Source organism: Myotis daubentonii, chromosome 6, assembly GCF_963259705.1.
Source record: "Myotis daubentonii chromosome 6, mMyoDau2.1, whole genome shotgun sequence".
NCBI lineage: Eukaryota > Metazoa > Chordata > Mammalia > Chiroptera > Vespertilionidae > Myotis > Myotis daubentonii.
In genome coordinates this window covers 87,255,184-87,324,010 of record NC_081845.1, presented here as the reverse complement: position 1 = coordinate 87,324,010, position 68,827 = coordinate 87,255,184, and the positions used below count along the sequence as shown (strand labels likewise).

Here is a 68,827-nt window from a genome sequence, read left to right as displayed (position 1 = left end):
CCAGGACGGAGCAGGATGCAAACCAGGTCTGACCCAAGCCCAGCTGCTTCCTGCTAGTCCCGCTCCTCCTCGCCATGTCCACGGTCGGGACCTGGCGGGGAGGCGACCTGCCCTCCCCGGGGGCCGCTTGCCCCAGCATCACAGCTCAACTCCGGGGTTCAGCGTTCTCCTCTGGGCAGTGGGGAGATGACAGCTCCTCCCGCCCCCAGGCTGGCTGACTAGATGAGCCAGGCATGGGAGGCGCAAAGCCAGGGCCTTCTCAGGGCGGCAGCTACGATCTCCTGTAATGGAGGTTGTTGGGACCTCCAGGGGCGCATCTTGGGATTTGGGGTCCCCCACCCCTTCTTCCCAGCCCTCGTTTCCTGGCCTTGGGAGCCACTCCCAACAGCTGCACCTTCCATGTCCCCTCCTGAGGCTCTGCCACCAGGTGGGGCCTCTGGATGCTCCCCCCACCCCCCACCCCCCACACCACCCCCAGCTGTGCCGCTTCTGAGCAGGCCCAGGTGCAAGCCTACCTGGCCCTGGGCCCACAGGTGCCCAGGCTTCCTGCCAGCTGTGGGCCGGAAGGGGACTGACACTGTCCATCTAGTGACCACCGCCTTGCTTTCCCGGGACAGTCCCTTTTCCCGCTGCTCTGGGGTAAAGGCACGGTCACCTCAGTGTCCTGATTTGGGCAATAAGTGACATAATCCCACAGTGGACACCCCTCCCCTGCTTGCCACCGGCCAGGTCTGTACACACCAATCCTGGGGAACCCTCAGCCTGGGGGGGCGGGCGAGTTGGGTTGCCCCCCTCACTCCTGACAGAAGAAAAAACAAAGACAAGACATACGGGGAAGTACTACCCCATGTTCCCACCACGAAAACAGGAGTTGGGGTGCTAACCCACATTTGGGGCCTCAGAAGCCCTCGCCTGTTCTCCCCCTGCCCTGCCATGCCCCGTCCCTGTTGGCCAGAGGGCTCTATGAGAGAGGGGCAGAGGCTGCTGGGGGGGGGGGGGCGGCTCTGAGTGGAGTCTCTTGTGGGCAGGGTTGGGGTGCAATGGGATATAAGGAAAGGTCTGAGGCACAAGGATCAGTGTGAGCAAAGGCCTGGGCAAAGGGGGGGCCCGTGTTGTGGGAGCAGCAACTAGGAGTCTGGAGTAAAGGCGGGGGGGGGGGGCGGGGGCGCAGATGACCGAGTAGACTGGAAGCAGGGGAGGTAGAGGACCTGCAGAGGGTCAGGGATGGGCATGAGCCAAAGAGCTACTCGGCCAAAGGGGCTACTCCCTTATCCGCGTCCTGCCACTGGCTAAGGACTGGAGACGCACAGGGTGGAGGAGCCCCCGGAACACTAGGACCAGCGCTTCACGGAGGGGGCACTTGTGTTGGCTGGGCATCAAAACATGTACTGCAGCCCGGCCAGTGTGGCTCAGTGGATAGAGCGTCGGCCTGTGGACTGAAGGGTCCCAGGTTCGATTCTGGTCAAGGGCATGTACCTTGGTTGCAGGCACATCCCCAGTAGGAGGTGTGCAGGGGGCAGCTGGTCAATGTTTCTCTCTCATCGATGTTTCTAACTCTCTATCCCTATTCCTTCCTCTCTAAAAAATCAATAATATATATATATATATATATATATATATATATATATATTTTTTTTTTTAATGTACTGCAGCCCGGCCAGTGTGGCTCAGTGGTTGAGCGTCGGCCCATGAACCAGGAGTCACCGCCGTTCGATTCCTGGTCAGGGCACATGCCTGGGTTGCGGGCTTGATCCCCAGTGTGAGGGGTACAGGAGGCCGCCGATCCATGTTCTGCTCTCACATGGATGTTTCTGTCTTTATCCCTCTCCCTTCCTCTCTCTACAATCAATCAATATATATATATTTAAAATGTATTGCAGACAGGAACTGCTCACGCAGACACTGAGGAAGACATCTGCGATCTCTGAGAAGGGTGAGCAGGCCAGCTTGTCAGGCCCTGGGCGACTTCATGGACGTGGGACTCTGGGGCGTGCTGTGGAGAGCTGTGGGCGCCCTGACAACCGGCTTACTGCGTGTGGAGCGGTCCCAGGGAGTAGCCTGGGGGTGCGGCCCTGCTGGCTTCAGGGTGGGTGGGCAGAGACCACTCACGCCCTCACCACCTCCTCCCACGGCTTCTTGCCCTGAGTCCTCTCGGGTCCTTTGCCAGACAGCCAGGCCTGGTCCTCAGGGAAGGGGGCTCCGCATGCTCCCCCCTCCCCAGCTGGGCCCTGGTGGGGGGAGGCGGGGTGGTGAGGCCGGCTCCCGCCCCGGCCCAGCATGCTGTGGGCTGCGCTGCAGCCCTCCCTACCCCGGTCCCTGGTGTCGCTGCGAGCGAGCGACACAGCAATTAGGTCAGAACGCCCCTCCAGATGCGCACCCTTCTCATTATCTGGAAGCAGCTACAGTGTATCAAGGAAAGCCCTCTGGGGGTGTTTTCCCATCTGTTGCTCTATTTCTGACACATGCTGCTTTCCCACCTGGAATTCCCGTGCCCCCATCTCCTCTTCTCTGTGCCCTTCCTGTCCTTGGACAAGTTTCCAAGTCACTGCACCCTTTTCTCCTTGTCATAATGTGGACATGATGGCGCCCACCTCCTGGGGGTCACAGAGGACTCAGAGGGTTCATTCGTACACAGTGTTTAGCTCAGGGCCCAGCACAGAGTAGGTGCTCACTGAGCAGTGGCTACAGTTCTTCTCAAGGCCCAGCCTAAGCCCTCTTCCTCCAGGAAGCCCTACTGGGCCACCTAAGCCGTAGGTCAGCTGTGGGCAAACTACGGCCCGTTTGAAATGAATAAAACTAAAAAAAAAAGACCGTACCCTTTTATGTAATGATGTTTACTTTGAATTTATATTGGTTCAGACAAACTCTCCATCCATGCTTTTGTTCCGGCCCTCCGGTCCAGTTTAAGAACCCACTGTGGCCCTCGAGTCAAAAAGTTTGCCCACCCCTGCCTTAGGTGGTCACTCCCTCTTCTACCTTCCCCTGCCCACTCCTCAGGGCTTGGTATCCTGATGTTCATCCTTTGTCAGAGAGGCACACCTTGCCTCCATGTTCACAGGAGGTTTCCCATGTGCCAGGCACTAAGTGCTTTGCATCAGTTAATCCATTTAACCCTCACAACATCCCTAGGAAGTAGGCACACTACTATTGCCCCCATTTGACAGAGGGGGAAAATGAGACACAGAGAGGTTAAGTAACTTGCCCAAGGCCACACAGCAAGTAAAGCGATGGACCCAGGCCGAGGACGCAGGCAAACTCCAAAGCCCATACTTGTACCCTCTGCTGTAATCACAGGCTAATAAACGCTTTGGGGGTGGGAGGGTATGCACATGACAAGTACCGGCGGGCTCTGTGGGTTCCAGTTTCAGTGGTGTGTGCACTTGGGGCTCTCCACCAGGGCCACACGCAGACGTCCATCACATGTGGATAGTGTGTGTGCAGAGAGGTGTCTGAAGGCTGCGTGTTGCATGCACGGAGAGCTTAGACACCACGTGGTCAGAGTGTGTGCACACGTGTACAGTGTCTGTGTTTGAGTTCCTACAGGGCAGCGGTTCTCAACCTGTGGGTCGCGAACCCTTTGGGGGTCGAACGACCCTTTCACAGGGGTTGCCTAAGACCATCGGAAAACACATATATAATTACATAGTGTTTTTGTGATTAATCGCTATGCTTTAATTATGTTCAATTTGTAACAATGATGTTGGGGGTCACCACAACATGAGGAACTGTATTAAAGGGTCGCGGCATGAGGAAGGTTGAGAACCACTGCTGCAGGGGGTGTGGAGGGCACCTCACACTCCTTTGTGTGGCCGTCATTCTACCCTAACAGTTACATACCAGCGAGGGCAGTGGAGCCGGGAGATTTATCCTTCCTTAGAGCCTGAGGTGCTGGAGCCTGGAGCGGCTGCGTGACTAGCGCACTGTGTGTACGCGGAGTGTGAGCATTATGCGATCCCGGCGTGTACGCACGTGTATATATCTGTGTGTGCATGCTAAGGACATCGCGCACGTGTGTCAGCAGCGCGTAGGTGATCCTTCCAGTGCAGGAGGCTATGTGTGACCTGTGCGTGTGTGCACATTGACAGGCATGTATATGCAAGTGTACATGAGAGGAGATGAGGGGTGCAAAGACTGCACAGTAAGACAGACCTGGATGCCCCTCTTGCCTCTGCCACTGCCTGGCCCTGCGGTTTGGGACAAATCGCTTCATCTCCCCAGGCTCCGTTTCTGCATCATAAAACGAGAACAGACACGGACCTGTGAAGCCGGGAGGACTGAGACAGACGGGAGCACGGTAGGTGCCCACATGCTATTTGAGGGCGTGTTGTGTGCACATGTGTGTGTGTGAGCCCTGAGGGTGTGTACAGGGGGCTGTGTGTTCACAGGGTGTGGCGTGTGTAGGGGGAGCATAACGGGTAGGCACGCATGTGTGTCTAAGTGCCCGGTGCAGGCTGTGGGGTGTCGGGGTGCACATGGTGTAACAGTACCGTGTGTGACTGTACGTCTGGGGGGCTGTGCCCCAGGCACCTCATTCTCGGTGAGGCTGGATTTGAGGAGCCTGGCTGGGCCGAGGGGGTGTCTCTGGCTGTCAGGCCCGCGGTGGGTGGGGGGTGCCCCTGCTGGCGGTGACTGAGCCCCGCTCTCCCACCAGGCCTGCCAAAATCCAGCGAGACAGGGTGCAATTACCGGCACTTACCGCCGCCATTACCCCCCTCACCGCCGCGTGTGACACACGACCCGTCAGCTCAGCGTTCGCACCATTAAGGGGCCTCATTAGCATCCCGGCTCAGAAGCAAAATTACCCTCACTGCTCATTTCAAGATGTCATCAATTTTAATTTAGGGCCCAAAGATAGTACAATGGAAGGCCCTCCCGGCCCGCGCACATGGAGAGGGATGAGGGGTGGGGGAGGGGCTGGGGCGGCCAGGGCGGAGGGGGACTAGGAGGGAGAAGGGGCTGAGCAAGGAGAGGAGAGAAAATGCCGACCTCCCCCTGCCCCAGAGACGTGCCCAGGCTAGGGCTTCTGCTGGCACCCCCTTGGGAGGGAAAAGGAATTGAGGGTGCAGCCAGGGGCAGGTCCCTGTCCACCCACTGCCCTGAGGGAGCTATGACGTCCACGGTCAGATCTTGAGTGACATGTTGTGCCTGGCACTTCCTTCGGTTATTCCTTTAATCCCCACAACCACCTGGGAGGTAGATATTGAAATCCGCCATTGCAGGGGGGGAGACTGAGGCACAGAGAGGCCAGCAAGCCAGGGCAGAGCTCACAGTTCATTAAAGGTGGCCTGTTTGGCTCTGCTGAACTTTGCCTCTCTGAACCCAGACCCAGGCAACATGCCCGGGCCCAGCCACCCACTGCCAATCCCACCAGCCCTGCTGCCCACAGGCGCCCACATTCACACTGTGCCCTGGGCCTGGAGTGCCCCTCCCTCTCCTACGCAGCCGGGTCCTCACGACTCAGCTTGAAAACTCTCCCTTTTTAAAAACTCCTCGCTGGATCCTTACTGCTCTTATGTGGCCATCTCCTCGCCCACCTGCCCCTGGGGCTGCTGGCCCTCAGCCCCCCCCCTCCCCGCCCCGCGGCTCCTGCAGCCAGCCCCTCACTCAGGGTGGGCACTCAGGTTTGTTGGGCAAATGAATGCCCACTGCCTCCCAGCGGCCCTCCTGCCCTCAGGTGGAGGTGAGGCTGTTGTCTGAGTTGAAAGAAACCACAGGTCTGCTCAGCCCAGCCCCGCTGTTCAGGGGAGGGGCGGAGGGGAGGCCCGAGCTGGGGTGGGTGGGGTCTGAGAAGGGCTATTTCTGTCTGTCTTAGGGGGCACACGCGCGCGCTGAATGAACAAATGATTGACCGCATGAGGGCATGACCAAGCGGGTGAAGGTACCTCTCCCCAGGGACAGACAGCTCAGCTGCTCCCTCACCCGGCCTTGCAGCAGCTGGACTGACTCGCGCCCCGGGCAGCCCCCATGTCCCAAGCAGAGCCTCCATCTGCAGGGCGGCCTTCGCAGGCCCAGGGAGAAGTTTCTGGGAAGTCTGGTTTGTGGGGTGTTATTTCTGGCCAGCTCTACCCCCCGCCCCGCGTCTGTCGTAACTCACAGTGGGGCTCAGGTCAAGTCCCTGAAACCTGTGGGCCTCGGTTTCCCCAGGTGTGAAGCAGGAGGCAGAGACCCCTGCCTCCCATCCGAGGCCGCGCTGAGGCTCAGGGACAAGGCGGCAGGAGGGCGGGGCCCGGGGCGCCAGCTGAGGGGGAAGGACACTGCCAGTCACTGCACCCCCCTGGCCCAGACGGAGTCCTGCCAGCCGCCCCCGCTGCCCGACACCCCCAGCTCCCTGGCCCCCCCGCCCCCATCCTGAGCCCCGAGCCGGTTATGCTGGCGGCGGCGCCGCTCCGGTCTCACAGAAGACGGATCGCTCCCTTAATCACTCTGGAAAAGAACCCCAAGCCGATATAATATTATAATTAATTAATTCACTAAAAAGGTATTAAATTTCTCTCCCCCCTGTGGATATTATCTGAATTCATTGACCTTTAGAAAAATCACCCTCTAATTGTAACCAGGTCCAAAAGCATTTGCAGCCCGTCCCTTCTACATTAATAATATCTTCCCGGACCCGGCTCCGGCTGCTTAAATATTGTATAAATTCCACTGCCCCCCTCAGAAAAGAGAGAGCAAAGGAAAAATGAGTCTGGAGGAGCCTGAGAGGGGGATGGGGCCGGACCCTAAGAGGTGGGGTCTGGGGGGCGGAACAGGGGGTGAATTGATGGGGCTCTTTCTAGTCGTTCCAGCTGACGTGCCAGGGGGCTTGGAGGGGCACAGGAGGGGAAGGGGGCATGAGTTGGGAGCAGGAGTATTAAATTTGGGGTTCCCTTTTTGGAGGCTGAGGGGTGAGGGGAGAAGATTCATAGTGTGTATCTGATCCCCATCCGAGTCAATGGCTCCAAACAGCTCAGGAAGAATCTGATTTAAAGGGACAGTGGGTGCTGGGAACCTGTGAAACTCCAAGGAGGCATTGGGGGGGGGGCGCCTGCTCCTCCCCTCCCCCGCCCCAGGCCCCACTACAGGTGGTGGGCAGGCCTTGGGGGGGGGCGTGGTTGGACGTGGAGGCCGCCTAACGCTGAGGAGGGTGGGTCCTAAGGAACAGAGAGAGCCAGTGCCGCCGCCTGGCCTGAGCAGGGCCACCGCCCATGCCCGCCCTTCAATCTTCTGCTAATTCTCCAGGCCTGGGGGGGAGGGGGGGCCTCCGCAGTGAGGTGAGGGGTCAGACAGGCGCAGGCCTGCTCTCATCCCGCCTACTCACCCACCCGCTTTTTAAAAGTAACTCCCCCCTGCGGTGCCCCACAGAAAGGCGATGAAGGACGCACCCCTCCTGCTTGCTCAGAGGTGTCAGAGCCACGGGCAGGAAGCCGTTGGCCTGGCTCCTCTCCACGGACCTGACGGCTCCTGCAGACCAGGTCTGGCCTCGAACTTGTGCTTGTGGAAATGGGAGGTGGCACCTCCGCCTGCCTTCACCAGGCCCGAGGGGCTGCAGGGCCCCAGGCAGACTGTCTGGAATGTGCAAAGAAGCCCACACTCCCTCCACCCCACTCCCTGACCCCCCAACCTGGTTGACAACTGTTAGCTCCTGACCCTTTGGCGCCCTCTTGTGGGTGGAGCCTCACCCACACCCTCAGTCCTGCCCAATGGGCCACCAGACCCTGCTTCTCCCCCCACTCAACCCCGGCCCCCCAGCCCAGGGGCCCTGAAGCCAGCAGGCAGGTGGATGGTGCGGATATGGTGGCCTTGAGGGGCTGTGTGAGGGAGCTGAAGGGATCCTCAGAACCCTCAGGATGAAGGAGAACAAATGGGGTTCTCTTCAATCAGTCACCTGAAGGACCAGCGGCCTTCAGCGTTCCCAGACCCCCCACCCCCTCGGTGCCCAAACAGCCGCACCTGAACCCACCAGGCATCTCTCAGCTGGGACCCAGGGCTTGTCCCAGGAAGGACTGGGGGTGCTCCCAGCGCCTGGGCAGGTCCCCGGCAGTGGGGCGGGGCCTGGAACTGGAAGGAGGTGCCAGTTCCCCAGGCTGGCTCTAACTCCACAAGGTCATCCACGGCTCCCTCTGACCTTGAGATGAATCCTGCAGCCCAGTGTCATCAGCGCCGGCGCCGGCCCCTCCCCCGCCCTCCCCGCACGCATTAATCGCTCAGCGTGGATTTGATCTCCTGCTCCGCACAGAGGACGCTGCCCTCCATTTCATCCTGGGATTTTCTCACTTTTTTAATTAGGCCCCTTCAGCCTCTCCAGGGCCCATGAGGGGAAATCCATTTTGATCTCTACGTGAAGACACAGGGCAGTGGAGGGAGAACTAGGCAAAGCCCCCACAGACCCTCGCTCCCTCCCGACACCTGGGGTTCAAGCTGCCACTCCTCCCCCTGCAGCGCCAAACCCACTTCCCCATCCTGGGCGAGGTCATACCCCCAGGCCCTGGGAGCAGAGGCCCTGGGAGCTACTTGGGGTAGGACTGACGCCAGAAGGAAGAACTATCTGGCCAGAGCCAGTAGAAGCCTGTCCTTGGCTCCACCCAGTGTCCTGAGTGCCTGGCTCCTTCCAAACCAGTTCACGTAGGTCCTCGTTCCCCAAACCCAGAGGACACCGCCCTCCTCACTAGGGAGCCGGTGCTGCTAGAGACACTAGGTCAGCGAGCAGAGGGGCTGGCCCGCCTGCTTCTCGAGCCAGGCCGAGCCCGTCAGGGAGGGGAAGAATCCGAGAGGCCGCCACCACGAGTGGGCGTGGGGAACAGGAGACACGCGCCCCCTACCCCGGTCAGGGGGAGCCTGGGCCAGGGTATCCAAACAGCTGCTAAGAACAGTGGACTCAACCTAGTCCGCCGCGTCCCCCTGCCAAGCGGCTCTGGTGAGGCTGGCGTGGCTGCAGCGCCATCTCGTGGCCGCGAGGAGGGACTCCCGTCAGCACCAGGCCGGAGGAAGGCTAGCTTTCCCTGGGCAGGGCTGGGGAGCTGGGCGACCAGGGGGCAGGCTTGTTCCCTCCTCTCTGTATCCCCCTGCCCTCACCCCCCCTGGGTGCCCAGAAAGGAGCCCCCTGGGTTGAATCCTCCCGTTCTCCTCAGGCCCAGACCCACTCCAATGAGACAGGACAAGCGGTTACAAAGCACAGTGTTTACTAAAGGCACAAAGTGGGGAGACTGGAGGGGAGCTGCTCTTCCAGCAGAGACCCCACACTAGCCTGAACCCGGCACCCTCTGCCGGCCACCCCCGCCCTCACACCGCCTGGCGGAGAGCTGTTAGCACCAAAGGGGGGCTGGGGGCGCCCCACCTGTGTGAGGGGGGCGGCCAGGCTGGAGGATGGGCTTGTTGCCATCTGAGTCCCAGAAAAGCAGGCTGGGGCTCCCCCTGGACCAGTCACTGCTTCAGAGAAGGAACTTGCTGAACCCCCTGCTCCAATGAGTCCTTCACTGGTGGGGTGGGAGCTCGGGCTCAGAAGACAGGACCCTCCAGGGCCTCCTCTCACCTCCAGCACACCCCCTGGGGCCAGGTTCATGACCTCCTCCTGCCCAGCCCATCAGAGGGCTGCCCCCGGGAGTACTGAGCCAGGTGGGGGCTTCTCCCGACCCCACAGGCTGCCAAGCGGGCACTAAGTCCAAACAAGGGGCCGAAGGGAGGAGTGAGGCAGGGCAGGTGGCTACTTCACACACAAGTGCAGCCTGAAGGGGGGAGGGAGGCGGCCCTGCCCTCGCAGCCCCCAGGCCTGCCCGCCCCAGGGTCACAGCACATCGCCCTCTTCCATGCTGAAGCTGCTCCTGCGGCTGCTGGCCTTGGAGGCCTCGGGGGACATGGTGGAGAAGAGGGGGTCGGAGGCCAGCGGCAGCAGGGAGTTGTCCAGGAGCATGAGGTCCAGGTCCTTCTTGGACAGGTTGGGGAACAGGGAGCCGGGCTCTTGCCCCATCGGTTCAGGGTAGCCGGGGGGCCCTTCGTCGCCCCCACCCCCGAAGCTCAGGCTGTGGCTTAAGTCCAGATGGTGGAATGGGGACGGTGGCTGGGGTGGCTGGGCCTGCGGGGGCAGCGGGGCCTGGGGTGGCAGAGCCGGCAGTGACTCCGGGTCGGGGAGCTCGGCCCCCAACAGCAGGGCCTCCCCCGGGCCCTCCTCGCTAGGCAGCTCCTGCTTTACCACCTGCTGGGCCAGCTCGGCCATGTTCATGCCGGACGGGGAGGTGGTGGGGAGGCCGTGCACTCGAGCCTGCATCTCCAGCTCCTGTGTTGTGGGCAGACAGGGGGCTAAGGGCACACACCCATGGACACCAGCTGCCCCAACCCCTGCCCAGCCCTTGCCCTTCTCCCGTGGCCTCCAAGACCACATGGTGTCTCAGCACAGGCTAGCTCTAGTCTAGAGTCTAGACCTGGGCTTTTTCAAACTCTAAGTCACTACTCATGAGTGGGTTCTGAAACCACTTAGTGAGTCTTGACCAGCTCTCCCTCTATTTCCCTTAATTGAAATAGACTTGCCTAGGCTAGACTAGAAATTACCAGAATGCATTGCATCTATTAAGGAGAGGGCTCTTTGATGACACTTTGATCTTTCACTTTGAGTGTGGCTATGTGCGCTGTATTGTCATGCAAATTAGTTATCTTCTGAGAGAAATAGAAAAAAACATAGAAACAGTAAAGTTTAGAAGCTTCAGCCCGGTCGCCCGCTGTATGGATGACCAGCCTCAGGCCCGAGGGGCAGAGGCCCTCTAGCCAGGCCTAGGCCAGGCCCCTGGCTCCGGTGACCCCCAAGCCTAGCTTCCTTCCTTGGTCTCTATGGCGACCCTTAGCACTAACACCAAATGGTTTCAACTCTCTGCCTGCCACACGGGGCAGGTTTGCTCTTTCCTGCCCCCTTGAGGTTAGGTGTGGACATGCTCTTGTATTCATCAATTAACTGTAAGCAGAAGTGTGACAAGTGCCACCTGAAGAGTAACTATGGCTTAACGCGCCAGCTCTAGATGTACCTGTCCATGGACCTGGGTCCCAGAATGAAGGTCTCACAGAACAGGACCTCCAGCTGATATGTGCTGCTTAAAGTTGCTGGGAATGTTTGTTACCAAACCATAACATCCTGACTAATACATCTTCAGTAAACTCTGCCCCTGGGGTCACGAGCCAGGCCAGGGGTCAGGAGTCAGAGCTTCCCAAGAGGTCCAAGTGCAGGGGCCAGACCTGGATTCGCAGCCAGAGCTGCTTGTTGGTCATCTCCAGGCGCCGAGAGTGGTTCTCAAGCTCCCGGGACTTCTGCAGGTCCTTCTGCATCCTCCGGATGTAATCAACAGAGGCCTTGAGGATGGTGCCCTTGTTCCAGCGCACGTCCCTGCAGGCAGCAGAACAGAGGCGTGTGCTCAGGGCGGCCAAGGATTTGCCATGCACTCCGCGGGTGGAACGGAAACCCTGCTTTGGTTTCAGAAGCCGATGCCACCTGTCCCAGCTTTGCCCAGGAACCCCAGACCCAGCCCACCCCTACCTGTGGCTGAGGCTGATCTCCCTACACAGGAGCGGGCTCCCAGGGACTTCATTACCACACCCACCTCCCTAATCCCATAGAACCCAGCGATTCAGAACAGCCTCCTTCCCCAGGCCTTCCATTTCTGCCACCCAAACCCATACCCATCCTTGACCCTCGTGCTCCTACCCCAAGCCCCCTCCACACCAATCCAATGTCCGCAACAAACTTTCCCCTATGGTTCCTCCTCCAGGAAGCCCTCCTGGCCCAGCCTCACTCCAGAACATCTGCTCATCTGCCTGGAGTTTCCCCGGGAAGGAGGGACCTTTTCCCAAATAGCTGATAAGCTCTTAGAAGGCAGCAATCAAGGGATTCTCTTCCCACCCTTCCCCCTGGCAACCAGCATGGGGCTGTTTGTCCCAGCCCCTGCCCTTCCCCCAGAAACCCGCTCACAGGTCGTTGGCCTTGGGGATCAGCATTCCCAACTCCTTGATGCGGTCGTTAATGTTGAACCTCCGTCTCCTTTCAACTAAAGGTAACACATGCAGGAGGGAGCCATTAGAGGCATGAACCCCACCTGGGGAGAAGGGCCCAGCCCGAGGGAGGGTGCCTTAGCTTCTGGGAAGTAATGGGCGTCCCAATGAGAGGGATCTCTACTGGATGGGCGGATGGGCGCAGCCAGGCACCATCAAGGGGCTCTGCGAGGGGGGCTGCCAGCAGGACCCCCCACTGCCCAGGAGCCCCCAGGTTCCATGCCCAAAAAAAAAACAACCTGATAAACTTATTCACTCGGAGGTGCTGGGATTTCAGGAATATCTCTCCCCTGGAGCCCCTCTCCCGCCCCTTCCAGAGCCAGGCAGTTTCAGTTGGCCCAGTCCCACCAAAGGCCTTGGGGCGGAGAGGGCGGCCGGGGAGGGGGCTGGTGGGGAGGACTCACTTAGGTTGTGATTGTCCTTCTTCTGCCGCTCCTTGGCCAGGGCCCGACTCTCAGCATCTGGAGGCCAGGAGAGAAGCAGGGAGGAGCTGGGAGGGAGGGAGAGAAGGGAGAGGTGGGAGCCAGGACACAGGGAGGCAGGGAGGAGGTACCTGTAAGCTCACGCTTCTGGGTCAGGTCAGCTGGGCAGGAGCTGCTGGTGACACCCACCAGGGAGGCTGTGACCTGAGGGTCACCACTGTACACATTCAGGTGGCTGCTGGACAGCGGCAGCTGTGGGGTGAGGTGGAGAGGGGGTCCAGTGAGCAGCCCCCTCTCCATGAGGGGTCCTCACTGGGGCCCATCACTCCAGGCCAGTTTCAGCTCTAAGGGGCCTGCTGCCGGCACCAGCAGGGTCGGAATTCACTCGGGGCCTCCAGCCGGCAATTCCACTGAGAGTCTGCAGAGTCCGGGGCTGAACAAGCCACAGGCCCCAAGAGTTCAGCCTCCACGCGGAACCCCGAGGAGGCAGTGAACAGCCAGGTACAAGTCTGGGAGAGGCTCTGCCCCCCAGGCTTTAGGAGGTCCTGGGCGGGGCACCTAATCTACTCTGAAGTTTCTGGAAGGCGTCCAGAGGGCGTGGAACTGGAGTCCTGAGCAGAACTGAGAGGAGGGTCCTACAGGGGCGGGTGGGGGCTGCCTGCAGGAGTGCAGTGGCCCAGGGCCGGGCAGGGGGTGAAGCTGGATCCCGGCGTGCGGGGCTCAACTTGCAAAGACCTGGGATCTGGGGATGGGCAGCCAGTGGGGGTGTAAGCAAGTGCCTGGCAGGAGCAGACCTGGGCTCTGGAAAGACCCCCAGCTCCTGCCACAGAAACATACAGAGCACACCACAGGCCCAGAGCCCTCACGGGCACAGGCACCCACAGGGCACAGAGACCACTACACGGACGGGCACGGGCCCTCTCTCCCTCCCTAGACCTCGTGCCCCTGCTGGCAGTCGGTTTCCGGCCCAGCTGGCCCTGGGCAGCTCCTGCTGAGCTACTGGGCAACGTCTTGTTGGCTGGGGATTGAGGAGGGACTCCTTGCATCCCCACTGTGAGATGGGGGGGGGGGGGGGGGCGGAGTTCCAGGCGGCAGGCTCAGGCCCGAGGGGCAGCAGCGAACAGCAGAGGTTCAGAACCCCCAGGAAGGGGCGGGGACGCCTGCACCTTCACCCGCTCGGAGCAAACACGCGTCACCTTTGCGCGCAGCTAGCCCCCCGCTTCTTGCTATGTCTGATCTTCCCACCATCCTGTGAGGAGAAGGCATCTTCCCTATTTTGCAGCTGAAAGCAAGGACTCAAAGAGTGAAGAGACTTCCCACGGTCACAGCCAAAGCCAGAAGCCAGGCCTCTTGACTCCAAGCCTGGCTCCGTCCCACCTGCCGCCTCCCTCTGCCCAGGAGGCCCGGGGAGCGTGCTGGCTCTGGAGGAAGCGGACAGAGCCGCCCATGTCACTCGCCCCATGGAGTGAGGCCCGGGCCTGTGCCCGCTGGGTCCTAGGCTTGGAGAGGAGGGGAGCCCCGGGACCCAAAGGAGCTCACCAGCTCTGGGCCTCCTTGTGGCCACTGCTGCCCCCAGGAGGCTCCCTGCCCCCCCCCCTCTGCGGAGGGCCAGCACCGTGCCTCCTGCCCCACCCACCAGGGGCCTCCCCGACGGCCCAGGCGCTGGTCCCCGCGAAGCCCCATGTGTGCGCAGGTGGACGCACGCCCTGGGACGCGAGTGCTCCCGGGCCGGCCCTCGTTCCGTGATGTGATGGAGGCGACCCCGGCTCTGGTTCTCTCCAGACTCAGAGCCAGGTAGGAACGCAGCCCCTCCCTCGGACACCGCCTCTCCCTCTGGCACCGCCACCCTCGCTGGCCAGCAGTACCGTGTTGGGCATCTGAGACTCAGGATTGATGAAGCCCAGGACGTCGTCCAGACACATAATGTTGTCAATGACGTCAAACTGAAAGAGAAAAGACTGCTGGGGCGGGCCCACCAGGAGGCCAGGGCAGGGGGCCACCCTGCTCCACTTCCTGATGGGGGGGCGGGAGCCCATGAGCTTCCAGGTCCCACAGCCCCAGGGCCCAGCCACGCCTCCTCCCAAGGAGCCAAACTGCTCAGGGAGATTGGCTGTGCCGGTTTCCTGTGAGTCTCCCAGCAGGCTGGGCGCCCTGAGGACAGGCCGTGTCCCCCTCAGACTGGGGCTCCCTGAGGACAGGCCGTGTCCCCCTCAGACTGGGGCTCCCTGAGGACAGGGCTGTGTCCCCCTCAGACTGGGGCTCCCTGAGGACAGGCCGTGTCCCCCTCAGACTGGGGCTCCCTGAGGACAGGCCGTGTCCCCCTCAGACTGGGGCTCCCTGAGGACAGGCCGTGTCCCCCTCAGACTGGGGCTCCCTGAGGACAGGCCGTGTCCCCCTCAGACTGGGGCTCCCTGAGGACAGGGCCGTGTCCCCCTCAGACTGGGGCTCCCTGAGGACAGGGCCGTGTCCCCTCAGACTGGGGCTCCCTGAGGGCAGTACCTTGGTGGCAGCCACGGGCCAGCTCCTCACTCACCTCCCTCTCAGGGTTGGAGCCGATGTGCAGCATGGCCATGGGGCTGTTGGGCGCACTGTTGCCCGCTGAGGAGGACACCACGTGGCCAGCCCGCACCCCCGGGGAGGCGGCTGGCAGGGGCTTCGGGGAGCCCTGGGCGGGGCTCATGTGGGCATTGAACTTGTTCCCGTAGGTCTCGGACAGGTACTCCCGCACCTTCTGGTCCCGGGACTGCTGCAGGTGGTAGGAGGTGGGGTTCTCCAGGTAGGACTGCACCTGGCGGGGAGAAGGCGGCTCGAGTGTGTCCTGGGACGGGCCGGAGGGGACAGGCCGGAGCGAGCCCTACCTTCAGCACCTCCCCGGGCACAGGGGGTGGAGACTGGAAGTGGACGGGGGTGCTGATGGCCGGGGTGGGCGGCCCCCCCAGCTGCTGCTGCTGCTGCTGCTGCATGTAGTGCATGACGGCCTGCTGCTGCATGCGCTCCCGCTGCTCCTCCTGCTGCGCCTGCTCCCGCATGAGCTGCATGCGCAGCCCGATGCGCGACGCCATGGCGGCCGCTGGCGCTGGCTTCCTGCGGACAGGGGACAGGGGACAGGTCGGTGAGGCGCGTGTCCGCTTCCGAGCACTGGGGCTTCGGGGAGGGGCCCGGACAAGAGGGATTGCACCCGTTGTGCAGGAGACACCGAGGCCCAGAGCAGGGAAGGGATCTGCCCAGGGTCACCGCGGAGCCTGGAATGCGAGTGTCCTGGTCCTGGGGCAGGAGCGGATTCCTCCCGCTGCGCGCGCTGCAGGTGTCAGCCCCCAGCGCTGGCGTCAACCTCCGCTCGCTCACACGTGGGTCCCGTCAGATCTGACCTCAGGTGCGTCCTCGTTTGCCCTCCCCCTCGCTGCCACGTTATCTGGCTGCCTGGGGAGCCTCTTCCTTTTCTTGCCTCACTAGATTCTACTCAGAACGCAGTAATCAGAGGGATCCCGTTCAAACCTGTCAGATCCTGCCCCTCCCTCTGCTCAGAACTCGCCATGGCTCCCACTTCACTCAGTAAAAGCCCAAGTCCTCACCAGAGGACCCTCTGAGCCCGTGCCTCCTGCTCTCCCCTCTCCACCGGCTCTAGCCACCCCTGACCCTCACAGACACCACCAGGTGCCTCCCACCTCAGGGCCTTTGCACTGGCTCTTCCCTCTGCCTGGACGCCCTTCCACCAGATGCCGGGTGGCTCTGCCGCCATCCTCAGTCCCTTCATCTTCAGGAGATAAATATCACCTTACAGAGACTTTCCATGACCTCCTCCTCTAAAATTGCAAAATCCCCACCTCTTCTATGTTTTTCCATATCACCTATGGCCATCTTAAATATCATGCATTTTTGCTTAGTTCTTCCATTACCTGTCTATCTCTTACCAGGAATGCAAGCTGCCCCGAGGGCAGGCATTTTGTCTGTCTTGTTCCCTGTTGGTCCTTTGGCCTGGAGCCCAGGGCCTCTGACGGGGGACACTATCGCTCTATCGCTGCGTGCGGGGAGCACTGGCTATTTATAAACCGGCACTGGCCACGCAGCAGCGAGCCGACAGCAGCCCCTGAGCTCCTGGAGGCCACAGCCCAGCAGGAGAAAGGCCAGTCCGGAGGCCATGACAGCCTTGGGCAGGGAGGGCTGCTCGAGGCACCAGTCCTGCTGGGTTCCCAGTGGGCTGCTCACCGCCCGGCCCCGCACGGCGGCCTGAGCTCTGATGGGCTCAGTAGGACAGGGGGCTAAGGCCTCCAGGCTAGTCCGGGAGGAGGGAGGCAGGACAGAATGAGTCCTGCAGCAGGGCCCACTCTGTCCCTGGCCCACTAAGTGGCCCCGGTTACATCCCTGTCCTCTCTGAACCTCCACCACCCTGTGCACAACATCGCCATCTTAAATATTAGAGCGGGTTGGCCTGGGTGATGGCTAAGGTCCTCCCAAGCTGGGATGGGCTGAGACTCCATGAAAGGTGCAGGGCCCCTGCAGGTGCCCAGACTTAACCCAGGTCCCGGCAGGGGCTGGCAGGTCCCATCCCAGGATAGTGCAAGAGGCGGCACGACTTCGTGGTTGAGCACCCAGCTCGGCCGCTTCTTGGCTGTGTGACCTTAGGCAAGTCACTTAACTTCTCTGAGCCTCAGTTTCCTCATCTGTAGACAGTTTCTACTTTGGAAGGTTGGTGAGAGTGTTAAATCACAATAATGCGCTTGAGCAGTGCATGGCACTTGGAGGCTGAGTGGGTAATGGATGGGCAGCTGGCAGGGTCAGCTGCCGTGCAGACCGGAGGCCAGAGCTGCACCGTGAGGCCTCTGCGGGCGGCAAAGGAAAGCGCACGGCTGACAGGTTCCGTCAAATGCCAGGTGCCAGACACAAGCATGAACGGGAGGTACTGGCCAAGATTCCATGAAAGTCACCGGGCCTGTGTGACAGCAATCACATCTGCCCGAGCGTGCACTGTGGGCTGGTGCTGTGCGGAGCACTCTGCCTCCAACTGCCCCACACGGGAGTTTTTGGTTTCCTTCTCCTGTTACAGACAAGGAAACTGAGGCACGGGGAGGTCAAGGGTCTTGCAGTGAGGACAGTGGCTGGGATCCAATCCCAGGCCGTGGGGAGGAGCTTGTCCCAGGTTGCACGTCTGGTTGGTGCAGGGCCAGGAATGGAGTCCAAGCCAGCTGACCCCCACCCAGTCCCCGTCCATTACCGCAGCTACTTCCCCACCAAGTGGAGAGCACCATCGCCTCGAGGTCTGAGCACTCCGCGGCCCTCCCTCACCACCGCCCTCCCTCCACCGCCCTCCTAGGCCAGGAAGTAGTCAAGGGGCCGCCTCAGCCGCAGGGGCCTCTGCCCAGCTCTCAACCGGACAGTCCCAAGGAGAGAGGGGCAGACACGCCCCTTCTGCCCCTTCTCTGTCCTGTAGCAGGGACACAGCCGCAGCCTCCACCCCTTTCCTGTGCCCTTACGGAGGGGGGCCTGTCTTTGACCCACTGGCCACCTCACACAGCAGTCCCGCGGCTCTGACCCCAGCCCAGCCCGGCCTCCCCGCCCCTCCCTGCAGCTGCCCCACACTCACAGCAGCGCTGGGAGCTCCTCTGCCTCAGGGACAATCTCACTTCAGTTGGCCTCCGGGGAGGGGACGGGGCCTGGCAGTGCCAGCCGGTGCGGGGAGACGGGGGCCTGGGGGAGAAGGAGCCCCTTGTTTCTCTGACAAAGGGCTGGGCTGGAGCTGGCTCTGCCCGAGGAGACCCGGCCGGCCCTGCAGCCGCGCTGGCTGCCCAGCCTCGGTTTGCTTGTGCGTCAGGTGGACGCAGGACTCCCGGCGCCACCACCCTCAGGGACAAGATCTGAGAGATTGTGAACCATGCGGGCCTGAGCACCGAAGGCTGTGGGAGGCCCAGCCTGTGCCCCGTCCTCGACCGGGTGGCTCAGCGGCCCACTGTCCAAGCTGTCACCCCTCACAGAGCTGCTCTTCCCACAAAGTCCCAGTCTCCTCCCGGGCCCCTGGGCTGGGTGTGGGGTTGAGGGAGGGGCTTGAGGGGACCCGAGGGTGGATGAGGTGGTCCAGGGGAGACCCTGGGCCTGCAAACCTGACCCCCCGAGGACACCTGCTCACTCTCAAATCTGAGGGGCCATTCACAGCCTCCCCAGTGCCTGGTCTTGGCAGGAAGAACTGAGAGGAGGGACACAGGGGAGCCAAAATGTCCCAGGCGTGGTGAGCACACGATACAATATACACATGATGTATTACAGAACTTACCCCTGAAACCTACATAACGTTACTAACCAACGTCACCCCAATACAGTAAATACAAAGCAAAATGCTCCCGGACCCCTCCCAGCATCGGGCCTCCAGACCCCCCAGGCCTGGGAAGGGTCCGCCGCGCATGTGCCCAGCAACCAGGAGCCTGGAGTGCCCACCGCTTCCTGCCCCACCCCCACGTAACTCTCCTCCTGAGGGGAGCAGGGGTCTGACGCCCCAGGGAGTTCCTGCTCCTGCCCAGTTGCATGGAAAACGCAGCAGGGACTAAAGTTTCAGCCGAGAGAATGAGAGCACCCCCATCCGCGCCCTCGGAACCCACAGGCCACTTCCCGCCAGGTTTACCCAGAATCTCCCACCGACCCTCCCTCTGCCCTGAGCTGACTCTGGGCTCTGGCTTAGTGATGACCAGCACGAGCTGCAGACCAACAGGATCGGCCGGAGCCCGCTGCCCAGACTGGCTAGGTGACGCTGGGAAAGCCACTTAGCCGCTCTGGGCCTTGGCTACCTCCTTGGTGAGATGGAGCCCAGCTCCCCACGGATTTTGGGGAGGATTCAAGGAGACAGTGAGGGTGCAGAACTGTCAGCCGAGACTTCGGGCCCTGCTGCGCGTTCCCTGGGGCTGCGGAGGGGCCAGGGTTCTCCGGGACAGGCCTTCGGGCACCCAGTTCCCAGGGCAGGCTTAGTTCCAGCGTACTAGTGGGTGCGGGCCTCCCTCGGCAGCCGCCTAACCTCTATCTGAGCGGCTGAGCGGCCCTTTCGTGAGGGAAGGTGTGGGCAGAGGACAAGGAAAGAGGGAGAAATCACCCCCCCCCGCCCCCCCCATGGGACAGACAAGGAGAAAGAGGACCTCAGAACGGAAAAGTCTCAGCATAGAAAAAAGACCCAGCACTGAGGGAAAAGCAACTGCAGGATGAAACGCACAGCCTGGGCATGCGGGCAGGAAACGGGTGAGTGTGCAGAATAGCTTAGAGGGATCGGAATGCTTCTTGAATGCTCGCCCTGGACCAGGGCTGGCCATGTGCTTTTCAAACATTCACTCGTCTCTTCTTCACAGCAGCTCTGTGAGGTGGCTCCCCCGGCCCCCACTGTTCAGGGAGACACTGAGGCACAGAGAGGGAAAGTAACTTGCCCAAGGTTTCACAGCTGACAAGCAGCAGAATAGAAACTGGATGCAGGCAGCCTGGTTCACAGCCCCCACTCTATCTGCTGTTCTGAGCTCCCCCAACACCCCAACTGTTCAGAGTGGTCCCCGCTGGGAAGGGGAGTGGGGGGTGGGGAGCAGTAAAGAGGGGTTTTTATCGTTTCTTATTCCACTTTTGAATCACTTACTGTGATATGTGCTACTTGTGTGATTCTTTTAAAACAAGGGAAAAGGACGTTTGTGAGGGGCCCAATCATGTCCGAAGATGGGGTCCCCCACGTCTACCTGGAGTCTGACCCAAGCCCCCGCCCTGCTCAGTGCCATGGTTGTTAGGCCAGCCAAGGGCCCTGGGTGAGGACACTGACTGGCCACCAGAGGCCCAGGTCAAGGTCAGAAGGCCATGCCAGTTGGAGTTCTAGGGCCAGGACCCAGGGCCCATCGCAGTTCCCACTCCGGCCCCAGACAAGAGCCTTCAGAGACAGCACCGTCTGCAAGCCCCTAGCACTGCTCTCGCTGCGGCAGACCCTTCCATGGCCGGACCGGAACTGCCCTGGGGGCCTTTCTGCCTTCCGGGTGGTCCTGTAGAAATTGGAGCAGGAAGCAGAAGATGCACCTGCGCCCCTTGCCAGCAGCTCTGCGCCTAAGCGACGGCCGACAGAAAAGCATCCATGAGCCCTGCCGAGGACGTGCCCTGGGCAGTCACAGCCGCGCCGTGGAGAGCAGCCCACCCTGGAAAACACCCAGGTGCCCATCGACAGGAAAATGGGCAGGAAGTGTGGTCCGTCCAAACACTGGGTGCTGCTCACAAGCAGCGTGAGCCCACTGCCGCTGCGCACAGCCAGTGACTCGCAGACATGATGTTGATCGAGAGGAGCCAGACACAGAAAGGCATACAGCGTGCCCAACGCTTATGAAGCTCAAAAACGGCAACATGAGCTTCTGTGTTAGAAGTCAGGGTCCTGGTTTCCAGGGTGGGGAGAGACGGGGACGTGGCTCTGGACGGCTTGGGCAGGCGGGGCAAGGAATGCTCTGTAACCTGATGTGGGCGTTGGGGACACGAGAGTGTCAAGTTTATGAAAATGATCCCGCTGCTCACAATTTGTTTACCTTCTGTGTGTTATACTTTTATTTTTAAAAATGACATAAGAACGAGGGCAGATCTAGAATAATTTAAAAGGAGAGTTGCACAAATTGCCCTCCCACCCAAGTGTGGCTACGACTTTAAAATTCCTTGGGTGCCAGGCAGCTCAACACAACTGCCCAAGTGCAGCTGGTACACCCTCTTTGGGAAAGCAATTTGGCAATGTTTACCAAAGCCTTAAGGAAGTAATCCTAAGTGCAGGAAAGGCTTTCTGCATAAAGATGCCCACCACAGTATACACAGAAAAATAAAAACGATGTCAGTGTGCAGCAACAGGTCGATTAGCTAGAGTACAGTGCTTCCCTCCTGATGGAATATTATGTTTACAACTAGAGGCCCGGTGCATGAAATTCATGCACGGGGAGTGGTGTCCCTCAGCCCGGCCTGCACCCTCTCCAATCTGGGACCTCTTGGGGGTTGTCAGACTGCTGGTTTCGGGCCTAAACCGCAGTCGGACATCCCTCTCACAATCCAGGACCACTGGCTCCTAACCACTCGCCTGCCTGCCTGCCTGCCTGCCTGATCTCCCCTAATCACCTCTGTGGGCCTGATCGCCACCTAACCGTTCCCCTGCCGGCCTGATGGCCCCCAACTGCCCTCCTCTCCTGACCTGATCGCCCCCACTGAATTCCCCTGCTGGCCTGATCGCCCCCACTGAACTCCCCTGCTGGCCTGATTGCCTCTAACCGCCTCTGCCTCAGCCCCTACCACCATGGCTTTGTCCGGAAGGAAGTCAGACATTTGGAAGATGGTCGGTCACTGGGTCTAATTAGCACATTACCCTTTTATTAGTATAGATAAGCAACGTGGGGATACATCTAGTGACAAAATGTAGGATGCAAATTGTAAATAAAATCTGATCATCAGCCCTGGCCAGTGGCGCAATGGTTAGAGCATCAGCCCGTGCATGGAAGGGTCTCAGGTTCGATTCCCAGTCAAGGGCACATACCTGTTTTGCAGGTTCAATCCCTGGCCCCAATTAGGGTGTGTGCGGGAGGCAGCCAATCAATGTGTCTCTCGAATCGATGCTTCTCTTTTTCTCTCCCCCTCCCGCTCTCCCTTCCACTCTCTCTGAAAAGCAATGGAAAAAAATATCCTTGGGTGAGGATTAACAAAAAATAAATTTAAAAAAAAATCTGATCATCACCATGTACAAATATGTCCAGAAAAACCTCTTGGGGGAAATATATAAAATATTACTGTCTTCTTTGGAAGATGTAATTGTGTGGGGTTTATTTTTCCTTTTTAACTTTTGGAATATTCTTTTTCTATAATGAACATGTATATCTTTTTAATTGGGAACAACATTGTATACTAATAGCTAATGCTGATGGAGTACTTACTATGTGCAGGTGTTGTTCAACTCACCTTAACTCTCACAATTATTTCCTGACATGGGTAGCAGTGCTGCCCCCTCCCCCTTTCAGATGAGAAAACAGGCTCAGAGCGGCTGGCAGTTGCCAAAGGTCACAGAGCTAGTGAGCGTCAAGGCTGGACCCTGGCCGTCCGGCTCCACCACCTAAGCCCTCAGGCTTAGAGTTTGGCCTTGGTCCAGCACTTGGGGTGAGGATGCCACATTTTATTTAGGGTTCCCACAGAAGAATCTCCCCCAACAATCAAAGAGTTTCGGCTGATCTCTGATCTCTTTTCTTTCATCCAGCGCAGGGGCCAGAGGGTGCCTGGGACGATGAAACGGCCTGGAATCCCCAAACACCAGCAGAAAAACTCTACTCTCCCTCAAAGGGCAGAGAAAATTTCCTGTATTCTCAGAAAAACACATGTCTGGCGGCTGAAACAACACAGTGCGCGAGCCCAGAGGCCAGGGCGCCTGTTTAAGCCATTTATTGCATTCTGTGCCTCCGGTCAGAAGCTGTCTTCTGACCCGGTCTGCTCCAAACTACCAGTTGCACGGGAACGGCGCCATGTGGCGGAGGGAAATCAAACCGACCACTAAAGGAAGGCCTTCCGCACAGGTGCCAGGCTCCCGGAGGCAGGGGAAGGGACCCCGTGACCTCCTGGGGAAGCCGTCAGCCCTGGGAAGGGAAGAGAGAGAAAGATTCCAGGACTGGGGTTTGTCTTGTTTTCTCTGCGCCCGCCCTGGCAGAGGAGGCTGCAAAGGAAAGCCCGACGAACCAGGAAACGGAACAAGATGTCCACATAATCCCCACACCTTAGGACAAGGCCATTCCAAATTACCAAGGTGGTCACGGTCCCCGCAGGGCCTGGGGGCATCCGTTGGGTTGGACCCCAAGAGAGCTAGGGATGGGGAGGCGCCATAAGATTCCCAGGAGCCAGCATTCCTGCCCACAGGAGGCCATGGGAACTTGCCAAGTCCTTGAACCTGACTCAGTGTCTGAGCCTGGCCTCAGTCTTCCCATCAGGCAAGTGGGGCTTCCCCACCGGGGCCACCTTCCACAGAGCAGTTGTGCCCTAAGCTGGGATGCCTCTGCAAGGGGAGAACATGGGCAGAGGGGAGCTATCACTATTCCATCACTGTTCACTGTCGCTTTGCCCATGCCCACCGGGGCACCTCTGAGCGAGTCTCCTCTGTTTCTCGAGTTTTTTGAGTAAAAGGTTCTATCCATCCATTCTCTCTCTCTCTCTCTCTCTCTCTCTCTCTCTCTCTCTCTCTCTCTCACACACACACACACACACACACACACACACCATCAAGACCCCGGCTGGGGCAGAGCAGCCCAGCAGTAAGCCCAGCTCTGTCCTGAGAGGACAGGGCAAGATGGCCTGGACCAGCTTTTCCGCTCCTGGGCACCCTCTTCGCTTCCTCTCCAAAAGCCTGGGTTTTAAAAGGCGTTTTGTTTTCGTTCCCCCCCACAGCTGTGGGTCACATAGTCCACGGCAGTGCCACGGGAGAGGCAGTGGACGCTGAACGATGCCCACCTTTGGGCTCGGAAGAGACAGGGGCGCTCAGCACAGAGCCCACCCACCGGGCATGCTCACCGGGGCGGTTGTTACTATGTTACCTGGCCAGGGCTGCGCTACACGTCACGAAAGGCTCCCGCCAACTCCGAAAGGAGCGAAGGGAAGTCACAGTGGCCCCGGGAAGTGTGCTTTTACTGGAAGGTATTTGCACCAGGAACAGAAGTGAGGTCAGGGGTGCATGCTTGTAACATTTTGCTTTAACATCTGGCCTTTTTCCTTTTTATTGAGGTGTCATTTTCCCCAGCAAAATGCACAGGTTTTAAGGCTTCTCACCGGTGTGCACCCACGCGTGTCGCCGCCCAGACCAAGGGGGAGCACGTTTCCATCCTCTGGAAAGCTCCCTCCAGGACCCTCTCCCAGAGGGCCCTCGCTCTGACTCCACCGCACGGCTGTCACCTGACCTTGGACACACTAAAGGCTGTGGTGCAGGATGAGGTTCCCGCCACATAATCACCCGCCAAGTGGGAACACTCTTGGCGCAGGCCGAGCACCCCGTCTGTGGTGAGTAAGACTGGGGAGCAAACAATGAATTACAGGAGGAAACTAGGGCTCCAAAAGGGTGAGGCAGAGCAAGACTCGAACCCAGGACGCACTCCACTCCACCGTGCAGGCGCCTGGAGGTGGGGAAGAGGGGAAGGAGAGGGGAGGTGGGGACGCCATAGGAGCTCCCAGCCGGCTCAGTGACCCCCAGTGCCCACAGCTCAATCCCACAGGAAAGGGTAGGAGCTGGCGTCTCCTAACTGGTGGGCCTGTTGGCCCAGGGCAAGGCAGGGCAATTATGCAGCAAAGGGGGCTGCTTGAAAGGCAATCCCAGACCCGAGAGGAGCCCGTCCTGTCCCATCGGGTCTAGCTGGACCTGGGCATGAGGCCAGCCCAGGAGGACAGTGGGGACAAGGAGATGTACTGAGAGCAGCATGCAGAGGAAGAGGTCTGGGGGGTCCACCCTTGGGATGTGCATAGATATAGCCCACGCCGCCTCTCTCCTTCTCTCTCTCTCTCTCTCTCTCTCTCTCTCTCTCTCTCTCTCTCACACACACACACACACACACACACACACACACACACACTAGGCCCTCACCCTGCCCCAGTGGGCAGCTGCCCTTCTCCTGGGTTGAAGTGGGCAAGGGGACTGAGAGGCCTCTTTCCCTCGCTCCCGCACGCCCTCCTGGACACCCGGAGCATTTGAGCGTCCTGCCTGCGTCCACGCTGCTCTTCCCTGGTTGTTTCCTGGCCACCTACCAGTCTCCCAGCTACAGGAGGCTTCCGGAGCACCCAGCTTCCTTCCTCCTGAACCCACCCCTCAGACTCCCCAGAATGAGGCTCAGGGCCCCCAGAGGCTGCTTGTCCAATGACCCAACACCTGCTCAGTTATCACCCATTCTCTCCGCAGCAAACTCCCCGTCCCTACCAGGCACTGGGCTACTCCATAGGACCTACTGCCGGGTCTCATTTGTCCTCCACAAACCCCTCACGGGACAAATGGCACCGCTAGCCGGTGAGAAAACCGACTCAAAAAGTGACCTCCCAAGGTCACACTGGAAGAGCACAGCAAAGTGGGGGTGCAAGCCCAGGTCTCTCTCAGGTGTGTGGCCAGCACAGGTGAGGAGGCCAGGGCCCACGGAAAGACCCAGGGACATGGATTACTGCGGCAGCCTTAGAGACCCAGCCCTTGCCTCTCCATCTGCCAGCTGCTTGGCAGGGAGGGCTGGTTGACTCCTGCAGGTGCCAGGGGCACAGAGGACATGCAGCCACACCTGGAGTGGCTTCTGGCTCCCACATGAGGGCTCACTGCAAACCCAGCCCGCCCTGCCTCAGGCCCCGCCCACACAGCTTCAGGGCCTGCCCCTGGCTCACTAGGGCTCCTCATCTCCTCCATCACCTGCATCCCGCCTCCCACAGCCTCCCCAGTCTCCCCTCGGCTTGGACACTGCAAATGAACTCCCTTTTGGGCTCCCTTTCTAAGAGTGTAATCTGCCTCTGAGTGCTTTGAAAACAACCTGGTTATAACGGAAGAATCCAGGCTTTGCTAAATAAAAGAAGACACTAGAAGAGGGGAGGGGAAAGGAAGGCGGTAAACACCTGTGAGCAGGGACAATGGCATGAAGTTCACAGGAGGTGGCCTATCATCTCTTATCTCCCTGTATAAACCCACAGGTTCGCTGTGCACCAGGCAGAGGGAGCACCTGGAGCACAGAGAGGCCCAGGCTTGCCCAGGATCACACAGCTGGTAGGCAGTGGAACTGGCCCTGGTCGGGAGTCTGAACACCCAGCCCTGCCTGCCCAGGCTCCTGAGCGCAGGGAGCACAGCGTGTGCCGGCGCCAGGTGGGAGTCTGCCTGGAGAGGACCTGAGGAGGCAGAGAGGAGGCCTGACGTCCATTAGTGGAGGGCCCTGGGCGAGGAAGGCGGGGCAGACGTGGGCCCACTCAGGCCTGGCCTCCTCCAGCACACTCTCCATTCAGTCCCTCCTTCCCCTCCAGCACCACCCACCCCACCCCAGGACCACCCAGGGCTGCCCCTGCGGTTCCTGGACAGCTGCGGTCCATCCCCTCACCACGCCCTCGGCTGCATCTGGTCCTGTCTGCCCTCAGGCAGACAGCGGGTTTAGCGGAAAGCGCTCTGGACACTGACAGCCCAGGGACAGGTACCTAACCTCTCAGAGCCTCAGTTTCCCCATCTGTAAAACAGATGCTCCTCCCTCCAGTAGGCGAGGGGATCGAAGGAGCTGAGGGTGGTGTGCCCGGCACCTAGGAGGTGGTCCACCAGAGTCAGTGCCCTGGCCGTGTGAGCCGCGTGTGAGCCTCGTGTGAGCCGCGTCACAGGGATGGAGTTTAGATGGGGGGGAGGGGGGCGGCCTTTTAAGCCCTCACCACTCAAAGCGTGATCCCCGGGCATCACATCCTCTGGGGGCCGGTTAGAACGGCAGGCTCGGCCCGGCCCAGAATCCGCGCTTTACCACGGCTCCCTAGGAGACGCGTGGGCCGTTCGTCACTTTACTTGCAGCTCTGGAGGCTTGGTCACCTGGTTCCCAGCAGGAGCGCCGGTGACAGGTGGGAAGGGGCGGCGGTAGGTACAGGCTCCAGGTGGAGTGAGATGCTTTAGGGGTCAGCAGGGCCTTTCTGAGCCTCACAGTGAACCTGGGCACACAGCCCGACTCAGGCCCAGGAGCAAGGTGGGGGGAACACAGGGCTCCGGGCCGGCTCCCTGCTGGGCACTCACTGGGTACGGAGGGGCAGTGCAGGTCTGTGGGGAGGCAGCCTGGAAGCTGACATGGTTCTCAGTGGAAAGGCAACCCAGACAGGCCACCTGAGATACACCACGCACACAGCATCTCCTACATGCACACCAGCACACACATGAACACGTACCATCCCCCACACACCGCCTGGGACCTTCCTGCCCCAAGAGCAGCCCCAGCAGAGAGCGGACGGCCTTGAGCACAGTGTGTGCCCTCGGCAGCTGGCCTAGGAGACCACTCTTTTTTTAAAATATTTTTTTTATTGATTTTAAGAGAAAGAGGAAGAGGAAGGGAGAGAGAAACATCTATGTGAGAGCAGAACATAGATCGGCTGCCTCCTACATGCCTCCCACTGGGGACAGAGCCAGCAACCCGGAATGTGCCCTGACCAGGAATCGAACCAGCAAGCTTTGGGTGTACAGGCCGATGACACTCAACCGACCGAGCCACACCAGCCAGGGCTAGGAGACCGTTCTTTCCTCCACACGCTTCATCCCTCCCTCTCACCTCTCCAAGCCCAAACCCATCTGAGCAATGAGAAACGCAAGCCCTGCTCACTTGAGGTTGACAAGGACCCACAGGTTAACGGGTCACCTGCAACATGCCTGCTGACCTACCCCTCACACATGAAACTGACACCCAGGTTGTTGGGGGTAAAAAGCAGGCGGAGCTCTGGCCTCGGGGTCCCCCGACAGGCAGCACGCACAGTGCAGGCGGTGCCCATCCTGCCCCCACACTCACAGAGCAGGGGCAGAGACCCCCCCCCCCGCCCACAGATGGGTGACAGCTACACCCCGTCTTTAGTTCAGAAACACACCCCACTGACCTCGTTCACCACCGCAGGCTGGACTGCCAGGGGCCCCCAGGCTCCTGCAGGTTCCAAAGAAACCCTAAAACGTGGGGCCGGCACATCAGCAGGCCGAGGGTGCCCAAGAAGGAGCCATGGACCAGGGGGTCAGCTGGGGCCGCGGCAGGGTATTGATGTCACGGGTTCTGGAAAGGCCCTTGGCCCCAAAATATCTCCCCCCTGGGTCCGGAAATCCCTCCCAACCCTTTGAGAGTCACTGCCGGGAGAGGCTCCCACCTGAAGCTCTTGTCAGCTAACACCCCTGGGAGAGGCGGCCGACAGCTGGCCCAGAGTGGCAGTGGCCAAAGACGGCGGGGTGGGGCGGGCGGGCGCCAGGCGGGCAGTGCTCAACGCTGGTGACCATCACCTCACCAGGCTGCCCTGCCTGCGCACTCCCAGCGGGAGGGGGCACGGCCCTTCCCTCCTCCCAGAAGGCTGCTTCCCCAGGAGCCAGTTCTCTGGGCCGGGGAGGGGGGGTCCAGTAAGGAGAGGGGCCTTCAGCACCCCCACACACATTCCAGAGGAAATCAAGGCCTGTCCTTACTGGCCCCTGAGGAAGGCAAAGAGCTGGCCATCGGGAGGGGATGGGAGCCCTGAGAGAAGAGGGGGGACAGGCGGGGGAATTAACCAGGTTCCAAAATAGCACAGTCGGTTCTGCCTCGCTTCACCCTGCGCAATGCCTGGCAGCTTCTGCTTTCGGTCTGACTCACGCCCGGTGGGGGCACGACAGGGCGGCCAGAGCGCAGAGGCTCTGGACCACCACCGGCTTCTCCCTCCCTCCACGCACCTACGGCCGACTCCTGCCCGCCCGTCCAGGAGCTGGGCTTCAGGGAACGGCCACCAGGAGCGCAGAACCCAGGAGCTCCCCTGCGGGGGTCCTATCCCAGCCCTACCCACCCAGGCTTCCCCAGGCATGACAGCTGCCCCTGCCCAGGACTTGGGGCTGCCCCTGCCCTGCCCAGGTACCCGCCGCTGGCCCCACCCCCTCTCCACGGGAAGTCGAAGGAGACCTGCTCTGAAGACCAACCTCTCCCCGCAGGAGGAATGACCCCACAGCTCCGGTCCCACCGGCCAGAGGAGTGAGTCTGCTCCACCAGCCCCCACCCCCACCCCCCAAGGGATGAGAGAAACAGCACAGTCTTACTCTCAAAATGCACACAGCAGCCCATGCACCCCTTTTGTTCTGTCCTTATACTCCATGGGGCAACAGTACCCTTGGCCGGGCAGAGAGGAACCGAGACCCTGGGCTGTGTGTGGGGTGGGGAGGAGCATCAGTAACTTTGCTCTCCCCTTTCATGTCTCCCATCTCCAATCTCCTCCTCCCCAGCTTCCCGCCAGGGGCAGCTGCCTTGTACTCACTCCTCCCGGATCAAAGGTGCTGGAGCCCTAACCTGAGACTCCACCCAACAGCCTCATCGTCAACTCCACCTCAAGGTCCCTGTCCTCCTCCAGCCCTCACATCCACACTCCTGCCCAACATAAGGACAGCCACCTTTCTGTCCAAGTGGCAGGTACAGGGCAGCTGTGCGCCCTGCCAGCCCAGCCCTGTCCATGGGCTGGAGATGGACGGCACAGTCGGAAGGGGAGGCCATCGGAGGCAATGAGGTTGGCCAGCACAGGCAGACACACTACCAAACCGGGTGTGAAAGTGAAAAGTCCCGGGGAAAGGCTGTGGGTGGCGGCTGGGAGAGGAGTCAAAGGGCCCAGGGTCTGGCCTGCCTGCCTGTGTGGCCCAGTGAGGAGCTTTCAGTGTGAATGGGCCAGCGGATGAGGCACCTGCCCCGTCCCTGCCGGCCCTTCCCCATCCCCACACCGAAGGCCTTAGTCACTCCACTTCCTGTTCTTAATTCTCCCCGAGCCCTCACCCCAAAAGGCATGAGTCTGGGAGAGGGAGCAGTGAAGAGGGAGGAGGCCCCTCTCCAAGAAGCAGGTACCAGGCAGAGCCTTCTCCAAGGACAGAGAAGGGGCCCTTGAATAAGCTGCCCCCATTGCCCGTGAATTGCACCTTGTTCCACACAGAGACACAGAGAGCGCCAGGGGCTCAGCCCCAATGGGCTCCATGGAGCTGGTGGCCCCAGGAAAGGAAGAGGCAGAGGCAATGAGAGGAAGGAAAAGCAAGTCCGGAAAACCACGGCAATCACAGTCACTAGGGCTGGGAGGAGGCCTGGCGGCTCTAGGCTATGCGCTTCCCAGCATGTCTGCCCCAGTTCTAGGAGAGGATGCAGTGCAGACAGGCCCCTGGCCTGGGACGGGGCCTGGAAAGGGCCGCCGGTGTTGGCACAGGGTAAGGACATTCACGCTGGGACCCTTTCCTCCATTGTGAATGCATGGAGGGATCCTGACAGCTTCCTCTTTGTCTCTGTGGCACCTGGCACATAGTAGGAGCTCCTTAAGAGTCTGTGAGCACAGTGACTGTGGTGACGGGCCCCAGCAGGAAGGGCCTGTCCAGGGCAGCTGGGGAGGGGGCGGCAGCTCCACAGGCACCGAGCGTGGGAGCTGTGGGGAAAGGGCTTGACAAGAGCCACATTCCAAGGGACCAGCCAGACCACCAGGCCTGGGTCCAGTGAGTGCAGCAGAGGCTGGCAGGGCCCCAGCCGCACCCTCTGAGGACAGCCAGCCAGCCCACCTGAGCCTTGCAGTGCCAGCACCTGCACCTGTGCCAGAGCCAATGGAGGCAGCACCCTGAGCCAAACAGCAAGGGGAGCAAGTGAATAAGCACCCTGTTCCCTCCCCCACCCACTGGGAGAACTCTAAGGCTCAGTCCACAGAGGTCCCCAAGGAGACGGGGCCTCAGTGCCCGCAGCAGTCACCGCTCCTAACGCACATTTGATTGGCTTCCTTCCCTCCCCTGTCTCACTATCTACCCCACGGCCGGTGCTCCCGGGGGTCACCTCCCAAGCAAGCGGCCTGCACTCACACCCTTGTCTTAACCACTGAGGCCCGAGGAGACGGCTCTGGTCCGATGGGCAGCTAGCTCTAACGCTTAGGAAGAAAGGCGAACAAAGGGGCAGAGTAAGATGGGGCTGCCATCCTGTGGAGAAGCAGGTGTAAGAGCCAGTCCCTGGAGGAGACTGGTGAGGCTGGTGCCGCGGTCAAGGGCGTACCTAGGAGTCTCCCACCTGTGGGAGGTAAGATGGAGAAGAAACAAGGACGTGCCAGGGTCGCAAGTTATGTGATGAAGAAGCCTCCATGCCAGGGGTGGTGATGGCGACACTGGATTAGAGGTGGCAATGCCAATAAGACTAGAAGCCCAGCATTGCCTCCCACCCCAGGTGCATCTAGAATAGAACCACAGAAGGCCAGCATTCCAGAGCCTGAGCCTGCCATTCATTCAGCTCCACGCTCAGAACTGGGCACTGGGGACACCAAGGGAGGCCACTGGATTCCACACCAAGTGCAGGTGCTTGGGAGCAGCTACAGCTGCTTCTGTCTGCATGACCTTCCGCACCCTCACTTCACAGGGTCCCAGGATCCTGCCAGTAATGTCCACCTTGGAGAGCTTCTGCAAGGATTAGATGTAAACATCCAAAATGGGTGCTTAATAAATATTTAATGGCTACATGGATGAATGCATGGATATAATAGATGCGTGAGTGAATACAATGAGTGAGTGGAAGGATGCATGCATGGATGAATGAACGGAGGCATGGATGGATGCATGGATGCATGGATAGATGGATGAACAGATGGGTGGATGGATGGAAGCGTGCATGGATAATGGATAAATGCATGTATGGATAGATATTTGAAAGGAGACCAAAGAGAGCAGTAGTTGTCTGCACAGAGTCTGATTTCCATCTGGTTAAATATCCCTTTCTGCTAAATTTAATAACAAAATAATGAAGGCCCATCACTCTAATTTATCTGTTAGAGAAATCTATATCTCCATTCTTCAGGTTGACAGATGCAAAGATCCTCCTAATGAGCCTTAGCGACATTATTGGGGAGGGCTGTTCCCTGAAGGGTTAGGGCTACGTCGGAACAGAAGGCATCCTCCTGGTCAGTCACCATCACACCCGTTCCCACCGTGTGGTCCCACCATGTCCGTATCCCTTTCCTCTCGAGTCCAACTCCACCCAACCCCCTCCCCAGGGAAGGTGGGTCAGGGACCAGGGAGAGGCAGGGGGCACTGGCCAGGATGGCTGAGCAGAGGAAGCCAAGAACAGAGTATAGCGTGTGGACTGGGGTGAGCAGGGATCAGAGAGAAGAGACTGAAGAGCAGAGGGGGATTTATTGTCTCGGGAGAAGCAGAGAAAGAAAACAGCCCTGAGAGATCAAAGGAGCAGAAGTGGAATGGACTGAGCAGCAAACAAATGCCATTTTCTGCTCTATCTGCGCCCCCGCCCCCCCCCCCCCCAATCCACCAGATAAAGTCCAAACTCCCTAGTCAGGCCTGCAAGGCATCCAGTCCCCCGCCCCTCCCCTGCCCCCAGCTCCCTAAACAAGCCTGGAGCTCAGCCCGGGGGCCTCCTCACTCCCTCTCCCCAATACAACCTGGGCCTCCAGATGCTCCCCCTGCCTCATCCCCCTTCCACTGTCCAATCCCCACTCATCTCCGGAAGCCCCCAGACGTGCCCACTGCGGTGGCCTTGGACGAAGATGTGTTGACTGTGGAAGGAGTGGCATAAGTGGAGAAAGATGAGCCCAAGCAGAGGGGGAAGGAGGTGAGGCTCCAGGCCGGAGTGAGAGGGGGCCTGGCCTCTGTGTCCCCTTCCAGCTGTCCCCATGGCCCACCGGTCCCCATGGCCCAGCCCTGGCATTGCACAATCTGTGGTCACCGCAGAGCCCGTCCATTTGCTAAGAGCTGAAGTGACACTGAAGGAGGGAACCAGGCCTCATGCCCGGAACAGAGGAGATGGGCGGGTGGGCCAAGGGAAAGAGAGCGTTCACTCTGCCCGGTCCAGCGGGGTGGAGTTCATGGCCTGGATAAGCTGAGCACAGAAAGTGAGAAACGGGGCAGGCCCCATAAGAGTTGTGTCGGGGTACCCTCTGCCATGGCCTGAGCGCGTGGGTGCGAGGCAGAGATGGACCCTCACAGCCTGGAGCTGGGCTGCAGGCTCCCCGGCCTCCGAGGCCCCTTCAGGCTGGGAAACCTGTGGAGACGGGCAGCTCAGGACGGACTCTCACAACAGAAACAACCAGAGGCCTTGGCACCCCTCCTGCAGGCAGGTCTAGGTTGGGGAAGGGGCCTTGCCTGCCAGCCTGTAGAGCACAGGAAAAGGGGGTGAGGGCCCAGGCCCTTACCCTGGCCACACCTCAGCTCTGCATCCCTGCGCCCGCCTAAAGAGCATGGGAGATGTACAGTGTGGATGCAGCAAGGAAACTGAGGCACAGAGCTGCCCTCCAGCTCGGAGACTTGCTTTGCCTGCCCAGCCGTCAGCATCATCCTTGAAAATTACCCACCATGCTTCACGCAGCACATGGGGACATACACTTTCTAGAAAGTGGCCTGTCTCGGTCCCGAAGGTGGGCGGCCTTTTCCTGAGCCCTGACCTGGAGGCCGGGTGCACGGCAGGTGAGCGGTGGGGCGCAGACTCCGGCCCACTGCTGCCCCAGCTCCACCATTTGCTGGCCGTGACCTCGGGCAGACCCCTGAAGCTTGGGTGGCACTTCCTCACATGAAGGGATCACACTCCCTATTCTTGCAACTCACAGTTGTGAGAGAAACAAATCTGTTCCTCTGGCCCCTCAGGTATCCGAATGGTCCCTCCACGCAGGATGCTCACAGCCTAACGACCAGTCCTCCTGCTTCCTCCTCACCAGGGCCCAATGGCTCCGGCCCTGGCAAGGGGTGCTAAGGAGCTGACGGAGCCACTGCTGCTGATAGAGCTGGTGCCAGGCCCATTGTGGGCACGGGGCCCCGGGCATACAATGGGGCTGTGTGTGCACCCAGCGTTACCCTGGAGCAGAGCTGGGCAGGCTGGCATCTGGGGTCAGGCCAGGAATTCATTTCCCTGGAGAGGGCCTCCCCACCCCCTCCCAGGCTGCACAGCCCCATGGGGGGTATGGAGCAGGCACCACCCCCTCCCCCAGCGAGCCCAGGCAGCGGAATGGGGACATGCCCACAGCGGGCACTGGGGAACAGGGACTCCTGAATCCCGCTGCTGGACGGGGCTGCTCACTTGGGCGGCATTAGGGACCCATTATGTAACTGGGGCCCTGGCCTTCCCGCAGGCAAAGGGAAGGTGAGATCTGTGGGGCCGGGAGAGGGTGCAAGAAAAGCCTGCTGGGATCCCTCCCCAGATGAGGGCCGCCCTCCTCGTTCTGCACTCCCCCGCTGTGGGGCCCGGGTGCTCTGGGAGAGGAGCCGTCTCACTCCCCAGGGGAATGAGTCACCCATCGCTGCAGCCAGGATGGCAGGTTGATGGTGGCAGGTGGAGCCTCTGCCCCCCTCCCCCCTGCAGGTCTCCTGGAGCTAGAAAACCACTGGGTGGCGATGGTGCTGACCACGCAGTCCAGCCCAGGCACAGGCCACTTCCCCTGGGGCAGGGCATCCCCGAGTGCCAGGAGGCGGGGGCCTGAAGACCTCCTGCCCCACCAAGCGCCCCCCGCACTAACTGATGCTGCAGGCATGGGCCAGCCCCCAGATGCCCCTGAGAGGGGTGTCAGACTGCAGGCCAAGGCACCACGTACCCTCCATGAGAAACTGGGTCTGAGGCCAGGGAGGAAGGGAGCACAGGCCTCTGGTGGGTGGGGAAGAAGAAGGCCTGCCACCCTCTACCTCGGGTTGTGGCCAAAATGCGGAGATGTGCTCCTTTGCGTGAATCACTTTCCATTCTCCTCAGAGCCTGGGACGTGGGGCAAGGGGGTAACTGCCCTCCCTCCCTCCCTCACCGGCCTGAGTCACCCCCCCCCCCCACTCCACACCCAGTCACAGTGACTGTGACACAAACATGTGCCCCTCCGGCTGCCGCCCACACTCCCTGAAGGTCACACACGAAAGTCACAGTGTGGCCCCAGCCCAGTGGACACAGTTGGATGCCCACCCTTCCCCTCACACCCACAGACCTCCCCCTCCCCCGCGGGGCCACAGCCCAGCCATCACATCCTGGGTGCCTCAAGGAGCAGCAGGCCACCTACTGCCCAGGACAGGGAGAGGACCTTCCCCGCCAGGCCCACCGAGCCCTGTGTGTGTGTGTGTGTGTGTGTGTGTGTGTGTGTGTGTGTGTGTGAGAGAGAGAGAGAGAGAGAGAGAGAGAGGGAGAGAGAGAGAGAGAGAGACCTGTCCTGAGAACAGAGGCTCCTGATGCTGAGGCTACCGCCCTCATTTTAATGATGAACAAACTGGGGAAGAGTCTTGTTCATGTTTGTGAGCAAGGCTGAGCCCGGACCCAGGGCTGGGTTGGCTTAAGGCAGTCAAACAAAGCAGGGGACAGGGAAGGCAGGGTGAGGGGAAGATGGAAGAGGAAGGTGGAGGTGCAGGGGAAGATCTGCCCCCATACCTGAGGGCTGTTGCTCTGGATGCTGTGCTGGTACCATGTCATTCATTCATTTCAAACATTTCTTGAGCACCTACTATGTGCCAGCACTATAGATCTCTACTATGTGCCAGCACTATAGATCTCCAGGCCAAGCTCCCCCAGCTCCCTCTCCCGCCCCAACTCCCAGCTCCCTCTCCCGCCTCACACGGGAAAGGGAAACAGCAAAAAAGTCTCATGGACTTTCTGTGCGCACAGCGATGATCCACACACATCGATGCTTTGTTTCCCACAGTAACTCTGTGACCTACATCGTATCATCCCGTAGGTAAAGAAACAGATATTCACAACAGTTAAGCGACTCGCCCAATCTGTAAAGGGCAAAGCCCACATTCCCACCTCGTGTGCTCCTGCCCCCCACCCCCCTGCAGCCTTGCGGAACTCACCACCATGGATCCCCGGCTAGGACCGGAACTCCCTCTGAGCCCTAGCCCAGGCCTCACCTCACTCAGAGAAAAGCCCAGGCCTCCCACCAACTCACTCCAGCAGCACAGCACATACAGAGTTTCTCATTAGTAACAATAAGAATAAAAATAATAAAAGTCCCACCACGTCCCTATTACATAGCACTTATGATTTAGGTACTTCACGTCTTATCATTTACTTAATTCTCACAACACTATGCTCCCATTACTCCCATCCCCATCTCACAGATGAGGAACCTGAGGCCCAAGGTCACACAGCTAAGAGGTAGCAAAGCCAGGATTCGACCCCTGGCAGTCTGGCCTGTGTCTGTTGCTCCTCCTTCGGTGGCGACTGTAACACCTGCCCTAGTGTGGCCTGCCTCCCTCCTCTGAGACCCCTCTGCAGGGGTCAGAGGCCGAGGGGGAAAAGCCGACCTGATGAGCACCTCCAGCTCATGCTCTGCAGCCGGCCCTGGTAACACTCCTCCCGCCCCCCCCCCCCCGCCCCCAGGAGCTGGAGCCAGAATGGTGAGGTGAGGAGAGCAAGCAATGCACAGGTACAAATGGGGTGCCCACTGCGTGCCCAGCTTCAAGTTGTGGCAGGTGCGGGAAGTACAAGTCTCTGTCCTTGCTCTCCTGCCAGGGGCTCCCGTCCCCCACAGAGCCCAAAGGGGTCGCCGCCACCCCCACCCCCTTCGGTACTGGCTGCACCAGATGTTGGCAACACTTAGAAACAGGGCTAAAAATAGATTCTACAATGAGTCAGTGCTAAGAATAAATCGGGCAAACAGCCCTCCTGGAGAGGACACGCTCCACCAGGGAGGTACCACCCCTCCCACCTCCTAGCCCAGCCGGGCCTTCCACTCGGAGCCCCCCACTGTCAGCAGAGGGTCTGGGGCACCCCAACTGCCCTATAGACAGAGCATGGCCAGCTTCCTACCAGAAGAGTGGGGGTCAGAGGTGCAGCAACTGGAGAAGACGCCTGCCCCAGTGGAGTGGACTGCAGCACTGAGACCAGGGTTTCCCGCCCAGCTCCCCTCATTCTCACCTGGGAAATTCCTTAGAGTCAGCCACACTGGCCCACTTCACAGGTGACGGGGAGGCGGGGCCCGGAGAGGGACAGCCATATACGAAAGGTGGGGCAGACATGAAAGGTGGGCCCGCATCAGAACCTAGTCAGAACCGTGCCAGGCCCCACAGCCTGGCGTCTCTCTGATTTCCCCCACCTTCTTCTCTCTTCAGCCCCAGAAATGACAAGAATTGCTAGGCCCATCCGTAGGTGTCTGCACATGAACGGAACATTAATAGCACATTCCCGTATGGTGTCAAGTGAGCCTCTCGATAACTCCAGATGATAGACGAGAGGATGAGTCTCATTCCACAGCGGAAGAGCTGGGCTCAGAAGACAGGATTACTTGCTAGGGCCCTGCAACGGGGACGAAGCCTTATTGCCGATCATCAGCCAGGAAAGTATCTTCAGGAGCCCATATGCTGGGCACAGCCCATCTTCCCAGCAATGCCAGGGGGGACCCGACCCCCTCTAAGGCTGCTGGGAGCCAGAGGGAGGGGCCAGAAAAGGGAGAGGCGCCTTCCGGAAGTAAACAGCACCACATACAACATTTCTCTGAGGTGAACCAAGGAAGGAGGGGAGGGTGGGTGTCCTGAGCCGATCTCTGGCCGTGGATTCAAGGAGCCGTGGGGGCTAAGCCCAGCCCTGCTCAGGATCTAGGAAATCATTCCCCAGGCCTGTTTCTCCATCTGGACAATGGGGCTCTGAGCACCAGGCCTTTGAGAGATCCCGGGTTATATCATGACCGTAAATTGGGGGTAATTAGTGTAACAAAGGCTCTGCCAAGAGCCCAGCTGGTGTGGCTCAGTGGTTGAGTGTTGACCTATGAAGCAGGAAGTCATGGTTTAATTCACTGTCAGGGCACATGGTTCAATCCCCAGTAGGGGGTGTGCCGGAGGCAACCAATCAATGATTCTCTCTCATTGATGTTTCTATCTCTCTCTCCCTCTTCCTTCCCCTCTGAAATCAATAAAAATATTTTTTGAAATTTAAATAAAAAAATAAAAGGCTCTGACAAGTCCTGCCGCATAGAAACACATGTTTAAAAAATATATTTCTTATTAATTTTTTTTTAAGAGAGAGCAAGAGGTAGAGAGAGAGAGAGAGAGAGAGAGAGAGAGAGAGAGAAAGAGATCAATAAACATCGATTGGCTACCTCCTATAAGCCCCCTACCAGGGAGGGAGCCTGCAACTTGGGCATGTGCCCTGACCAGGAACTGAACCGGCAACCTTTTTGGTGCCTAGGACAGCATCCAACGAACTGAGCCACACTGGCCAGGGCCCTTTTTGTGTTTTTTAATTCACACTCTGCCATACCTACTTGACCACCAAACCCTTCTACAGAATACATCTTGGGAAACCCCCAAGCAAATCTGGGGTCACCAACTCAAACGCCTGTGGGGGCCACAGGGAACGTGAAAGCTTGGAGCAGGCTCAAACAAGACGCATCAGGACCTCGCGGATAGCTCCAAGCCCTAAAAATGCCGGCAGCTCCTGGGGTCCGGAGAGTCTAGCACTTCTCTACTCTGAGGGCCTCCCTCACGACCCGCCCAGGGTTTGAGTCCCATTTGACCGTCACCAATCCTATGCAGAGGGGCAAGGAAGGGGCCAGTACCCTGTGGAGACTGGGACCCCAAGAGAACAGAACACTGGCCCAGGGTCACACAGCAGGTGACTGCAGGTAGGAGAGATGGTGACGCGTGTCGCACTGACTGCGCCCTGATTGTGCACTGAGCACTTCACCTCTGTTACCCCACCACATGCTCCCAACAGCCCTTGGAGGAAGGCACCGCTGTCATCCCCACGCCACAGAACAATAAGCTGACAGCAAGATGCAGTCACTTTTCCGACGTCACGTGGCTAGTAAGTGGTACAGCCCAGATTTCCACCCTGGCAGCTCAAACCCAGAACTCGTGTCCTCAGCCCAGCTCTGCCACTCACTAGCGAGGTAGCCATGGGGGAGAACATAACCATCCCTGGCCTCAGTTTCCTAATCTATAAAACGGGATAATAAAAAGGCCTGTGTATGAGGTTACTGTGAAGATTAAATGTGCAAACACACAAAGGTGCTGGACACAGTGCCAGGCACACGGGAGGTGCTCAACTGTGTGACCATCAGTAAACGCCCACCCACGCCTGAGCCTCTGGGCTCAGGACTCCTCAAGCTAGAAGCACCCACGGCTTCCTGGAAATCGGCCCCTGCCAATCAGTCCCAGGACACTGCCCCTCCAGCTGGCAACGTGGACCTCCACGCTGGGGCTCTTCAGATACGCCGTGTAGGTGGGGACGCAGAAAGTTGGGGTTCCCAGACCTAGGCCAAACCTGGGTCTCATCCTCTGAGGCCCCTAACAGGCTACTTCCCCCACACAGCTGGGGATATCCCCAGCTCAGCCTGGGACACAGGCCGCTCCCCACCCTTGCCCCGCGGCCTCAGGTCACGGGGTGGGGAGCCCGGGGGCTCTCCAGCCAGACAGCTGATGTCCTCATGACCTTCCCCAGCCCTCCTAGCCTTAGCGATGACAGCAACCCAGCCGGCGCTCTTCACACTTCCCACAGCCAGCTCATCCATGTGAGGTCACAAGATGAGCAGCACACCCACGAGGCCGGCTGCTCAGGGGTCAGTAAGCCCACTCTACAGATCAAGAAACTGAGGCCTTGATTTGCCCTGGGCGGGGATCTAAGTAGTAGGAAGGCTTCTGTCTCCTGCACCAGGGCTCAGGGCTGAGCCAGGTCCCAGGCCAGACCCACCAGAGCCAGCTGGGGCAGCAGAGGGAAGGAGACGGTTCAAGATACTCCTGGGGCCATGGTGAGGGGAGGAAATGGTTATGCAGTGGGCCCAGGGTCTCACCCAGTCACTGAGCATCCTGCAAGTATTGGGGGTTGGGGGGGGGCTTTAGTAGCCCTGAGCCCTCCTCCTCCCCACTCCACCCCAGCCAGAGGAGATGGGCATAGCCCTTGCCCAGTACCCTGAGATGACCCCTGCCCACCCCTCTGATCTAGCTAGCATGGGCGCCTCTGGCCAAGCCTGGCCCTGCAGCCCTCCACGGACAGGGAGCCCTGCCTCCCAAGGTGGCTCTCTAGCTCCAGACCCCGGCCAACGTTCACCCCAGGCATTGTCTCCTGTCACTGCCCCCATCTAATGCACGTCATCACCCAGAAAGCCCCCCAACCACCTCACCCTCTGCCTCTGCTGACCCCCGCAGGGCCCGCTCACCTACACACACCTTGCCAAGAATTGGATTGGCCTCCCCGCCTGGCCCATGGCATGTGGCGCTGGGTCCTGCGCAGGAGGGAGATAATCTCTAAGGCACTGGCCCCAAATATTTTGATCATGACTCACAGGATAATATTTTTATTTGACCCCCATACACACACACACACACACACACACACACACACACAGCATGCATACACATGAAACATGAAACAAAAATGTTATGCAAAACCCTTAGCAATACTGTGCAATACACTGGGATGTTTTCTATTCTTTTTCATTAAAAATAATGTTCATTGAGACCAGATTACGGTCCCGTCAGTAGCCCCGGTCCACAGTTTAAATAACGACTCTCCAGGGATATCTGTGAGGCCCTGACTTGCCACCAGGCACATGGCAACAGGCGCCTGATAAAGACATCCAGTTGCGGACACGCACTCCAGGGCAGGCCTGCCCAAGCCTCTTCCTGCGGTGTCTGCTTTCATCTCCACCGCGACCAGGGGCAGGAGCGCTGCTCTGTCCCCTGTTTTACATGTGAGGAAACTGAGGCCCACAGTCACACAGTAAGTGTCCCAGGCAGAATTCAAAGCCAGGTCTGCCTGAATCTGGAACCATATTCATCCCAGCACACACCGTCCGCCAGCTGGTCTCCGGCCCTCTCTTAAGTCCGCACACACTGGCAGGAAGCTTGCCCCAGGAAGCCTGCTCCTACGTGAAAAAGCCATTCCTGGAGCGGGGGGGGCGGGGGGGGGGGCGGGGGGGGCCTTTTTCTTCATTTGGATATTCATAAAATCATTCAAGGGCCACACAAAATTATCAACTTAAGAATGAGCCTGCTATACTTGGTCAAAATTAACTCGCCCCTAATGCCTTGGCAAGGCCAGACCAATGGTTTTACGGGCCTTATACAGCCGTGAGCTGGGCGTTCCCCACCCCTGCCCTACAGTAACTTCATTCTCTGTATTAGCTGATGACTTGACTGGAGATGGGCCAGAGCCCATGGGCTGTGAGGCCAGCCCTCACACCCCTCACAGCAGACCCTGCTCCTCCTCCATACCCACCTCCAGCTGAACACAGAGGAGCTGGGATGAGGGCGGGGTCCACCTAAGGGCTAAGGACCATTCTGTTTTCCTTCTCATTGATATCACTGCCCTAGAGCAAGTCACTCTACCCCTTTGTGGTCTCATGTCCTCATCTATGACATGGGGGTGATAACAGCCCGCCTTACACAGGGTGACTGTGAGGGAGGGGCTGACACAAGCCAAGCATTTGGCACACACTTGACGCGGAGTATGGCCTGGGAAATGTGAGCTCTTATTGTCATCCCCAGTTCTAACTCAAATTCCATCACCGAAATAATCACCGTGAGCATTATTCACAATGGCCAAGATATGGAAGCAACCCAGTGTCCATCCATAGGCCAGTGGATAAAAGAGCTGTGGCACACATACACAGTGGAATATCACTCAGCCGTAAAAGAGAATGAAATCTTACCATTGGTGACAGCATGGAGGGACCTAGAGCAGCGGTTCTCAACCTGTGGGTCGCGACCCCTTTGGCGGTTGAACGACCCTTTCACAGGGGTCGCCTAAGACCATCCTGCATATCAGGTATTTATATTATGATTCATAACAATAGCAACATGACAGTTATGAAGTAGCAACGAAAATAATCTTATGGTTGGGTCACAACATGAGGAACTGTATTTAAAGGGCCAGAAGGTTGAGAACCACTGAGCCCTAGAGGGTATTATGCTAAGTCAGAGAAAGACAAATGCCACTGATTTCACTGATATGTGGGATCGAATGAACAGAATAAAGGAAGAAACAAAACAGAAACGAACTCAGCTATAGAGACGGACTGAAGGTTGTCGGAGGGGAGAGTGGGTGGAGTTCTGGGTGGACAAGGCTGAGGGGTTGAGGAGTGCAAAGTGGTAGTTAGAGAACAGTCACAGGGAGGAAAAGTGCAGCCTAGGGAGTACAGCCACCTGTATTGTAATAACGACACATGTGCCAGGTGGGGACTGGAAATACTGGGGGACCGCTCTGTAAAGATGTGATTGTCTAACCACTATGCTGTGCACCTGAAGCCAATAAAAAATAATACTGGATATAAACTGTAATAGAAAAATAAAATAAATAAATCATCGCCACGAAGCCTGGGCAGGCTTTGTGCTGTTTGCACACAAACATGCTCATGTACCAGTAAAATGTTAACCTGTGCAGGGCGCTTCCTCCCGGTGCCAGGCACTGCTCATAGCATGGATTCACTCTTTTAATCTTCACAACGAACGCACATGGTGGGCGCTGTAATTGTCATCTCTGTTTTACAGAAGAGGAAACTGAGGCTCCGAGAAGCTAAGTAACATTCCAGGATCACGTAGCTGCTCAGTGGCAGGGCCAGGACGGGAACCCAGGCAGGCTGGCACAGCGCACCCAGACCCAGTGCTCCCAGTCCTACTCCCAAGCTGATGTAAGCGGGTATTTCCTGTTGCCTGGCCAGCATGGCACTAAACACCTCATGCCCACTACCTTCTCTGAACCCCAAAACAAGCCTGGGAAAGAAGAGAGGGGGCAGGGAGAGCTCAGACGGCTCTCCAGCCAGATAGCTGGTGTCCTCAACACCTTTCCCAGCCCTCCTAGCCTTACAGACAGCAATACCAACCCACCATGGTTGCCCAGCTCCTCAGAGTGGGGGCTGGCAGCCAGCAACTCTGACTCCTGATTTCACTTGGTTCCCACCATCCTGGGCTCAGGGAAGCCCTGTCTTCTCTCCCCTGAACCTGGGCAGGGGCCCCTGCCATGGGCCACCTGCTTCCCCAGTCCTGACCCTGCTCAAAAGGTATCCCCATATCAGCACAGCCTGTGAGCTCACCCCCACTCCCCCACCTCCCCAAAGACACAACACACAAACACCCATGCACCCTCATACCTGAGAGAGGGTGGCCCCTGGAAGGAGGCCCCCTGGACCACTCAGCTCCTCGGGGAGCCCGAGCCCAGGGCCCTGGCCCTGCTCTGGTACCAGCCCCAGTTTCCTCATTTCCCCGGCGCTGTTTCTCACCCAGCCCCCTGCACCTCAGCCTCAGAGGAAGTTGCACAATCCCCTGGGAGCTGCACATGTGGCCAAGCATTACTCACAGCGCCCTCCCGGAAGGCCTCTCTCACCCACAAGTCTACCCAACACACAGGGACTCCCAGCTCCAATCTCACCCACCCGGGTCTCCAGGCATGGGCAGTGCCCCTGCCCCCTCCCAGCCTGAGCCGGTGACAGCCACTCCCACCCACACAGGACTCACAGGCCCCGGCCACCTGCCCTGCTCCAAGATGGGGAGACACACCCCTGGTCAGGGCGGCTCAGTGGTTGGAGCATTGTCCTGTGCACCAAAGGGTCACGGTTGGATTCCTGGTCGGGGCTGCCAGTCACTGAGCTGTTATCAGTCATCCCCACCTCAGGCTGCCTGGGTATCTAGGCCCTTTTGTGAGAGGATGTTTCAGGAAGAGGCGGGGCGACTGGGCAGGCCCTGGCCCGGAGAAGGCAGGAGAGGCCACTAAGGTGAGGTGAACCCCAGGACGGGAGGTCAGAGAGACCCAAGCTCTGACCCACCCCTGGGCCCCGCCCTGGGGTAGCAAATGCTCGAAGGGCACGGGAGGGTGAGGAGGAGCCCGCCCAGGGTGTGCTCCCCCCCTCCCCCAGTGGGGCCTCAGATAAGGAGGATGATAAGCACCTCTTATCTTTATCACCCACTCAGCCTTGGATTCCCACCCAGCCAGGACAGTCAGAGATGGTTTTGCCTGGGCCCCAGGCTCCCCAGAGCGCCCCTTATTTCTGCAGCCCTCATCAAAAGGCTGGGGCCTCGGGGCAGTTCCTCCACAGCCCTTTGCGGCCTAGAGTAGCAGGAACCAGGATGGAGGCTCCTGCGGTCACCTGACGCCTCCAGCTCAGTGGACAGGGAGCACAGTCAAGGGCGCGGGGCGGGGCTGGAGAGCCCTCCCCCTGGAAACAAGGGCTGCAGGCCCCTTCTCAGGGATGCTTCCCCACATGCCAGCACAGCCACCCTCTCCTCAGTCCTGCCAACAGCCCCTCGAAGGCCGAGGGCAGCAACCCTTGCCACTCTTGTCCCCAGAGGAGACGGAGGCTCAGAGCCTTCAGTGCAGCGAGTTCGTGACAAACTGTCTCCTGGCTCTTTTCCCAGATCAGTTTCTCAATCTCCACACAACTGACACTTAGGACCAGATAATTCTTTTATATAGATATATATATATTTTACTGATTTCAGAGAGGAAGGGAGAGGGAGAGAGAGAGAAACATCCATGATGAGAGAGAATCATTGATCAGCTGCCTCCTACACGCCCCACACTGGGATGGAGCCAGCAACCCGGGCATGTGCCCTGACCAGGAATTGAACTGTGACCTCCTGGTTCGTAGGTCAACGCTCAACACACTGAGCCATCTCGGCCGGGCCAGGTGATTCTCTGTTGCGGGTTGTCCGTAGCATTTTAGGACATTGAACAGCATTCCCGGGCTCTCACTAGATTCCAGTAGCTTTCTCTTGAGTCACGACAACCAAAAATGTCAACAGACATTGCTAAATGTCCCCAGGGAGGCAAGGTCTCCCTTGGTTGAGAACTACTGCCCTAGAAGGCCCCGAAAGACAAGCACCTGCCAATTCGAAATCGAAGGATAGTTGCTGGGACAGAGGCTCCCTTCTCGACTGCCAAGTGTACCGGCGGGAGGTCTGCAAGTGCTGCTGGGTGCTCGGAGGACTCAGCACCCTCTGGGCAGAGGCTGCCCCACTGGCAGGGACTGCCACTTGGGGGTCTCCTCCAAGATCACCCTCCCACCCTTCACTTAGAAATCAGACCCCTCCCTGGCTTTCAATATTATAATTGTCTTTAGACTATTTTGATCTGCAGTCCTCTGAGTAAAAATGCTGGAGCAGCACCAATATATGCTTCTCTTCTTATAAACTGCTTATAAATACCAATGCATGGATATATCATGTATGTCAGCAGACATACACAAAAATGGTTCTATGAAAAAGGAGAGCAGGGAGCCTGGCCGGTGTGGCTCTGTTGGTTGAGTGTTGGCCCTGCACCAAAATGTTGCTGGTTCCATTCCCGATCAGGGCACATGCCCGGGTTGTGGGATCAATCCCTGGTCGGGTACCTGCAGGAGGCAGCCAATCTGTGTTTCTCACTCACACTGATGTTTCTCTCTCTCCCTTCCTCTCAAACATCAATAAAAACGTATTTCGTTAAAAAAGAAGAAAAGGGAAATGTAAGTTACACCCATGTTAAGGCGCTGTTACACACTCACCAGCTGCCAGTAGCCACTGTTGGCGTGGATACAGAGCCACAGAAAGCCTTGGGCAGTGTGCACAGCCACTTCACACAATAGATACCAAGTGCAAGGATGCACAGCATAGCCCGTGCCCTGGGATTTCCCTCTGACCTATCTGTACTCTGGGGAAATGCAGGCACCAACACACCAGGAAGCACATAAGAGTGCTCTGACAGCATCGCCCATAGTAGCCAACAAAGGAGAGCAACCCCAATGCCCACCAGCAGGAGATGGAGATATGCATGGTAGCAAGTTCATGCAGAGGAACGCTAGACAGCGATGAAAATGGACGCACCACAGCTACACACAACATGGGTGAGCCTCACAAATGGACTACTGAGCTGAAAAACATGACATCAAAGAGCATGTCCAGTGTCGTTCCAGCTGCTTTAAATTCAAAATCAGGCAAAACTAAACTCTGTTGCTAAAGGGTACAGACAGTGGTTAGGTGATAAAGAGAAGCAAGGAAGTGATTATTAGGGAGTCGGAATAATGGTACCCTCCTGGGGGGGGGGCGGGGGGAGGCTATGACCGAGGCGGGCACACAAACTGGTGGTGGTTAGCTGGATGCTCGCTTTTATAGTTATTATAGATAGCATATGGTAAAGCTCTTTTCACCGAGTGTGATCTCTTCCACAACAAAAAGGGGGAGAAAGGAGTAAGATAGAAATAGAAATGGAAGTTGCCTTTCTTCTCACACCTGGCTGTGAGAACCGCTGTAACTAGGCCAAGCACACTAGACGAGAACCTGCAGTCAGGCCCAGGTCTGGAGGACGCAGTGACACCCAGGGCAGTCTGTGTGGGGCTCTCCCGCTGGCCCAGGCTCCTGGCTGCCCCTCAGCCCTAGGTGCTGGGCACGGCAACCCCTTTCATCTCCCACCCTCCCCAGGGCATTCCAGCCACACACGCCCCTAGCTGCCCAAGGGCAGGGAGCTGCCTCAGGCTGGGCACCCCCACCCCTCACCCTGCCTTGGACCATTCCTCCGGCCCCTCAGAGACTCCCCTGTGCAGGCACTGAAGGAGCAAGGGGAGCCTCAGACACCCTCTGAACACACCAAAGAAAGGGGCAGAAAAGAGAAATGAAGAATATGGAGAGAGGGGGGCAGAGAGCAGGAAAGACCAAGTTCCAGATGCGGTGGAACTAGATGGAGGGTCAGAGGGACGGGGGGAGGAAAGGCGAGAAGGCGCCGAGGCGGGGAATACGCAGGTGCAGTGCCCCTGGGTCCAGGCCCAAGCCTGGAGCTCCAAAGAGGCCTGAGCTGCTGGGCACAGTGTAGGCCCATCCCCCAGGGCCCAGGGCTTCCGAGTGGCAGGCGGGCGGCACAGGGCCTCCCTGCGGCCTCCCCCTCATACTCAGCCGCCTCTGGCCCTCCTGGAAGAAGGGTCTGTCCAGGGGGGAAGCACCGGGCCTGCAGAGGGACCAGGTGAGAGGGCCGGGGGAGGCAGAGCCGCACAGGAAGGTCACTGTGCTGGCACAACCCTCTTGTAAAAACTCTCCAGGCCAAGGAAGAATGCTCTTCAGAGAGAAGGGTCGGGCGTGGACACGTGGACATTGACTGAGGACGTCATTCCGTCCTCTCTTACGTCTCTCTGCCTGTCTGTCCTCCCTGGCTACGGACATTCCCGCCAGCTGTCCGCTTCGAGGAGCCATGCCCTGTGCCCATCCCCTGCTGGGCCAGCCCAGGCGGTGCTCGCTTCACGCCTGCTGACCCCAAAGGTGACCAAGGCCATGGGGTGCTGGGGTGGCGCCCACGCTCCCTGGGCCTCGGTCTCCTCTAGACAACGCGAGGGCAGCACCGGCTGGCCTCTGAGGCCCCGCAGCCCTGCCCGCCCGCAGCAAAGCCAGCCACTGCCACACTGGCAGGGCAGCTGCGAGCGCACCTGGCTAGAGCCAGGAGGGGGACACGACGCAGCAGGGGGTGGACAGTATAATGTGTCACTTGGCACCCCTCAGGGACGGTGGGGGGCCGAGGCAGGTGTTTTCCCAAACCAATTATAAACACGGCAGAGGACAGGCTGTGACTTCCCTTGGCAAACAGGAGAAAACAAACCGAGCTCCACCCCACAGCCCCACTGGTAGAACTGGGGTGTGGGGGGGCACACCCTGTACGGGGAGAGACAGACTGACCCCCACCAGAGCCCGGCTGGACCCGGACCACAGCCGGTGAGGCTGGGAGCTGCTCCTGGTCGAGCTGTGCAGCCCGAGTCTTGACGGTGAAGCTGATACCCAGCCCGCGTGCAGGCCAGAGGCCAGGGGTACAGCCTCTGCTGTGTCCTCGCTTCTGGGCACACAGGTGGGGGCTCAAAGCACGCTCCCTCCCCTCCCTCCACAAAGGCTACTGAGCACGCACTACGTGCCTCGCTCTCCTCTGGGCACTGGGACTATTGCACCGAACAGAACAGCCAGCGCCTGTGCTCACGCCAAGCTCATCCTGCCCCGCCCTGCAGAGCTAAAAGGCGGGCCACCACCTCTCCTCCCGCCAGGCTGTGTTCCAGCTCCCCAGCTTCTAAGGAAGACTCGACCCCAGCAGCCCAGGGCGGGCCTGAGTCACCCGACTATCTGTTGTCCTAGAGGCCCAGGATTCCCTAGAACAGAGGTTCTCAACCTGTGGGTCGCGACCCTTTTGGGGGTCAAACGACCCTTTCACAGGGGTTGCCTAAGACTATCAGAAAACACATATAAAATTAGATATTGTTTTTGTGATTAGTCACTATGGTTTAATCATGTTCAATTTGTAACAATGAAAATACATCCTGCATATCAGATATTTACATTACGATTCATAACAGTAGCAAGATTACAGTTATGAAGGAGCAACGAAAATAATTTTATGGTTGAGGGGTCACCACCACATGAGGAACTGTGTTAAAGGGTCGCGGCATGAGGAAGGTTGAGAACCGCTGCCCTAGAAGGTGATGGAGACACCCTACCTCGAGCACTGACTGCCCCCCTCCCCCCCTCATGCTCCCACCCTCCCAACATCTCCAGTCCGGGTGAGGAAAGGAGAAGGGAAGAGCTGCTTTTTGTGCACTTTAGCATTTTTATTATTAACAAGGCATACAAGGCAGTGATCCAACACTTGCCCTCCACGGGGTAGGAAAGTGAAATAATGTCGGGGGTCTTTCTACAGCCTCAACGAAGTGGGGGGCTCGGACACCTCCCCTGGTCCAGTAGCGCTGCTCTGGCTCCAGGCACTTCTGCAGGAGCTGCAGAGCCGTCCATGTTCTGATGGCTCTCAGAGCTAGTGCATCCTTCGCTGTCCACCTCCTCCCGCCTGGACCAAACAGCAGGCATTTCCTGAGCACGTGTCCCAGAGGAGGCTGCCAAGAGCACGAGGCTGGCCAGTGGTCAGTGCAACAGGAGGCAGGGCCACAGAGCCAGGCTGGGGAAGGGAGGCCCGACGATACGAGGACTCAGAGGTCCACAAGGAAACTCAGAGTCCCTGCCCCTGGGGACCTGGAGTCAAAAAGGAGATGGGCCTGAGAGGCCCCAAGCCGTCAGAGGCCCAGGAGACAGCTCTTGCCTGGGTAGCTGCAAAGCCGTAGGTTCTGAAATGTGGTCTGGGGGCCAGTAGCATCAGCATCCCCTGAGGACTTGTCAGAAATGCAAACCCCAGACCTATGAATTCCAGGCCTGCTCATCAGAAACCCTGGCGTGGGGCCCAGCAAGGTGTGGTCTAACAATTCTCCAGGTGGTTCTGATGCCCTTTCAAAGGTGAGAACCACTGTCTCAGAGAAAGGGCATCAGAATCGTTTGCAGGATTTTAAAAAAATATTCATGCCTCCCCCAAGACTCGGAAGCAATGGTCTTTTAAAAAAAATATATCTTTATTGATTTCAGAGAGGAAGGGAGAAGGGAGAGAGAGATAGAAACATCAATGATAAGAGAGAATCATTGATTGGCTGCCTCCTGCACGTCCCCTACTGGGGATCAAGCCCGCAACCTGGGCCTGTGCCCTTGACCAGAATTGAACCTGAGACCCTTCAGTCCACTGAGCCAAACCAGCTAGGGCAGCAATGGTATCTTTTAAGAACTCCCAGGAGATCATAATAGCCAGCCAGGGCCCACGTCGGATAGCACAGTCCCCTGGGTCTCCGGGGAAGGTGTGCCTTGATGGGCAGGATTCAGAGAGGGAGGGAGCAGGAGACAGGGTGCCAGGAGAGGGCACTGGCATGAACAAGGGCTGAGTGAAGGGACCAGGGGTTTCTGGAGAGTTGGTTGGGATTCCTGGATTAGCCCCCTGGCATCACATTTACTCTGGGACCTCTGCTGTGGGTCAGAGCCAACAAGGAGGCCTGCCCCGGAGGAAGCTGGACACGGGGGGGAGGCCAGACCCCATTTCTCCTTCTCCTTATGCCCACACTGAAGAGCCAGGAGAAAAGACTGGTAATGGCTCTCCCTCTTGCCTCCGCCCCTCTGAGCCGCCCTCTGCTCTCACCCACTGCCTCGCCACCCCACAGCAGAGCACTTGCTATGGGCATGGCAAGTCCCAGGTCCTGCTCTATCGCTGGGATTGTAGCTCCACCTCCTGTGACACTGCAGCCAAGGGGACCTGTGTCTCTGGTGCAGAGTGGAGAAGGGGCAGGCAGGCAGCAGGAGCACAGGGGAGAGCCACGGGTCAGGAGTGGAAGTAAGCGACCAGGCCAGATGCCACTCAAGGAATCCCAAGGGACAGGCAGGACGGGGATGGTGGAGATGTTGCAGTCACTGCTAAGTCCCCTAGGCCAGTGGTCGGCAAACTGCAGCTCGGCAAACTGCGGCTCGCGAGCCACATGCGGCTCTTTGGCCCCTTGAGTGTGGCTCTTCCACAAAATACCGACTTCTGCGTACGGCCCACGAAGTTTCAATTGTACTATACGTGCGCGCCCGCACATGGTATTTTGTGGAAGAGCCGCACTCAAGGGGCCAAAGAGCCGCATGTGGCTCGCGAGCCGCAGTTTGCCGACCACGGCCCTAGGCTATCCTGTTGAATGGGAGACCAGGCTGGGTGGGGTGGTACAGGGAATGGTGGAGACTGTGGCCATGGAGGCTGCAAAGCAGTGTCAGGCATTTCATTTGCAGATGTCAAGCACACGGGACTAGCAGCCCACAGGTCTTGTTTCTTAGAGCTCGCTATGCCTCTTTCCTCACTTGAAAATGGGGAAGGAAGGAAGGAAGGAAGGGAGGGAGGGAGGGAGGGAGGGAGGGAGGGAGGGAGGGAGGGAGGGAGGAAGGAAGGAAGGGAGGAAGGAAAGAAGGAAGGAAGGAAGGAAGGAAGGAAGGAAGGAAGGAAGGGAGGGAGGGAGGGAGGGAGGGAGGGAGGGAGGAAGGAAGGAAGGGAGGAAGGAAAGAAGGAAGGAAGGAAGGAAGGAAGGAAGGAAGGAAGGAAGGAAGGAAGGAAGGAAGGGAAGGAGGGAGGAGTTATAAGAGATAATGGTAATAACTAACATTTTGTTGTTGTTCCTGTTAATCCCCAACTGAGGATATTTTTCCCATTAATTTTTAGAGAGAGTGGAAGAGAGGAAGGGAAGAGAGGAGAGAAACATCGACGTGAGAGAAACACATCCATCAGTTGTCTCCCACACAGGCCCCAACCGGGGCTGGGGATCAATCCTGCAACCCAAGTATGTGCCCTTGATCAGAAATCGAACCTGCGACCCTTCCGTCCAAGGGCCAACGCTCTAACCACTTAGCAACCCCGGCCAGGGCAATCATAGCTACCGTTTTTTGAGCATGGCACTATTCTGACTTCTATACACGCAGCGAGCATGAACATAGCCCTCACTGCGGCACCATTAGGTAGGAGCTACTGTCACCCTCACTGTTGAGGTGAGGAAATGGAAGCACAGTGGGGTTAAGGAGCTGGCCCAGGGCCACACAGGTAGGAAGGGGCAGAACTGGATTCCAAGCCAGGAAGCCTGGCCCCAGAGCCCGGGCTCTCAACGACCCCGCCTAGGTTACACTTAGCCCAGTGCTCGTTACATGGGAGCTATGGCTCTGTCCCAAGCAAAGCTGGCTGGTCAGTCCACCAGGCCGGCCTCTGGTGAGTGGACGCCGCAGCTCCCCTCGTCCCTCTTTCTGAGCCTCTCCTGGTCTGGTGCCTCCGCAGGGGACCTGTAGGAGGTTCGCATTACAGGGACCCACAGGTGGTTTAGGGCAGTGATGGCGAACCTATGACACGCGTGTCACCTCTGAACTCATTTTTTTGGTTGATTTTTCTTTGTTAAATGGCATTTCAATATATAAAATAAATATCAAAAATATAAGTCTTTGTTTTACTATGGTTGCAAATATCAAAAAATTTCTGTATATGACACGGCCCCAGAGTTAAGTTAGGGTTTTTCAAAATGCTGACACGCCGAGCTCAGAAGGTTCGCCATCACCGGTCTAGGTTCACAGATCTGGAACCGTGTCTGGGAGGGGCAGGGCCTGCCCAGCCCCACCGCCTGTCGGAGGGAGGCTCGCTCCCCGTGCTCACGACTTCCGCTGCTGTCCCATTCCCACCCAACAGTCCCCACACCACAGCCTTTTCTCCCATCTGACCAAGCAAGTGCCCGCGGAGCTCAGGCTTCACTGTACAGTGACATCTACTACGTCTGTGGTTTCCAAGGAGACCCAGGAAGCCTTGTGTGAACTCAGGCGAGTCAAGAAGGTTCTCGGCGGGGGTCCTTTGATCACCTGTGACAGCAGCTTGGAGAAGCAGCCAAGAGACAGGTGTGGTCCTAGGGCAGGGGCCTCGTCACGTTCCCGCTCATGCTCAGAGCGGGAAACCTGGATGGGAAAAAGAAGGTTCCAGACCACCTTCGGTTCCCATCTCTTAAGAGAGAATGCCAGGAAACCCCAAAGTGGTCTTTAGGGGTTAGTAACCTGGGTTCTGGAGTCATTTGGGCCTTGGTTAGAATCCCTACTACTTCTAGGCTGTGTAACTTCAGGCAACTTACCTAGCTTTCCTGAGTCAGTATAATGAAAATCATAATTCCTACTTCATTCTAACGAATAAATACACAATAAATGTTGGCAACTATTGTTGACAACTAAGTTTTATTATAATATTGTCCTGTTATAGCATAAAGAGAATGGATGAAGAGTCTATTAATATAATATTGTGTTACTATTAGTCTTGCAGACATGCATTGCACAATTCATCTATACACACATACTTAGACACCTGTACTTCATAATCACACACAAACCCCCATCAATTACACTGCATCCTGGCACCCAGAGCAACACCACGGACTCAGCATGTACCAGGCACAGCTCCTCTTGAATCCTCACAACAGCCCATGAGGTGTGTGCATTTTTATCTCTTTTCAGGTGAGGACACACACATTACACACATTACCACTGCATCCTGGGATACGGACACTTCTCAGCTCCATTTCCACGGGCATCTCCAGGGCAGCCCCAGGCTGGGCCCCAAGTGCTGACTGGCCTGGTCCACAGGACAAAGGCCCAACCTGGCTTTCATGCCGCTGTGGTTGGGGAAACCCCTGCTGCCAGCAGAAACCAAGTTGACTTTGAAAAGGAAGAGACAGAAGCCAGGGGTGGCTGGGCCACTCCCTGTGGGGGCAGGTGCTAAGTAACTCTATAAACTCTGGCTAATGATACAATTACAGCCATAAACAGAGCTCCGGGAGGGATCAGGGCCAGAAGCCAGACCCTCAAAGGGCAGCCAGGCCCGAGGGGTGAAGGCCCCACCTATCTCCTTCCCAGCAGAGAGGCTGAAAGGGGGTCCCGACTGGCAATGGGGATGGACACTGGGCATCTCCACTATTCCAGGACCCTACAGGGGCGCCTGCCAGCCCTGGCCCAGCCCTGGCCCAGCCCTGGCCCAGCCCCTGCCCGCCTCTGCGTCACCGGCCATCAGCCCTCAGAAGCCCAGCTGGCTCTCTCCGATTCAGTGCTCACCAGAGGAGATGTTCCCTGCCCCAAACCCTGCACCCCTTCCATGGGACCCCGCACCAGGAGACCTGGGTCCCCATTTGGCTGCACCTCACTGAGCTAAGACAAGAGAGCACTGCCGCTGCAACAGGCCTTGCACAGTGTGAGCGAGAACAGTCACTGCAAACAGCCCTTCATATGCACTCTGGCTCCGCTCCTGTCCCAGCAGCAGGGAGGCCGGCAGAAAGAAAGGGGCCAAGTCAAATGCTGTTTTTCCCACAGCCGGGGAAACCGAGGCACATACAGGAAGACCACCCGGCCTTCCCCTTCCATTGCCTCTACAGACACCTTTAATGATCGCTGCAGTCTCTTCCCCAGACTGTGGTCTCCCTGCGGGCAGGCGAGGAGCCGGCTCCCGCGTGGCACAGGCAAGGCCTCCAGGGAATAGGCCAAGGAGCCAGGAGCTGCCTTCTGATGGCGCACAGGCCTGGCCGCCCCAGAGGAGACCGGGTGGCATCTTGGCCAGGGCCAGGGCAAGGGCCTGAGTCCACATCCCAGGGATGCCACGGGGGCGCACCAGCCTTGACCTCCCCCACTCCACTAGGCACCCCTCACTGAGGAGCGGGGATTGGGGGGGGGGGGTGCAGGTTGGGCAGTAATTAACCGCGCTTCCCCCGCGAACCAGCGCGAAGCCAAAGCGCTGCGCCCGCCTTTAGTCCCGCTACTGCCGCGCAGAACCGGCCGCAGAACCGACAGGCGGGAAGACCACGCGGAGTGGACGGGGATCCCGCCAGCGCTCCGTGCGGAGGGGGGGCTGGCCGGGAGCCGGCAGGGGGAGCCCTGGGCAGCGCGGGCGCCCGCCCTTCCCCTGGGCGCGAGGCTGGGGTGCGCCAGGCGGCTGCGGCGCGAACCTGCTCTCGCAACCCGAAGCAGCTCGGGGCAGCCGTGCGTGAAGCCAGAACCGGGCGGGGAGTGGGCCGAGGGGCGGGACCGAGCTGGCCCGGGCCCGCTCCCTTCCTGGAGGCGAGCGCACGCACCAGGCCGAGGAGCTGTCCGGAATCAGGGGGGCGGGGGGGCGCGGACACCGGGAATACGGGGAAGGGGAGTGTTTTCCGGGATTCGGGACCGAGGCGGAGGGCGGGGGCGGTACTCGGGCCCGGGCAGACGGCTGCGAGCTCCCGGGAAAACAGAAAGGAGGAGGGCGCGCTGAGGATAAGCCGGGGTTGGGGCTCCCTGAGGCCGCGGAATCATGCGAGGGGGAGAAAAAGACTGCGCTCGGGATGCCCGGGGACTCGAGCCGGGCGGCGGCTTCAGGAGACGGAGCGGGCGGGGGGACGGGAAGGGAGGGCGGGATGGTGCTTCCACCGCCCCCCTCCCCCCGCCCGCACCCTCCGCAGCCCGGCCCCGGGGCGGGGCGCCGCTGGGCCCGCCCACTCCCCCAGACCCTCCCGGCCGGGCCTGGCCGGTCCGGCCCCGGCCCCCCGCACACCTCCCCTGCCTCCGGCGCCCTCCCCCGCCCCGCCCGCCCCCACCGCGTCCGGGGAAGAAGAAGCGGGCGCAGGGCCTACCCGTCCCTCAAACTTCTTGCAAGTTCACTCCCACGCCTCCCGCCCCTGCAGGCTCCCCGGTCCCGGGCTGCGAAGGCCCGCGCCCGGCCCCTCCCGCCTGGTTACATAAGGTCGCGGAGAAGCCGCCCCCGGCCCGGGCCTGAAGGGAGGGGCCGCGCGGGTTCTCGGACCGGCGGCAGCGCCGCTCGGGCCATGTGCCGGGCGTCCGGGGCTGGACGGGCAGCGGGGCCGGCGGCGGCGCGGCGCACCCGGTCTCGCTCCCCGCCCCAGCCCGCACCCCCACCCACCCACCTGTCCCGGACCCACCGATGGGGGTGGGGGTTCCGGGCCGGGGGTCCCGGGCCCTCCGCGCACCCCTGGCCCCCGGCCCCGCTCACCTAGCTCTGAAGGTCAATCCGTCCGCCGCCCGCTTCCCGGGCTCCGGCAACTTGTCCCAAGTTCAGGTGTCCGGTCCGCAAGCTGCGCCTGCCGCCCCCTCCCGGGTTCCTCCGGCTCGGGGCCTCCAGGGAAGCCCGCCCGGTCCGCCCTTCCCGCTGCCGTCGGCGCCGCCGCCGCTCCCTACGTCTAGCCCGCGGCCGCCGCCTCCGCTGTCACCGAGCCCCGCGCCCGGTGCCCCAGCTCCCGCTGTCACTCCGCACCCACTTCCCTCGGCGCCCGGCAGAGGGCAGCACCGCCCCCGCGGCCCCGCCCCGCCCCGCCCCCCCTCGCCGGCCCGCCGCGGCGCCCGCTGGGAAACGTAGTCTTCGTTGCGGCTCAATGAGGCACGCCGGGGTTTGTAGTCCGCTCCTTGGGCCCAAGGCGGTAGACAGGGACTTGGCGTTTAACCTGGAACCTGTTATCTATCCACTTGGTTTCTGCCCCTTTTGCAAGTTTTCTTTCTCTTCTCAGTCAGTGATGTCCCGAACCAGAGCGCACTACTATGCACCCTGTGGCCTCTCTGACCCCAAGGCGAGGCACAGAGCAGGCTCTTTCTCAAGAGTCTAGGGAAGATGTAGGGTCCCAGGGGGTGTGCTGTTGCCATAGGAACTCTCCAGCGGCAACCGGAGTTTGCCACCTGATCTGCGCATTTACACCTGTTTCTGGACATAAGGGGCAAGGTTGGGGTCAGCCTTGTGAAGGACAGGATGAAAGAAGTGTGACGTGGAATGGAGCCCCCCTTCCCGCCCACTATGAGTTTTGCGTGTACAGCCTGCCCCTCCCAACCTAGGTCTCATGAGTTCGCGCTTTCTGGTGCCCCCCACCACTATCACACCCAGAAATGTTCTGATCCTCCATGTCACCTTCCCCTGTTGGAAGAAGTTACAGGGTCCTGAGCCATCATTCTCTGTTTTCCCCTCTCCTTCCCCCTCCTCCACCCCTCCCCCTCTCCCTCCTCCACGCCCTGCCTCTGGGTCTTGCTAGGCGGTTCCTAGGGAGGACAGGGATGAATCTACTCTAGAGGGACAAGGCCTCTTGTTCAGTTGGTTAGAGCCCATGTGATTCAAGTAGCTCCCCCTCCTGTGCACTGTTGAGGGCCAGCCCTTCTTCAAACACAGGTCCTGGGTGAAAATATTCTCAGCTTAACTCAGCTCAGACCTTCAGAAGCCCTCCTGGAAATAGGTTCTGGAGGCACTAGCCTCCTCCCTGGAGGACCCATGGCCGTTACAAGTGCACGTAGGCATCCGAGGCATCCGGCATGCCTCAGGAAGCTCCCAGCGCAAGCTTGATCCCAGATAAGGAAGTGGATTTAGATTTGTTGCCCCCACCCCCCTCACCCGCCAACCCCCCCGGCCGCACTGCTAGTGGACATGCCTGTGGACATCGGGGGTGGATACTCCTGGTGGTTATTTGGTTAGTTAGGTCAGCAGAGCATTTTGGGTCGTCAGAATGGGGCCCCTTTTCCCTTCACAAAGGAATGCCCTGCCTTGATGCCGCTACCATTGTCTTCCCTCTGCAGAGAGAAGCTCTGAAGGGCACAGGGCCCATCCCCAGCCCTACCTTATGCCCCATTTCTCTTAGAATCTCAGGGACCCACCCAGAAACCTGGAAGCAATTGAGGGACAACATGGTTCAGCAGAAGCAACTTCGCCCCTGACTCTCGCTCCCCACTCCTTAAGACCAGGCGCTGCCTTTACGGGTCACAGCGACCCTCTAAAAACAACAACAGGCTGACCAACATGAAGAACTATTTATTATTAGAAAAAGTCCAGAGTCCAGAAAAGGAAGGCTGGATCCAGAGAAGCACAGAGAGGAGCCCCTGCAAGGTGGGGGGCTGAGAGGAAGAGGGGAGCCCAGGCGTCCAGGCACTGGGTCTAGGCGGCAGTGGCGAACCCCACCCTGTTGTTGCCCATGTCGTAGACGGAATAGTAGGACCTGAGGAAGACGTCCCCGAGGATCCACAGCGGCTGGCCGTTCGGGGAGGGCAGGTAGGTGGGCTCGACCCCCACGGTGCAGTAGCCATTGTCCTGCACAAGACAAAGCACAGCACTCATTCATCGCACTCACAGGGACAGGCACGCTCAGCCCTGCGCCCGGGGCCAGGGCACAAATGCAGAAATGAGTGAGCCAGCGTCTCTGCCCTTGAGGGCTCAGGCCAACTGAGCTGCCAGAGCAGAGGTCGGTGGGAGGAATTTCTGGAATGGGGGAATTAGGGCTGCAGCGGTCCTCCACAGGGACTCCTCTCCTCATGCCCCCCACCCCCAACTCACCCACCTCCTGCTCCCAGGTCGTCCTGATGGTCAAGCGTTCAAGGCCAACCAACTTGGACCCAAACCTTAGTTTCACCCTGACTAGCTGTGTAGCCTTGGGTAAGTTATCTAACCTCTCTGTTCACTTGTAAAATAGAAATTAGTATCTCCCTCATTGAATGTCGTGTCCATTAAGTAGCATAGTGTAGACAAAGTGTTTCCCACCGCGGCTGGCCCTGGTAGGTATGCAGCAAAGAGCCCAGGGCTTCTCCCCACTAATTAATAATAATAGTTAATACTCTTATTAACTATTCACAGCCTCGTTCCAGAGAAGGGGGTTTGGAATCAGTGAGTGGGGAAACTGATTCTACAGGAAGTGGCGCAGGGTAAGGAGACCCACACCTTCCTCCCACCCCACCATGGCCCTGCTGGCTCAGCCTGCGGGGACCAGCACTTACGTTGAGGATGTAGGAGGAGGGCGGCAGAGGGAACTGCACCCCGTTGATGATGAAGGTAAAGGTGGGGAGGTTCTGGATGCTGTTACAGTTCACAACAAACTGCAGAGAGAGGAGCAGGGCCCAGGCTGTCTCATCTCCCACCTGAGATACCTACGGACCCGTCGCCGCAGCCCCTCTGGTCCCAGGCCTGAGTCTCCAGCCTGCTTTTGGACTGGAGGTGGCAACACTAGGAGGGAGTCCTGTGTCGGTACTGCTGGCATTACTCCTGTGGACTCCCGCACAGGGGGTGGGATTTGGGGAGACCCGAGCATCTCTCCCACCCCCAAAAACATTACTTTTGCCTGAATTCCTCCTCATGACACATTGAATCTGTGCCCCATCTCTGCAACTGTCTTTTGAAAACACACAGATCTGTAGAAAGAGTCGGTCCCCGAAGGTAATGGGAAGGAATTACTTAGACAAATGCTTTGCTGGGTTCTGGAGAAAGGGGGATCAGGGGGCCCTGGCCCTAGGGAGGTGAGGGACATGTGGATTAAAAAGTTATCCCTCGCCCCAGCTGGTTTGGCTCAGTGGATAGAGCGTCTGCCTGTGGACTGAAGGGTCCCAGGTTCGATTCCAGTCAAGGGCACATGCCTGGGTTGCGGGCTCGATCCCCACTGTGGGGCATGTAGGAGGCAGCTGATCAACGATTCTCTCTCATCATTGGTGTTTCTAACTCTCTCTCCCTCTCCTTTCCTCTCCGAAATCAATAAAAAAAATACTTTAAAAAAGTTACCCCTGGTCCCTCACCAGCTTGGCCCCACCTCCAGTGACTTCGCTCTGACTTGGAAGTCTGGCAAGTGTTCAACCTGTTTCCTCTGAGGAGCTGAAGCTCCGAAGAAATGCTGCCTAGCCTAGCCGGAGCCTCCTCACAGCCCCTCAGCACAGGCGCTGCCCCCTGAAGCCGGCTCCAGGCCCCGCCCAGTCACCCCGGCTCCCCACTCCAGGGCCTTGGGAAGCCCGACGTATGGAGGCCAAGAATCAGGCCATTACTGGATCCCAGGAGCAACCATAACTGTCTCCCACTGGCCTCTCCCAGGGAAGGGACGCCTCGCCGACACACCTGTCCGTACTGGTCCTCCTGGGCCCCCGTGGCCTGCAGCAGGGCACTCAGGTACTGCTGGGGCACGGTGAGCAGAGACGTGCCCGTGTCCACGATGGCCTGGCAGCCCTGGGAGCACCAGCCGGAGGCCTGGCCATCAATGAGGAACCTGAACGGTGAGAAGATGAGCGGCCTTAGCACCCCCAGCTCAGGGCAGCTAGGGGGTGAGCTTTCCCCACCTCTGAGGAACTCACAGCCACAGCCACCCATGCCAGGTGCAACCAGGAAGGTCAATCCAGCCTCCCACCACACCAGTCTACTTAAGGGCCACCTAAATGGCCATGGAAGCTCTTCTAAAAGTTCCAAGGAAGGTTCTAGAAACATTGACTGTCAGGGCTGCAGATATATGATAGGTACTTTAAGCAAATTAGCTCCCTCCAACCACCACACACCCCGGTTTCTAATCTATAAAGCCATAGTGTTGGATGACAGGTTCTGAAATAGTTGGGATTCCAAATCCTGCCCCTTCCTATGTTGTCCCCATCCCACCCTCTTCTCCAGGCTGAGCTGGGCCTCAAAACTCCAGCAGAGGGCAGCTGTGGCTTTGTGGGGGCAGGCCTGAAGGGGGTTGGGGGTCTCCTGTTTCCATCCCCCACCCCCAACTGGTGTGTGGGTGTGTGGCATGAAGCGCCCACACGCCCAGAGCCGCCCCACACTCACTCCTCAATGCCAATCTGCCAGTAGAGCTCCTGGGTGACCGGGGCCCAGTAGATCTGCCCCTGGTACAGGCTGCTGTCCACACCCCCGAAGATGACCGCTCCGCCGTCCTGGGAGCCCTGCTGGCTGCAGGAGGCAGAGGGGAAGGCGAGTCAGGGAGTGGCCATGGGAAAGGACTTCGTGTTACCAGTCATCCCCAGAGCGTCCTGCCTCCATCCAGGCTGGGCTCCCTGGGGGCAGGGCTGTGTCTCCCCTCGGAAGGGGCTCCCAGGCTGGGCCCCTCAGAATCTCCAGTGCCTCAGGCTCCTGGGTGATCCTGCTGGTGTGTGCCCCCCACAACCCCCCACCCCACCCCTCCGTTTTCCTCTCCCTCCCACTGCCTGACGCAGGTGGAGCTGACCCAGGCCCGCTTGGCTGGCCGTTTTCGCTGGGATTGGAGGGAGGGAGGGCCGTGGTGCAGGGAGGGGCACGGCTGTGTTTGCTTGAGAGGCCGGCCTGGTGGCTGAACTGGAGGGAACTGGGGGAAGCTAAAGGGGCAACGTTAGTGACAGAGCCCAGCGAGTAAGCCCCAGCTACTCTGTCTACAAGGTGGTCGGCTCCTTCGGAGAGGAAAGAAGGAAAGTCTGTTCCAAGCCTGGAACCCGCTCCCCCGCCGGCTCCCAGGCCCCTCCCCATAAATGGCCGCGTAAATGGCCACGTTTGCCCTTGCTGGCCGTGAGGGGGACCGCTTGTTAGGAGCTAGTGGGGGGCCTGGAGCGGAACCTGAACCTGGCTGCCATCCCACGGCCTGGCTAGAGCAATAGATCAAAGGGGTGAAGCACAGACGACCGTGCAAGAGAGGTGCCTGGGGCTCCGGCAGCAGGTGAACCCACGAGCGAGTGAGAATCAGCAGCGACACTCACAGCAAAGCTCCGACAGAAGAAGAGAGGCTGCCCTGGCTGAGGAACGCAGAGCAAAGGAGTGGGCTGGGGACCGAGGGGAGGTGAGGGCGAGGCCGAGGCCTGGGTGGGGAGCAGTGGGGTGTGGGGGAGGAGTCAGAGCCCAGGAGGGAAGCCCTGGGCACAGAAGTGCTGGGGCCAGTGCCTGCTGTGTGGCCTCTAAATCCCAAAGGACGGAGCCCCAGTTGTCCAGGCTGAAGGAGGGGGAGGGGCTCCTCACTTGCTGAGGTAGAAGCTGAAGACGGGGCTGGTGAGGGCGCCCTCCTGCAGCATGCCCTGCAGTGCCGTGGTGGCCCCGCCCTCGGACAGGGCAGGGTAGGCCATGCCCATGATGCCATCAAACTGGGCGTAGACGAAATTGTCGCCCGGCTCCGTCTCACTCAGGCCGAACTCCTGGTTGGGCACCTGGATGTTCTGGACCTGCAGGGGCACAGAGGATGGGAGGTGACAAGTGTCACTCCACCCCCCACTCCCCAGACACCCCCAGAGACCCCTCAAGGCTCTTCTTCACCCCTCCTCCATCTGTCCTCATCTGTCCTGCTTTCCTCCCCCGCGGGTCTTGCAAGAGCGGCTGTCTCTTCTGAGTGGCCTTCCCTACTGCAGGACCTGCCCCCCACTGGGTCACCCCATTCACCACGGTGTCCTCAGTGTCCTGCGCAGGACGGCCCTCAGAGGGGTTCAGGGAGTGAACGACTGGGCCTTATTGTGCTGATTTCCCGTCCTGCGCAGTAGAGCACGCGGTGTTTTTCCATGTTTGTCAGGGTCTCCGTCTAATCTGGTTAGACCCTGAGGCCTGTGAGGCTGGAGCCGAAGGCCTGGCGGGGAGGGGGGGGGTTTCGGGGGGGGGGGGAGTGGCAGCATCACTCACAGTCAGGGTGTCATAGCCGAAGAGGCCGGTGAGGCTGCCGCTGCCGTACTGCAGGGAGAAGGTCTGCCCGTTGGTGGAGTAGGTGGAGGACTGGCTGGGGTTGAAGCGGTTGTGGCCGGCTGTAGGGGCGGGAGGGTGTGGGGAGTCGGGCTGGCTCGTGGGGGCTGCCCTGCCTCTTGGGGCTGTGCTCCCATCCTGGAGCCTCAGGACGTCAGCAGTGGCCCACCTGGTTCCGGTTCCGGCATTGGAAGGCCAGCCCTGGCCCTACACCCCCTCTGACTTAGAGACTCTGGGGCCCGAGGCCTGTGACCTCCCTGCGGTCTCCCTGCCCCAGCAGGTCGCTGGCACTTCCAGCTGCAGGACTGACTGACTCCCCAGGGCGTCCCTGCTCTCCCCAACCCTCACCTCACCTCACCAGGTCAGCAAGCTGGCCACACCAGGGCCTGAGAGCATGTAGGGCGGGGCCCATGGGGGACCCTCGGGCTACAGGCCTGAGGGCCCAAACCCCAAGGCGTTGGCAGGGACCAGGGCAGCCATAAGACAGTGAGCATCAACATCGCACAAGACGGGGACCACATCCCAGTTCTCCCGTGTTCCGTGGGAACCCCCAGTGAGGACTTCGTGAGGAGTGGAGCAGAGCAGGGCGCGCAGATGGAGGAAGAGGAGCTGGGGAGCCGGAAGGCGGAGGCGCCAGTGGGCTCCAGGACTGGCTTCCTCCCTCCGGCCTGGATGTGTGTGTGGCCCTGGGCCAGTCCCTACCTCCCAGGACGGAAGGTCCCCCACGCGATCCCTATGAAGACTGCCTCCCCCCGCCCCCCGCCCCGCAGGTGTCAGCGCCTCCCCCGTCCAGCCCGGCACTCACTGCAGGCCTGGCTCTGGCAGTACACAGAGGGCACCCACAGGTTGGAGGAGCCGGTGTCAAAAAGGACCAGGAAGTTCTGTGGTGGGGTCCCGATGCTGATCTCACCAAAGTAGGCAGCCTAGGGCGCGGAGGGGCGGGGGGAGCAGCCTGTCAGCTCTGGAGGGACCCGAGGCCCGTGTCCTCCATGGGCAGAGCAGGGAGGGACCAGCCCCTGCCCAGCAGCCTGCTCCAGAAGCAGGGCTGGGCCTCCCTTCCAGGGAACGCCTCTAGCAGGCCCTTCTCCTTCATGGTTTCACGGATGGACTTGAACCTCTTAGGGGGACTCTGCAGAAGGCCTGTGTGTCAGCAGGTCCTCCCTCTTCCCTACAGCGCCTCCCATCAATCGCCCCAGCCTCGCTCACCCGCCCTCCATCTCTAACTAAAGACCTCGGTCTCTCTGCCACTCTGTACCCACGTCTGTCGCTTGTGTGCGCCTGTGTGTTTCCCTTTCTCTGTTTCTCTTTCTCTCTGTCTCTCCGTCTCTTTCTCCCTCTGCTTCTCTCTTTCTCCCCCTCTTCTTGCCTGACCCTCAGCCGGTGCCTGCCCAGGGCCTCAGGGCGGCTGCCAGTCTCTGTGACCCAGCTGTCAGCTCAGCAGGGCCGCTCCCTTCTCTGCCTGGGGGATGAGGTCCAGGTGGTAGGGCTGGGGGCGGGGGGGGGGGGGGCGGGGGCAGAGAGGAGGGTGCAGCTTACTGCCGGGGCCTTCCCTTTGGCTTTTGGCAGCAGGGAGAACCCTACTACCCCCGGGAGGGTGGGGACTCACATCCATGTAGGCCATGGGCTCGTAGTCCACGCTGAAGTCACCAAACCTGTACTTATGAGCAGGGTCGTGCTTGTGGGTCCTCAGGAACTCCTCCAGCAGGCCCTTCTCCTTCATGGTTTCACGGATGGACTTGAACTTCTTCAGGGGGACTCTGCAGAAGGCCTGTGTGTCAGCAGGTCCTCCCTCTTCCCTGCAGTGCCTCCCGTCAATCGCCCCAGCCTCGCTCAGACACCTCTATCGCCAACTAAAGACCTCGGTCCCCCTGCCACTCTGTACCGTGTCTGTCGCTTGTGCGTACCTGTGTGTTTCCCTTTCTCTGTTTCTGTTCCTCTCTGTCTCTCTGTCTCTTTCTCCCTCTGCTTCTCTCTTTCTTCCCCTCTCCTTCCCCTTCTTTCAAAACTCTTCTCAGGACTTGCTCCAAGGTTCAGGAAACAATGACCTTCCCCCAGGATGCTCCCTCCCCATCTCAAGGGTCCTCACCCCACCCCGGCCCTCTGCTCTCAGATGTCCCATAAATTCCTTCCCAGGAAGGGGAGAGGGGCTCAGGCATCACCCTCTGCAGGATATGTGCATTTTAAAAAGGTTTCCCGATGGCAAACTTCACCCCAAGAGAGCCCTCTCCTGTGGTGGCCCTCAGGCACCTGGCACCAGCTGGGTGTGGCAGGCTGTGCGTGCAGGGGCACCGCCCGAGGCTGGGACTGAGAAGGCAGGGCCCTGGCATGGCCCCGCTGCTAGATGTCGGGCCTGGCACGCTGGGGAAAGGGCCTGGTGCTCTGGAGCCAGAGCCGCTCTGGAATCGGGACTCGGGAATCATGGGTTTCTTCCCATGTCACCCTGGTTTTCCTCCCAGACCTGCCTGGGGAGTGTCTGTGGGCCACCCCACCCGCATCACCTGCATTCCTGCTTCTGTCATTTCTTTCCTGTCTCAGTCCCCATTCCCTCAGGACCCTGCGTTCTCCAGAGATTCCCTGCTGACGCCTTCGCGTTGAGCTGACCCCTTCTCTAACCACCTCTACGGGCCTGCCCATTACAGGAGCTTCTGAGGGGAGCCCCTCTTCACCCAGGGAATCCGCTGGCCCAGCCCCTGCCGCCCAGAGACGCCGCCCGCCCTCCCTTTCTCCTGACGCCTCAGCACAGAGAGGTCACGTCGCTTATGTTTCCGCTTAGACGATGGTGCCACCCGCCCAGTAAGTTTGGGCCTTCCGGAGGATTCAGCAAATGCCTCCCTCTCCAGAGATCACTGTTCCTCTCTGTGGGAGGAGCCACGGCGCCCTCCCAGGGCTGCTCGGGCAGTGTCACCCCTCTTCTCTGTTCCAGGCCCATCTTTTCTGCCTTTGACTGAAGTTCCCTGGAGACAGAGGCTGCACCTTCTCCCACCTGTGACTCCCGTCCTGCCCCGGCAGAGATTCTGGAGCCGAAGCAGCTGGGGTGTCCCCTGACCAGGCCATGCCTCACGGGGGGCCCACCTCCCGCCCGGCCTCCTGCACCAGCAGCCAGACCCCATACTCACTTGACCACCGCCGCCTCCAGGAGCTGGAGGCAGAGCAAGGCCGCCACCACCCGCTTCATGGTGCCGGTTCCCAACTGGCCGCAGAGCAAAGGCCACTCCAAGTCGGGCACTTGCAGTCAAGTGAAGGCCTGAGCCCTCCTTCGCCCTTTATACCCCCGGATCCGGGGCAGCCCCTGCCCCCTGCCCTGGGCAAACATGACCTCAGTCCCTGTGCGCCCCATGCTCCGCGTACCAAGTGTTCCTGCGTGTTTTCCCTGGCGAGGGTGGCCGCAAAGCACTTTTCATCTTATTGACTTTTTAACACAAGTACGCGGCCAGGAGGTGGCAGCGATAAGAGTTGGAGTGGCACAGGTGACTTCTTGTGCAGGAACCAGAGGCGGGATGTGAGCGTTTGGCATGAGGGCCGGAGACAGGTAGAGCCAGAGTGGCGGCCGTGGGACCCACGAGTGCCTTTCTCATCCCCGGCCACTACTGACATTTTAGAACAAATAATTCTTTGTTGTGGGCACTGCCTTGTGCGTTATAGGATGTTTAGCAGCATCCCTGGCCTCTACCCACTAGATGCCAGCAGTAGTCCCTTGTGGTAGCAACCAAAACTGTGCCCAGGCATGGCCAAATGTCTCCTTAGGGGCCACAATTGTTGAGAATGTTGGTTTATAGGTGATAGGCTTGGAGGCCTCACTCAAGTCCTGCTTCCCATCACCCCCCAGCCCTTGGGCTGCAGTTTGGGGTGTCTGGGGATGGTGGGGCCAGAGACTAGGATGATGGTAATGGTCACAGTGTGGTGCGAGTGGTCCTATGGCAATGATGGCGGCCCCGTTAGCCCTGATGCAGGTGGTGGGCTGGGATGCCAATGGCTGAAGTCAGAGCTCTTTGGGGCGGCTTTGATGACTTTCAAGGTCAAATGGGGCATTAATTCAGCAAGTTCTCGTGACACACTCATCATGTAAGCTGAGCTGGCTTCTGGCTGTGCCTCCTGAACTATCTGGAACTCCAGGGGCGCCCGGGGCAGGCCCATGAGGGGGACATGCCTGCTCTTGCTTCCTTCCTTCATGGTCTCTCTTCTCCAGCCCCACTGCGACTCCAGCCCTGTGTTTACTTCTCCTGAAATGCCGTGTCTTCCTTACCCTCCGCCCAAGCCCTTGTCGGCCCTTTCTCCTGCCCCCACGTCTGCTCTAAGCTGTGCCTCTATCCCGCATCTCCAGGTCCTACCTGCTCCCCAGCTACCGCTTCTCATTGCCTGAGGTGACCTGGAGCTGGCCCGAGCCTACTAACCTGGCACAGGAGAGCTCCCCATTTTGGGGTGAGTGGAAAAAAAGTTCCCACGCCAGTGCCCTCTCTGCCACCTGGTACCCCACCCTCAGGGCTCCAAACAGATTTGTTAGGCCCTCAAGCCCCAGGCGGAAGGCCAAAGCAGGCCTGCCAAACACCGATTTACCCAGCCAGTGGGGGATTTTCCACTCTGGCCACCACCACCCACTGCCCAGCCAGGGCCCTGGAGCCTCCCCAGCCCTGTGATGGGGGAGGGGAGGGAAGCAGACACTAGAGGTCTGCCCAGGTCTGGACAGACAGGAGCTCTGACTGTCTCAAGGCCAGATCAGCTCCCACTCCTCCATGTAGTCCCTTCTGAGCACCCCTAATGCATCAGGCCAGGGCATCCTGCCTGGCTGCCAGGCTTTGGGGGTCTGCAGCCCCTGCCTACCCCACCTGATCTGACAGCTCAGTTTCCTCCGCATCTGCATTCATCTCAAACCCTGGTCTGCCCTTGGCCTGCCCTCCACCACCCAGCCCCCAGTACCTGGAAAGTCCACCCCTTTCCCTCCCCTTTGAATGTGTCCAAACTCTGCCCACCCTTCAAGGCCTCAGCTCCTGGGTCCAGGATGTACAGAGTCTGAGGTCACCTTAGCAGTCATCCAGGGTCACCCCCTACCTAGGACAGGAGCCCCAGGGAGCTGGATGCACTGGCTCCTGTTCAAGTTCATGTTCTGCCCCTGAACACTGCACACCGGCTGCGCTCTCCCTTTGGACTGGATCTCGCACTGGCTACGACCAGTCTCCGGTTTCCTGGGCATGTTTCCTCTCGCCATAGACTGCAAGCTCCCAGCAGGCAGAGTCCGCGGCTTCCACCTCCCTGCGCCTGGCCCCGAGCTCAGGAAATCCTGAACGGTAGGTGGAGCCATGAAATAGTTCCCAATGGGCCTTGGTTCTATCTCCCACAGCCCATGAACCCAGTGCCCGAATTTCCACCCCACGCTCCAAGGGGGTCTTGTTAAAATCCAGGCCCTGGGACCCTCTCACAGTGATGGTCTCCCAGAAAAGAGGCATTCTCTCATCACCCTCTGGTTACATCTGCCTCTAACTCATCAAAGGCCTTCCCGTGGCTAACTGCGTAGAGTCCAAACTCCTCATCCTGGCCTTCATGGCACGCTCAGTCTGCCCCCGTCCGATGCTGCCATTCTCATCTCGACCTGCTGACCCGCAGGTACTCATCGCGGCCTCCTGGTTCCTGCCGAGGGGGCCTGTTACTTTCCAACCCCGGTGCCTTCATCCATGCTGTGCTCTCCATCCAGACCGCCCTTCCCAGGCATCTCCACCTGCAGACCTCCTCCTCCAAGACCTACTACAGTGTCACGGTCATCTCTACTGGCCCACTTGCTCTCACACTGGCCCGGCTGTGGAGGACATGGCTTCTTCTCCCTTACAGGGTTTATTTTAGACCTTCTTCTTGCCCCACATTCTACAACTTGTAACTGAAAGAGTAGGTCTCTTCCAGCACATGGCTCCTAAACAGCTCATTCCTCTTCAGAGTGTCTACAAAAGTGACACTGGCTACTGGGATGTGTCAAGAGATGGCAACTACATAGCATGCACGCTGCCACTGCTAATCCTTCACCCATGGCTGACACACCTAATCAAATATATCACTCTTCTTCATAGTGCTGAGACATGGCCTCAGGATCCTTCCCAATCTAGTGCTCCATGCATCTTCCATCAATCTTACACACACACACACACACACACACACACACACACACATTAGAGGCCTGGTGCACAAATTCGTGCACCAGTGGGGTCCCTCGTCCTGACCTGCAGGATTGGGACCAAAACCAGCTCTCTGACATCCCCCAAGGGGTCCTGGATTGCTAGAGGGCACAGGCCAGGCCAAGGGACCCCACTGGTGCACGACTGGGGCCAGGGAGGGATGCAGGAGGTTGGCCAGCCAGGGAGGAACCATGGGAGGGCTCCAGGGCACGTCCGGCCCATCTCACTCAGTCCTGAGCAGCCAGACCCCAGCAACAAGCTAACCTACCAGTCAGAGTGTCTGCCTCCTGGTAGTCAGTGCACATCATAGCGAGTGGTTGAGTGACCTTAGCATATCATTAGCATATTACGCTTTGATTGGTTGAACAGACAACCAGATGACAGGACACTTAGCATATTGGGCTTTTATTATATAGGATATATTTGTATTGATTTCAGAGAGGAAGGGAGAGGGAGAGAGATATAGAAACATCAATGATGAGCCCTAATTGGTTTGGCTCAGTGGATAGAGGTAGGCCTGTGGACTGAAGGGTCCCAGGTTCGGTTCCGGTCAAGGGCATGTACCTTGGTTGCGGGCACATCCCCAGTGGGAGGTGTGCAGGAGGAGGCTGATCAATGTTTCTTTCTCATCAATGTTTTTAATTCTCTATCCCTCTCCCTTCCTCTCTTTAAAAAAATCAATAAAATATATTTTTTTAAAAAAAAGAAAGAAATATCAATGATGAGAGAGAATCACTGATCACCTGCCTCCTGAACGCCTCCTACTGGGGATCGAGCCCACAACCTGGGCATGTACCCTGACCGGGAATCGAACCATGACCTCCTAGTTCATACGTTGATGCTCAACCACTGAGCAACACCACCTGGGCTCAATCAATCTTGAAATGACCATCCCCAAGACTTTTAATGGAGATTTAAAAAAAAAAAAAAAAGTCTGGATTTGAAA

The 68,827-nt window shown here is 59.1% G+C and overlaps 2 protein-coding genes across 4 annotated transcripts; both read right to left on the bottom strand.

The window, feature by feature from the left end:
• Positions 1-9,141: 9,141 nt before the first annotated feature.
• Positions 9,142-55,591, bottom strand: TFEB (transcription factor EB). Of its 3 annotated transcripts, none has more exons than XM_059701726.1 (9): positions 55,316-55,591; positions 15,287-15,512; positions 14,962-15,216; positions 14,294-14,371; positions 12,560-12,680; positions 12,411-12,467; positions 11,927-12,002; positions 11,197-11,344; positions 9,142-10,249 (listed from the first exon to the last, which is right to left on the bottom strand). In XM_059701726.1, the coding sequence occupies exons 2-9, from the start codon at positions 15,488-15,490 to the stop codon at positions 9,761-9,763; spliced, it is 1,428 nt and encodes a 475-aa protein (XP_059557709.1). In that variant the 5' UTR covers positions 15,491-15,512; positions 55,316-55,591; the 3' UTR covers positions 9,142-9,760. The 3 variants fall into 3 exon arrangements, with proteins under 3 accessions (XP_059557709.1, XP_059557710.1, XP_059557711.1); XM_059701727.1 differs by lacking the exon at positions 55,316-55,591 and adding an exon at positions 43,098-43,242; XM_059701728.1 differs by lacking the exon at positions 55,316-55,591 and adding an exon at positions 21,928-22,049.
• Positions 55,592-57,095: 1,504 nt separating this feature from the next.
• Positions 57,096-64,955, bottom strand: PGC (progastricsin). The gene is made up of 9 exons (XM_059699668.1): positions 64,840-64,955; positions 63,330-63,480; positions 62,529-62,646; positions 61,667-61,785; positions 61,019-61,218; positions 59,864-59,986; positions 59,165-59,312; positions 58,063-58,161; positions 57,096-57,382 (listed from the first exon to the last, which is right to left on the bottom strand). Exons 1-9 carry the CDS (start codon positions 64,896-64,898, stop codon positions 57,230-57,232), a joined length of 1,170 nt encoding a protein of 389 aa, XP_059555651.1. The 5' UTR covers positions 64,899-64,955; the 3' UTR covers positions 57,096-57,229.
• Positions 64,956-68,827: the final 3,872 nt, after the last annotated feature.

What these genes read in the sequence shown, in the direction of transcription:
- TFEB (XM_059701726.1), bottom strand. Translation starts at nt 15,490, where the DNA reads ATGGCGTCGCGCATCGGGCTGCGCATGCAGCTCATGCGGGAGCAGGCG. An exon ending in ATCCCCAAGGCCAACGACCT is followed by an intron (nt 11,345 to 11,926) that starts GTGAGCGGGTTT and finishes TGCTGCCTGCAG; the next exon opens with GGACGTGCGCTGGAACAAGG. An exon ending in AGCTCTGGCTGCGAATCCAG is followed by an intron (nt 10,250 to 11,196) that starts GTCTGGCCCCTG and finishes CCCACAACACAG; the next exon opens with GAGCTGGAGATGCAGGCTCG.
- PGC (XM_059699668.1), bottom strand. Translation starts at nt 64,898, where the DNA reads ATGAAGCGGGTGGTGGCGGCCTTGCTCTGCCTCCAGCTCCTGGAGGCG. An exon ending in TCGGCTATGACACCCTGACT is followed by an intron (nt 61,219 to 61,666) that starts GTGAGTGATGCT and finishes GTGCCCCTGCAG; the next exon opens with GTCCAGAACATCCAGGTGCC. An exon ending in TGGCAGATTGGCATTGAGGA is followed by an intron (nt 59,313 to 59,863) that starts GTGAGTGTGGGG and finishes CTCACCGTTCAG; the next exon opens with GTTCCTCATTGATGGCCAGG.